The following is a 60,948-nucleotide window of genomic DNA, read 5'->3' as shown; positions in this document are numbered from 1 at the left end:
CCTCCACGGCCCCGCCCCTCGCTCACCCCCTCCACGGCCCCGCCCCTCGCTCACACCCTCCACAGCCCCGCCCCTCGCTCGACCCCTCCACGGCCCCGCCCCTCGCTCGCCCCCTCCACGGCCCCGCCCCTCGCTCGACCCCTCCACGGCCCCGCCCCTCGCTCGACCCCTCCACGGCCCCGCCCCTCGCTCACACCCTCCACAGCCCCGCCCCTCGCTCGACCCCTCCACGGCTCCGCCCCTCGCTCACACCCTCCACGGCCCCGCCCCTCGCTCGACCCCTCCACGGCCCCGCCCCTCGCTCGACCCCTCCACGGCCCCGCCCTTCACTCACACCCAACACGAACCCCGCCCCCCACTCCCCTCTTCACTGCCCCCCCCACTGCCCCGCCACCCACTCCCCCTTTCACTGCCCCGCCCCCTTCTGCACAGGCCCCGCCCCCCTTCATCGGTGCGACTCGCCCACGCCACGTGGCCCCCCCTGCAGTCTGTGAAGGTTACACGGCAGCTTCTTTGCGTGCGTCGGGAGCGGTGGCGCAACGCTTAGCGCTACGCTGCGTAACGAACCTGGTGACCCGAGTTCGATTCCCGCTCGACACCGGTGACACTCATCTGATCCAGGGGCCGCTACCCTCGCCATTCGGTGTCCTGGCGCGGCATTTCTAACGATGGGGCACGATTCTTAAAGTCCCACTCACCACCACCACCACCGCCTCCTGTACATCCACCAGCAGTGTAAACGGGCTCACCACAGTCTAAGGATGAAGTCAGCTCCACCTCTTCTAAAACGTCTGGTCAGTGTGGACAAGCTGACCAAAATACCACCTCGACAGCGCCCTCTTAGTAGAGGTTCTTCTCCAAGCAGTGGCGTGAGAGAGCAATTGCAGAGCTGCACCTTTAGTCGAGATGAACTGTTCAGGAGAGTCCAGCAGACGTGATGAGAGTTTCTGTCGATCGCCTTTACTCAGCTTGGTCAACCAGCAGGGAGATCTTCAGTGGATTTCCAGCTCTCCTGCCCGTCCCTACTGCTGGACATCTGTGAGAAAGCGCTGAATAGTTCATCGGATTCCTCCAGAATGGATAAAGATGCTGATACACCCCCTCCCTCACCTGCATCCTCTTAGAATCCCTTAGCCAGGCCAATGCGCGCCGGTCAAACTGACTGACAATCAATCATTGGTGGCTGATCCGCCTGACCGCCCAAGATCTGTGAATAAAGCCGAGTGACAGCACCTCCTATTAGCACGCTTGGCTACGTATGGTGCGAAAAAAGTTCAACATTCGTTACCGGAACAGCGATTTGCCTGTGGGTAATGACCGAATTAAATATTAATAATGGGTCGTCTTGGAGGTAATTAACACAAGTAAAAGTGCGATGAAGGGCCATTGACCGAAACGTCGCTCATACCGTGTTGTTGACACGCGTGTTGGATGACAAGTGCACGTGGCTTGTGAGCGGCAATGCAGCCATATTCACTTTAAGATGTTTTTTGTTCATGTTTTTGTTTGTTGCGGTTGCACCCGATTCAAGAGCCGACTGGCTCACAGGGCCACACCTAATACATTAACTTGAACTTGAACTGAGTGTCACGCTGTCGCACGCACTTAGAGCATTGTGTTGATAATTGTACACGACGAGACACTTTGTCGAGATATCATTTGTGGCCAGGTCGCTTCTGAAAAATAAGCTAATAACTCGGTGGGCTTTATCCGGTAGAATAAAACACTATTTCAGTTGTACTTGTATATATTTTGAAAGAGATTTGTTTACATTTCCTCTACTTTGCAATCATATCGTGTTGTTGTGTTGTTGTTGGTTGTGTTGGTTGTTGTTGTATTGTTTGTTGTGGTGTTGTTCTGGACCCGTGCCCCTACTGGACATCTGTGAAAAAGAGCTTGAGAGCTCTTCGGATTCCTCCTCCTGCAGTATAAATAATTATCGCGAATCGTGTCGGGCTTGTGTAGAGTTGAGCGGCATTTCGATAACTCGATACTCGATCGGTGTCGCATCAAAGCACGCGACCCCCTCGATATCGCGACAATCGTCGGGTTTGTTGACGATATCGCGACTCGATTGGTCGCGCCTTGCTCCGGAGCGACGCCGATCGGAAGTCGACAGCTCAGCCTGGACACGCCGCGCGGGGTGCCGGCGTCACTTCCACGTGCGACCTTGGCGGGGCAGGCGAAGCGGGCGCGAGAAGAGAGGGGGGGCAGATTGAGCATATAGAGAGGACAGATAGAGAGATGACAGATAGATAATAGAGAGATGACAGAGAATAGAGAGATGACAGATAGGGAATAGAGAGAGGGATTACACACGCAGGTTACACAGCGCAAACTGCAAACTGTATATACAGCGACTCCAAACAGACTGCACAGTACTGTCCTGGTACTACAGTTACAGGTACTGTACTATACTATACACAACACACAGAGTATACACACAGCACACACACAGACTATACACACAGACTATACACAGACTATACACAGCACACACACAGCACACACACAGCACATACACACAGCACACACACACAGATTACACAGCACATACACATCACATACACAGCACACACACACAGCATATACACAGCACACACACAGCACACACACACACAGACTACACACAGCACACACACACACAGACTACACACAGCACACACACACAGACTACACACAGCGCACACACAGCACACACACACAGACTACACACAGCACACACACAGACTACACACAGACTACACACAGCACACACACAGACTACACACAGACTACACACAGCGCACACACAGCACACACACAGACTACACACAGCACACACACAGCACACACACACAGACTACACACAGCACACACACAGACTACACACAGCACACACACAGCACACACACACAGACTACACACAGCACACACAGACTACACACAGACTACACACAGCACACACACACAGACTACACACAGCACACACACAGCACACACACACAGACTACACACAGCACACACACACAGACTACACACAGCACACAGCACACACACACAGACTACACACAGCACACACACACAGACTACACACAGCACACACACACAGACTACACACAGCACACACACACACACAGACTACACACAGCACACACACACAGACTACACACAGCACACACACAGCACACACACACAGACTACACACAGCACACACACACAGACTACACACAGCACACACACACAGACTACACACAGCACACACACACAGACTACACACAGCACACACACAGCACACACACACAGACTACACACAGCACACACACACAGACTACACACAGCACACACACACAGACTACACACAGCACACACACAGCACACACACACAGACTACACACAGCACACACACACAGACTACACACAGCACACACACACAGACTACACACAGCACACACACAGCACACACACACAGACTACACACAGCACACACACACAGACTACACACAGCACACACACAGCACACACACACAGACTACACACAGCACACACACACAGACTACACACAGCACACACACACAGACTACACACAGCACACACACACAGACTACACACAGCACACACACAGCACACACACACAGACTACACACAGCACACACACACAGACTACACACAGCACACACACAGCACACAGACTACACACAGCACACACACACAGACTACACACAGCACACACACAGACTACACACAGCACACACACAGCACACACACACAGACTACACACAGCACACACACACAGACTACACACAGCACACACACACAGACTACACACAGCACACACACACAGACTACACACAGCACACACACACAGACTACACACAGCACACACACACAGACTACACACAGCACACACACAGCACACACACACAGACTACACACAGCACACACACACAGACTACACACAGCACACACACACAGACTACACACAGCACACACACAGCACACACACACAGACTACACACAGCACACACACACAGACTACACACAGAACACACACACAGACTACACACAGCACACACACACAGACTACACACAGCACACACACACAGACTACACACAGCACACACACACAGCACACACACAGCACACACACACAGACTACACACAGCACACACACACAGACTACACACAGCACACACACACAGACTACACACAGCACACACACACAGACTACACACAGCACACACACACAGACTACACACAGCACACACACAGCACACACACACAGACTACACACAGCACACACACAGACTACACACAGCACACACACACAGACTACACACAGCACACACACACAGACTACACACAGCACACACACACAGACTACACACAGCACACACACAGCACACACACACAGACTACACACAGCACACACACACAGACTACACACAGCACACACACAGCACACACACACAGACTACACACAGCACACACACACAGACTACACACAGCACACACACACAGACTACACACAGCACACACACACAGACTACACACAGCACACACACAGCACACACACACAGACTACACACAGCACACACACACAGACTACACACAGCACACACACACAGACTACACACAGCACACACACAGCACACACAGACTACACACAGCACACACACACAGACTACACACAGCACACACACACAGACTACACACAGCACACACACACAGACTACACACAGCACACACACACAGACTACACACAGCACACACACACAGACTACACACAGCACACACACAGCACACACACACAGACTACACACAGCACACACACACAGACTACACACAGCACACACACAGCACACACACACAGACTACACACAGCACACACACAGACTACACACAGCACACACACACAGACTACACACAGCACACACACAGCACACACACACAGACTACACACAGCACACACACACAGACTACACACAGCACACACACGCAAAGTCTGCACGTGACAGGTGACTATCGAGATGCTGACTGGTGGAGATGACTGAGAGATGATGATGGTGGTGACTGAGAGATGATGATGGTGGTGACTGAGAGATGATGATGGTGGTGACTGAGAGATGGTGGTGGTGGTGGTGATGATGGTGGTGGTGATGATAATGGTGATGATTCACAAGGAAGCCTGCCTGCTGATGAGCCACTGAATCTCAAAACCGGTCAACAGTGTTGATTGTGTTGAACCAATGCTGCCGAAATGATGCCATCCCAATGCTGCCGTGTGGCTGATGGGACGTGTAAACAATAGTATATGTTTGTCTGTGGAGATAGGGGAAGGAGGCGACCCGTCTGCTTGTTCGTGCATGTGTTTAGTCACTCGCCTGCGGTGCTCTGTGTGAAAGTGCGCTGTGTGTGTGTGTGATCTGGCCATTGCTCAGGCATGCAGGCGCCAGTGACAGGAGTCTAACCGCGAACCAGTGGCGCCATGGGAGGACATCACCACTGTGTCTGGGGGACAGTCCGGCTGGTGGCACGCAGAGCGAGCCAGTTCAACAAGTGCGCCGTGTGGGAGGCTGTCGCGTGTGTAGTGATTGTGACTGTGTGCCACGATGTGAGGGACTGTCTGTGTGGGTGACTTTCAGTGTGACTGTGTGAGTAAGTGAGTGGCCGTGTGTGTTCGTGATAGGGTGAGAGACTGCATGTGTGAGAGACTGTGTGAGAGACTGCGTGAGTGACTGTGTGAATGAGTGTGAGTGACTGAGTGCTTTTGGCTGTGTGTGTTTGGGACTTTGAAAGTAACCCGAGTGTGCGAGGTAGTGATTGTGTGACTGGGTGTAGCAGTGACTGAGACTGCCAGGGCCTGAGTATGTTCGTGACTGTGTGACTCTGACTGAGTGAGTGACTAAAGAACAGTTTCTGAGCACAGATCCAAAGGCCCCAAATGTCAAGTGGCGAGCAACAAACAGCGCAAACATAGTTTCATAGATAAGGCATTTCTTGAATTGAGCGAGGCTATTTTAAGAGCTTGGAAAAAGAGACGATGGGAGGGAATTCCAAAGTGAGGCAGTGGGAGGAAAGAAAGATAAGTGTTTTGACATGTAGTGTGGTGAGTGGGCGAGTGAGTGGGCAGGTAAGTGAGTGGGTGGGTGAGTGAGTCGGTTATTCAAACGCTCACACATTCAGGCTGGCCTGCCTACAATCTTTCCTGGGTTTAACCAGACTGGATTGTGTGAGGAGCTCATATAACCTTGAAAGATCTGGACACAGTCCCACCAGTACGCTCCTCTGGCCGGCGAGTCTGCGCTGAATGAGTCCTGTAGCCCGCATGCCCAGCCATCGAATGCCCAAGCAGCTTCTGTTTGACTGGATAGGGGGGGCTAAATGGGCACGACACGGGCTGGAGAAAAGATTGATTGATGCGGTACAGAAGGATATTGAGATGATTGGTCTTGCCGATGACTGGTACCAGCGGTGTCAAGATCGTTCTCTGTGGAGGAGGCTCGTGAAGGACGCTGCTACTGGGCAGCTGGAGGCATTCGCCCTCCAACAACAACGGAGGGCAGAGAAGCAGTGCTTATGACAATGAGCGGAGCACCAGGCAGCTAAAACGCAACAAGTTAGTGGCCTCAAGGTGCACCTAGCCTGGCAAAAGAACCATGGTGGCATAACCGCCACTTAGTGGCGAATGGTAGTTGTTATTGTTGAGTGGGTTATTGAGTGGTTGGGTGAGAGAGTGTGGGAGTGGATTAGTGAGTGTTATTGTGAGCCGCGGTATGGGGAGTGTTAGTGAAGCGTTTAGCGCGCTGCGCGCGACGAACCCGGCGTCCTGGGTTCGATTCCCGCTCACGGCCAACGCAAGTGACGATTATCTGAACCTAGGTCGACTCAGCCTCAAATGGGTACCTGGTGCGGTGTGTAAACATCGCCACAAGGGAGACGGAGGCGGCTGGGCGTGGTGCTGGCCACTCACCCCCTCGCGTGCCATGCCAGCCTTCATCGGTGCTCGCTAACATCATTTGCTCCAACAGTCTGCTAAGGCTACACGGGGGTCTTTGTTTGCGGTGTGGTGGTTGAACACAGTGTGGATGAGACAAAGCAGTCAGTTTGGTTGACCGAGTGCTCAGCATTGGTAGGAATCAATGGGAGAGTTTCACAGGGAATGTAACCATGGTAGTAGTGAGAGAAGAGTGATAAGGAGGCGAGTGTGGGATCATTACCCTGACGACTCGACTCTGTACTCAGGTGCAGTCAGTTAGTAACTGGGCACTCCACCCCAGACATGATAGCGGCAGGATTCCAGCTTAGGAATGATCGTCTAGAGTTGATGAGGCTTTGGCACAGAGAAGAATACCAAGCTTCTTAGATGACTCCTTAGCCAGATCAGCAACACGGCTGTTCCATAACAGCTTAGATGAGACTGTGGTGCCAAGCAGATTCATGGTTTTATGATGTATAAGAATATCATTGACACATATAATGGTAGGAATTAGAATTGCCAGCCCTATGTGGTACCTCAGTCTGGCTCTGTGAGCAACTTCATCACACTTATGTATGTATGTTGTTGAACTTCTTTTGCACCGTACATAGCCACCGGTGCTAATCAGAAGTGTTGCTCCTCTGCTGTTCCCATCTCTCCCAGCCCTGCGCCACGTCTCCTCACCCTCTTCCCTGATCATCGGCACTGCTCTGGCCGTGCGTTCTCCGTGTCTGCGCCCAGCCATGCCAGTCCCAGTCTTGGTCCTGGTGTTGGCTTGTATAGCTCCCTGGCAGACACGGCGCCTGTGCTACTTGCTGGGCACCTACTGGCGGCGACGCAGGCCTCCTTAGGCCTGCCCTGGTGGGCTACGATCGCTTGCAGCACGGTCGCCCTCCGCTCGTGCGTCACCCTCCCCCTCACAGTCTACCAGATGCACGTGATGGCCAAGGTGTGAGTGGGTGACTCTGTGAGTGACTGACTGTGTATTGTGAGTGGGGAGCGGTAATGTAGTGCACTACGAACCTGGCGATTAGATTTCCATTCCCTCTCACGGCCAAGACTAGTGACGATTATCAGAACCGGTTTTGAGCCTCCCCTAGGTCGATTCAGCCTCAAATAAGTACCTGGTGTGTATAAACATCACCACTGGGGATACAAAGGCGGCCGGGCGTGGTGTTGGCAATCCACCCCCCTGTGTGCTGTGCCGGTCTTCATAGGCGCTCGCTAATAGCACTTGCTCCTACAGTCTGTTAAGGCAATACGGCGGATCTTTGTCTAAATATGTGAGTGTGTGACTAGTTTATGGGCCAGAGGACATCCCTGTCACACTCCAAGGTGAGCAGGAAATGGCACTTGACTCCCAGTCAATTAGCTTTGCCTGGGCCTGCCTGCCATCATGAAGGTCCTTAATCATTGTGAGCAGAGGGTCAGGAACCCCAAAAGCAAAGACCAACCCAAAGCCCTGGCCTATAGATGGTATCAAAGGATTTGACCAAGTCATGAGACCAGAGATGTAGGCCCTGTCGAAGTAGGGTATACAGGTGGTGCATCTGCCAGTTATCTCGGTCGATCAACCCATAACACCTGGGTCTGTCCCGTGATATTCTGCCAGCAGCGAGCCTCCGACACTTTACGTGGCCTCAAAGTGCACATAGTCTGGCACGAGCTCCATGGTGATGTCACCACTACTGAATGAAAAACACGGGTTGTTGTTGTGTGATTCTGAGTCTCACCGTGCCGCCTGCCTTGGCTGCAGCTCTCCGCACTGCAACAGGAAATCTCGGAGCTGGCACGGCTGCTGCGGCGCGACGTGTCCGTGACGGCGCGGCAGCGCGGCTGGCCAGAGAGCACAGCGCGGTGAGACTGACACTCACCGCTCACTCACCCACATCGTAATGAGTGGCAGCAGCAACAGCAGCAGCAGCATCTCCACCATCAGCAGCATCATCATAATCGCCTCAGCATCATCAGCAGTAGCATCGTCAGGCAGCAGTCGTCTTCTATCACTACTACCATCGTTACTATTCCTGTGAACTTCACTCCTTGATTCCTCCACCCATATAGAGTACTCAGTCTACCTACCAGACACTGTTTTGTCTTATCCACCACATTGTGTTCAACCATTACACTCCAGATCACAACACACGCACTCATTTATTCACCATCCTTACCCGAACATCAGGAAAACACCTCAATAAACTACAGCGACTTCAAAACAACTTGTCTCACATTCTGGGCATTAGGCATGGCCATATGACTTCCATGACTTTGTGAAAACCATTGCACTGACTCCCCATCAGTTCATGTATATGCAGGCTCTCACCCGTCCAGGCATTCACCTGTTCAGGCACTCACCTGTTCAGGCTCTCAAACGTTCAGGTTCGCTTCCGGAGGACTTTGAGCTCTGGCTCCGCACCTCTGAATTCTCTGTAGAACAATTCATTTGATACGTGAAATACGCATGCATTACAAATAGTGTTTATTATTATTATTGTATTATTGTGAGTGTTTAATTGTGACCTGTAGTATAGTGGTGGAACACTGTACAGATGAGATGCAGCAATCAGTCTGGTAGAAGAAACTTCCTGTCTGTTTGGGCTCTCACCTAGCCAGATAAAGTCCGCTCAGGTGAGCTTACCTTTCAGCTTATCCCCTGCGCAGGTTTGAGTTCCGCAAGGAGCTGAAACGCCTGGTGAGTGAGCTGTATGTGCGCGACAACTGCCACCCTGTGAAGACCTCGCTGATCATGTGGGTCCAGATCCCCCTGTGGATCATCCTAACCGTCTCCCTGCAGAACATCTCCCGGCTCGCACAGGATGGTGAGACAGAGGCCAGAGGGTTCAAGACCCACCGACCAATCCACTCACCCACACCAAAAACCCACCCACACCACCAACCCACCCACCCACCCACCAACCCACCCACCAACCCACCCACCCACCAACCTACCCACCAACCTACCCACCCACCAACCCACCCACAAACCAACCCACTCACCCATCTATACACACACCCACACCACCAACCCAGCCACCAACCTACCCACTAACGGGGGTGAATTACCACTGGTGAACAACTGACTGGATTGAATAAGTGAATTCTAGATCATTACTCACCCTAACTTCTTTACTCGTAAATCTGTCAGGTGCAGTGAGGTAGGTGTTGGAGTGGATTAGTGAGTATGTTATTGTGAGCTGCAGTGTGGTGGTTGAACAGTGTGGTTGAGACAAAACCGTCTGGTCGACAGAGTGCTCAACATTGGTAGGAATCAATGTGTGAATTTCACGGTGAAAGTATCCATGGTAGTAGTGATAAGGAGGTATCTGGCCATCACTGAGCGAGTGACTGGAGTGAGTCCTTGAGTGCTGGATCATGAATCACCCTGACGACTCTACTCTGAACTCAGGTGCAGTGATGTAGGAACTGGGCACTCCACCACAGATATCACAGCAGCAGGATTCTAGCTCCAACTGACTCTGTGTTGTGAGTAGCAGCAGTAATGATTATTTACAGTTGAAAAGGCTTTGGCACGGAGAAGACGACTAAGTTTCTTAGATGCCTCCTTAGCCAGATTACCAACATAACCGTTCCATGACAGCTCAGCTGAGGTCGCTGTGCCAAGCAGACAAATGGTTTTAGTATGTATAAGAACATCATTGTTACGGAACTGTGGAATTGTCAACCTTACGTGATATAATCGTTGATTGAGTTTCTGAGTTGAACATGCCTTGGTTTTGTCATCCCAATCAAACTAATTTTGAAGTCAGTGGTGATTGATTGGAAAGTATCTGCACATTGGGCAACTAAATATTTTTCAGCCTGTGATTTAAATGAGTGATGTGTAAAGTGTGTTATCTGCAAAGGAGTGGATGGTATTGAGAGTGGGGGATAATGCGCAACTGATAAAGTGTGGTGTTGATTGCAGAGTCAAGCGTGTATGGAGGCCTCCTGGAAGGAGGAATGTTGTGGTTTTCCAATCTCACGGTACCGGACGCCACGTGGATTCTGCCCGTTTCTCTCGGCCTCATAAACCTGCTCATTGTCGAGGTTTGTGATGAAGTTGTTGAACCAAGGTGACGTTATTTCCAACTCGAGTTTCTTGAAACACATTTTTATTACAACAAAACGCCAGCCCGATACAACACCCCGAAATATTCCAGTGACGGGGTACAGAAAATCCACGGTAATCCACTCCGGTGTGACGGAACCACACGAAAGGGCATGAGAAGGAGGGGAATAGGGGCACCCACTGCCCCAGCCAAGTGGGGACCTCGCATTTGGGGGAAGATGAAGACTTAACTAGGGAGGGAAAGACAGGGGGGGGTTCCAACTAGGGTTTTAAAATCGGCTATTTCTTGTCGCCCGTGACCGAATAGTGAAAAATATATATGATGTGTCGTACATACATACAGACAGACATATACTTACTAACACCTGACTTACGAACGGGTTTTGGGAACGGAACTCGTTCGTAAATGGAGGACTATCCATATGTCTTCTTAGCTATAAACGTAATTTTTTGTCTGTCTGTCTGTTTCTCTGTCTGTCTGTTTCTCTGTCTGTCTGTCTGCGCACGCCTATCTTTGCAACGCTTTTAACTAACAAACTGTTGGGTTTACGTTTCAACAAAGTAGACAGATACACACACACTAAGCCCCCGGACTTCTGCAAGCCTCTTAGAATTTTGTTGACGGACAAATGGACAGACAGACGGAACGCCGGGCTTTCACAATAGCTTAGTGTTTGTGTATGTATATGTTATGTTTTTAATAGAAGACAAGTTTTGAAATATATTTTTCCCCCGGGCACTTCCTGCTCGTAACCAATAAACGTAACGTGTGACCTTGTGAACAGAGATATTAAGGGAGCTGCTGTAATCTAACGGGTAGCACGCTGGTCTTACAATCCAGAGATCACCGATTCGATTCCATCTCCCAGTGCGGCAGTAAAAACGCGGTTCATTATTGAAAATACCACCTGCTTCTTATGTTCCACTCCGTTTCCACGGAGGAGGTCCCTGCGGTGTCTGCCTGCACTTCCTGCCTGTTCTCTTGTTGGTTTGTCTCTGCCTGTGCTTTGCGGCCCTGTAAGCTCGATTAAAAGCCATTTTTATGTTTACGCACAATCGTATTGTGGGGCGGGTTTTGCGTGTTATGCTGATGGATGGCAGCAAGGGGCACCATGGTGGCGAGATGTTAACTCCCTCTTGGTATGCGGGAGATCGTGGGTTTGATCCCGACCCTGACTCCTATATATTTGAAGTTTGCATGTCTCTTTCACCCCATGGTGGTCTCGTGGATTTTTCTCCAGGTCCTCCGGTTTTTCCCTCCACATTTATAACATGCATTTAGAGTATTTGGCTGATATAAATTTGCATGTGATAAGGCAATGGCGGAGCCAGGATTTTCAGGTAGGGGGGGCAACCCTTTCAGCAATGCAAAATGATAGGAGTTGTTAGTAAGTAAGGACTTGTCCCTTGCTTTTTATTCGACGCGTGTGCAGCGATGGCGCAGCCATTGATCGAGGGTCGAATTTGAACCGTGTGTGATCGGCATCGCGCTCGCTGAAGGTGAATGCCTTCAGGGAAGTCGTGTACTGTATACGCAACTGCGCACAATTCTGAGTCACTTATAACTGCTTTGCAGTTACTTATTGCCAATTATGGACTCAGACTATTGCCCTATCATCTCATAGAGTCCCTGGCACGTAATAATATGCTACACGGTGGCAGTGGGGGTCGCAAAATGCCGATTTATTACTAATAAATGCCAATGATCCGATCGAAATTAGGGATTTCGATCGGATCATTGGGGGGGCACGTGCCACCCCACCCCTCCCCACTGGCTCCACCAGTGGTGATAAGCCACTTTGTTGAGCTATCATTTGCGGCCAGGTCGCTTCTGGAAAAGAGCACTATGGCTCAGTGGGCCTTGCATGGTAAAATATACCTCGTTGAGTTTAATTTCCCATTTGTGCATCAATATTAAGTATCTCCTTACCTGGTAAAATTTTATAGTTAGCTGTCCATGTCTGTGTTGCAGATGTTTGCGCTGCAGAGGAAGGACATGTCGCGCATGCAGCGGTTTGCTACAAACTTCATCCGACTGCTGTCAATAGTGATGGTGCCAGTCGCCGCAGCGGTCCCGTCGGTGCGTATGCTCAAGCTCACAGCTCACGAGCCAGTCAGAGCAGTGCTCCGCAACCTTTTTCATTCCACGGCACTCACTTTCAAGCCCGCTAGATCTACGCGGCACACCGAAGCAAAACGTCCTGACGGTAGGTCCGGCTGGGAACATTGTATCGTAGTTCACTATACACGCCGCTGGTGGCGGCCGTTTACCCCCCTGCGCATGCGAGATCGAGGGGGTTGAGAGGACCGGGGGTGGAGGATGACAGCTGTCGGCTGCTGCTGCCGTACTGCGCTTGCGTGACCATTGGAGAGGGGAGGGCAGGAGGTGGGGGCTTGAGGTTCTTTCCTGTACAGTAATTCTGAAAATACTGCGGCACACCTGCGAGTTCTATTGCAGTACGCTGGTGCTGTGCGGCCCACCGGTTGCGAAGTGCTGCACTCGTGCCGAGCCAGGTAGCTCAGCCGTAGACCGAGCAGCTCACAAGCAGAGGGTCGCGAGTTAAAATCCTGGTTGGGGCTTCACTCAACCCGTCATCTCTGTGGGGTCAATAAAAAGAATACCACTATGTGGGGGAGTCAACAGTGGTTGTTCGATAGACACTCAACCCTGCCATAGGAATGTTGAATTTCCACCACTGACTCAGGGCTGTAAACAGGAGATGAGCACCAATGCCTCAATACTCATTTGAGCAGGATATAAGTTTTGTTTTAGTTGATGATCTCAGCCAAGTCACAAATGACAGCATAAAAAACATCCCAGTAAAATGTTAGTCCTCCGAGTTGGAATTGACGAATTTTACTGGAATACCTTTGTTTCCTGCTAAGTGCATGCCAAATGTGCGCTCGCCTTCATATAACCCTAAACTGTAGCCAGACACCGGTAACCCACTGAGAACATATCCCGTGTGTGTAAGAGTGGAGAGTGTGTGATCTTTCACCTGTGCCTCCTGTGTCCCACTCAGGCTGTGAGCCTGTACTGGGTGAGTTCCAGCGCTGTGGGTCTGGCTCAGAACCTGGCTCTGCGCGCTCCACGAGTCCGTTCCCTCCTGCATCTCCCACGTTCCCCCATGGACTCCGAGACACCATACAGAGACCTGGCTCGATCATTCCGCTCCAAGATCATGGACAGAGGCGGTTCTGCGGAGACACCCAAGGCGCGAAGATGAAATGGAACGAAGTGAAAGGCCGAGGCCTTGCTTGAATAGTCTGACTAAATAGTAAAATAAAAACCTATTCTATTTGTAGAACGGAGCCGTTTTCATATTATTGTATGTGTGATCACATTGTTGCAGATGTTTTTTCACAGCTCAAATACAAAATGAACTCTGGAGATGATGCTGGCTCTTGTGAGAGGTTATTGGTGAAGTCAATTAGATAAATTAGAATACATTTTTAATAGTTTAATTTGTCATCTATAGTTTGAATGTGATTACTTGTTCCTGTGAGGTCATGACACACCGATTTAAAAAGCTGGGTCAGGCAACACAGTTATTCTGACTTCCTGGGTTCTGACCTGAAGATGCAGATTCAATTGAAACGCTGTCGATATAATTGCAAAACTTGGTGGTGATTATTGTTCATAAATCACCGGTGAGCTAAAACAATAATTGGCGCATTGTTAAACGCTTGCACACGTGACACGTATTTGGCTGTGTCGGGTGGTGGTGGGGCAACTATTAAAAATAAACGTTTCCAAATAGTTTTTTCTTTCGATTGGCAGGCAGCCCCATGAGTGGATATGAGTCAATGTAACTCGCAGACAGTGATGCCCCAAATACACCGCAGTGCCCTCCAAGTCGCTCTTGGAAGTTGCAACTTAAAAGTGTTTTTTGTTGCATAAATCCGTGGCCTAAAAACCCCGTAAGGTCAACATCACGGCCAAGTGCTATGCAGTACATTTAGAAACGGGAAACTCGAATAACCTCGATTGTCACGAGTGCCATGAGCTGCTGGGCATCTGCTGCCATTCCGCAAAGATGTGGATGAAGCTCTGAACAGCTCAGTAGCATCAGGCAGCTCACGCACCATCTGCAGGAATTGATTTAAAAACTGATTTCTTTAAAATCGCTTTTTGTGTTTGGGTTTTTAGCCTCCCCCGCAGTTCCGAGTAAGCACGTTTGGCTATATACGGTGCAAAGGAAGTTCTACATCGGTACACGAGATGCTTTTGTATTATTTGTGTAACGTTGGTCACCCAGGTCACGATTGCAAACGCGACTTTCCCGGAATTCCGACCCAGCGCTCTCGTCGCTGCAGTATTATCGCGTGTTTACTCAGAAAGAGTCACAAGCTTCATTTTCAGGAGGGTCCTGTCAAGTCTTATCACTATGGGGTGGAGGGGGGGTTATTTAATCCCAATTGAGGAGTTTGCGGTCTTTTTTTCCTATTTGGACCATGACACCGGCACACAATGGGCCGAATTGTTTATGGCTGACGTCACGGGCTCTTTAACGTCCCATTTAAAGCAGGTGGTGCGTCATTTTTATGCGATTAGACAAGCAAAATCTTGAAGTGTGCTAAACTCATAACCGAGTTTTAGCGTTTTTCATAGATTACCGGTTACGCTGGAAACCGGTTTTAACCACCCACCCTCACGGGTGAGATAAAAACCGTTGTTTAGTTTTATTTGTATTATTTTTACGTGCTTTGTTTACCCTTCCTCTACTCTGCACCCCTGTCGTGTTTTATATTGTTGTTATTGTTGTTGTAACCCGCCGGTGACAAAAGAGTTTCAGAGCCCAGCGGAAGCCTCCTGCAGGCGAGATGAAGATTCCGAGTGGGGCGTGCGGCCGCGCTTCGCCCACGAGGCTACGCGGGCGCCATGTTGGCAAGGGGCTACAAACGCCAACGTGCGTTCCGTGCTGGGGCTGCGCGTCGCGTGTGGATGACGTCACGGCGCGAGTCCTCCCCCCTCGATTGCTGAGCGCAGACTTCCCCTGACCAACATGGCGCTCGGGAGCATCCGGCACGTGGTGATCGCGTCACCGCGGAGTCGATTGTTGGTTCCGTCTCCACAGAGGAGGTAACCCCGCGCTTTCTCTGCTCTCGCCTCTCTCTGTCAACGCTCCACTCTCTATCCACTCTTTGCTCTCTCCTCTCTCTGTCAACGCACGCTCCCTCCACTCTCTCCGCTCCCTCCACTCCGCTCTGCCTGTGCTTAGCGGGCCCTGCTCGAGGGCTTCGGATTTGGCGTCGCGAGGCGCCGGTTGCAGGGTGAGCGCCGGGGAGGGAGGAGCGGGGAGGTTGGATCGGGGAGCGAGGATCGGAGTTTCGCTCTCACGGAGATTCGCTCTCGGATTTAAAAACCCCGCGGCGTTGGGACGCTCGCTGCTGTGATACAAAGGCGGCCAGGAGCGGGGGGGGGGCATGCGCCCTTGGGAATGGTATCAAAGTGATCTTCTGCTCAAGTTACCATTGAGGCATTGGTGCTCGTCTAATCACAGCCCTGCAGAGCCAGAGGTAAACATTCCACGTTCCTATGGCGGAGACGAGTACTTCCATTTGACAACCACTTTTGACTTCACACAAAGTGGCGCTGATTGTATCGATGTTGGGCTGAGTAAAACCCTGACCAGGATTTTAACTTTGCAACATTCCGATTGGTTCGATAAATTAAAGCCACGCCACTGTTTGTGGTCATTTGGATGGACTCGCTCCCGCCGTAGGAACGTGGAATATTCTACAACTGGTTCAGGACTGTGAACAGGAGGTGAGAGCGCCGCATCGGGGCTCATTTGAGTCGGAATTCACTTGGACGCGTATACATTGGGCACCGTTCGGTGTGGAGTTTGTGTGTTCTCTCCCCCTCCTGTTCTACATGGGTGTCTTCAGGGTTCCTCCCATAGCTAATGCTCATCTGGGTGGGAAAGGGACGGTGCCACCTCGCACCTGTGAGTTTAACTCCCTCGCCTGATACACAGGAGGTCGTGGGTTTCATTCCGATCCTGACGCCTGCTGCTGTATATTTGGATTTTGCGTGTCTCCAATGTCGCGTGGACTTTTTCCGGGTCCTTCGGTTTTTCCACGCGATAAGCCGCTTCGTTGAGTTATCATTTTTGGCTTCTGAAAGAGATGTGTAGCTGAGTGGGATTTACCTGGTCAAGTATATATTTTTGTTTAATTGTTTAGTTTTGATGTTAAAAAACCATGAATTAACGAACAACATCTTAATATACAGAGGACTGCAGAGCTTGGCCAATCGTTTGCGACGGCTCACCGCCTGGCTGCTGCCTTCCTGCATCTCTCAGTGGTTTCCCATGCCTCTTAAACAGAAACGGCGAGCATTTTCAACATTCTAAATCGTTAAATGAATGTATTATGTTGTACGGTTGTTTAGAGTGAACATCTGAATGCAGCTTCTCATTTTGGCAAGTTTATTTGTGCCTGTGAAATTTGATATTCGCAAATCTAGCGCTGACCCCGACCCAAGCAACAGGTGAAATATTCCTGACACCCTGAATCTTACCCTAAAGATGTGTGACATACTTTCAAGCGAAATGTCGCATCTATAATTGTTAAATATTCGTCAATTTACTGGTGAGCATAGAAATGATTGGCTCCTGGACATCTGTGAAAACGAGCTTCATAGCTCATTGGATTCCTCCTGTTTAAACGATGATTCTGATTGTACACCGGGGGACCGTTTCATTTGTTTGGCTGTGTCGGTGGTGGAGGAGTCCTAAGACACATAATTTGACCAATATTTCATGGCCTAACCCAAAAATCAATCGTGAACTCGTATTTACAAGTGGACATTAAAAGCTGATATGTTTATATTAGTTTCCAGTTGATGCTACATGTTTGCGTTAAATATGAGTTCTTATTCCATTTTGTTGCTTTTGTCATTGTCATTTTTCTCTTTTGTTTGTGTTTTTGTGTCTCCAGCCCATCGGCCCATTGGGGAGAGTTTTTATTCAGGTTTTTCTGGGGTTGCCAACTCCGCATTTAGATATGACGGGAAGAGAACACCCATTGCAGTTGCATTCTTCACCTCCGCCACCACTACCATCGCCACCATCACCACCATTGCCTCATTTACCACCAACGCAATGACCCATGGCCACATAGTACAATGGCCAACAACGCCACCACCACCATCATAACTATCACCACAGAATCCTCCAGTGTCCAATTTGCTGGTTTCACCACAACATCATCGCCATGACCACTATCGGAAAAGCAACCTTCACCATCAGAGGGGCTGGTTTCATCATACACTGGAGAAAGGACTTGGACTTGAATTTCCCTCTCGACTTCAACAGCCGCATGTGTCACTGCTGGACTGACAGCGTCACTTAGCGGTCATGGCACTGGCCTCTGAGCCTGTTCACACGGAGCCAGCGGTTCGATTCCCACTACAGCTACCACCAGGTAATTAACGTTTGCGTGGATTTACCAAAGTGCAAAATATTATATAGAGTGGATTGCATCACTTGCAAGCAGCAAGTACTTTTTTGTGCGGCTGGTGTTGTAGCCCAAATCAGAGGTGTGGACTCGAGTCATGTGACTTGGACTCGAGTCAGACTCGAGTCATGAATTTGATGACTTGCGACTCGACTTGGACTTGCATAACAATGACTTTGTCCCACCTCTGGCCCAAATACAATAAAAGTTACAAATTCACTGCAATTTAAATATTATTAAATGGCCTTGCATGCTTGGAACCATGCGTGTTTCCGGTGCTGGTTGGAAACCCTTATGTTCTGCAGCAGCCCATGCTCACTGCTGTTTCCCCTCTGTGGAAACCTCATGGCATAGGGATAGGGAACTGCTCTTAGAAGTGCCGGTGTGCGTGTTTGGTGTTCTGAGAAGCGCCGGTCTGACGTACTATGGTATACCTGCACGTGTCCACTCAGAGCCGTCCCTAGTGTACGGCAAATTGGGGTGACCGTCCCGTGCCCCACGCTTTTGGAGCCCCACGTTTCGATGTCACGGTGTCAGTTGCAATACTTGAGGCATTGGGGGTGGGGGGGTGTCTTGTCCTGGGCCCTGCACCCCACTATGTGTCCACCACTGCAAGTCTTCCTTCAGGCATTGAACACCCTTGCTCGACAACCATCGTCAGTACCATCACCTAACAGGGCAGCGATGGTGTGTATCTCATATGAAGCACTGAGCCAGTGCTGTTGAATTTACATTCCCAAAATCATGGCCAGGCTCCATACAACGAGGTGGTTTTTCATTTAATTTGCTTGAGTTAACCTGCCACCAGGATATTTGATTCAACATTCTTCCGATTGCAAGTCGAGAAAGTCTAAATGTTCCGTGAATCCAAATTGTAAAGCACAATTGCAACACCTTTCATCGGCATCGGTAGTTTTCAAATACATGTGTATATTAGACCTCCGTATATCCAGATTGTGACCAGCATCAATTAGCATTGCCATTATCAGTGTCACCAGTTAGACCAACACTATTGCCATCGTCGGTTCGACACAGTGTAAATTCCTATTGTGGTTTTAAAATTGTAAAATCTGAATTGTAAATGTGATCATTGTCACTATCACTATATCCTGCGTCATTGTCATCATCGCCAGTGTAAGGAGATCCACAGGGTGCGTAATGACTCCGTATGCATCCAGGTTTCTATGTTTGACATCGCCAAACCCTTCAACCAACCCATCGCCACCATAACCCAACCCATCACCATCACCCTACCCATCCTCATCATCACCTAAACCATTACCATCAACACCATCATCACCCCACACATCATCACCTAAACCATCAACATTGTTATCACTCCAACCATCACCGTCATCACCCCACCCATAACCATCAATCCACTCATCACCATCACCCCACCCATCACCCCACCCATCACCATTATCACCTCATCCATCATCACCATGAACCATCCTCTGCACCTCAGAAACTTGCCCCCCCACCGCACATTGCCGTCTCCCAGGTCTCTGAGCCAATGGCGTTGCTCTGCGGGCAAGACGAAGTGAAACTAGAGGAGGAGCGGCAGGAGGAGCGGGTGAAGCAGGAGGTGAAGCAGGAGGAGGAGCAGCAGGAGGAGCGGGTGAAGCAGGAGGCTGCGGAGCAGCAGCAGCAGCTTGGCAACGAGCGGAGGCTGCGTCCTCGGCACAGAGCGAGCAGCAATGGGGGGCCGGCAGGGCCCCCTCCTCCAAAAAGCAGGCTTGAGGAAGAGGGAAAGAAAGAAAAGAAGAAAAAGATTTGTCGGAAGAGAAGAAAGAAGACCAACGAGGAAGAGGAGGACAAGGAGACGAAGAGGGGGGAGGAGGAGGGGGAGGAGGAGGGGAGTCGTCGCTTTCCGTGCAGCACGTGTGGCCGCGTGCTGCGTGGGGAGACGCGGCTGCGCCGGCACCTCGCCACCGGGCACCGGCGGAGCCTCGCCTGCGAGCGCTGCCCCAAGAGGTTCTCGCGGGAGGAGGAGCTCGGCCTACACCGGCAGACGGACTGCGAGCGCAGCATCCAGGTGCGGGCTGTCGTAGGACGACCGGCCACCGGGTTCAGAATCGCTGTTTAAAAAAGTAAATCTGTTGTGTGTGTTGCTCTGGACGGTTCTGTGTGTGTGCGGAGCGGTGGTGCAGCGGTTAGCGTGCCGCACTATGAACCCGGCGACCCGAGTTTGATTCCCGCGCAACACCAGTGACAATTATCTGAATCGGTTCTGGGCCACCCCGAGGTTGACTCTACCTCAAATGAGTAGCTGGTGCAGGTTGTAAACATCGCCACTAGGGAGACAAAGGCAGCTGGGCGTGGTGCTGGCAACTCACCCTCTTGTGAGCTGTATCGGTTTTCATAGGTGTTCGCTAACAGCTTTTGCCCAAACAGTCTATTAAAGGCTATATGGGGGATCTTTGTATTTCCCCCCAGTGCTTTACATGTGAGAAGTCATTCAAGAAGCTGTGGTACCTGCAGCAGCACATGAAAACTGTGCACAGCCCCGCAGAGAGGAACGTTGCCTGTGACATCTGCGGAAAGAAATTCTACACCCTGGCCCAGGTCAAGAAACATCTGGTCGGTGAGTCCACAGCCTGACCTGACATATATATAAAGACAAAGATCCCCCATATAGCTATAACAGACTTTTTGGCAAGTGCTGTTAACGAGCACCTATGAAGACCAGCACGGCACACGAGAGGGTGGCTTGCCACCACCGCTCCTGGCTGCCATTGTCTCCCTTGCGGTAATGTTTACACACCACACCAGGTACTCATTTGACACCAGTGACAACATAATTGTCACTGATGTTGGCGATGAGTGGCAATCAAACTCGGATGGTCACCAAGTTCCTAGCGCAATACACTGTTCGCTACACCATCGCTCCCCACATATATACACACATATACACACACGGGACAAAACAACCACTCGCCCCATTGTGGATAATATACAATGTAATTATTGTTTAGGTATTGTGCTGAATCAGGAACCATGTCTACCACAGAGGGCCTTTGCCTAAAATAGATGATCTGACAGTTCACCAGCATTAGTTCAAGCAAGCCTGGCCAGTAATGGCCCTTCATCATCTATGTGATGTGTCGGAGAGCCGCATTGTCCGATACGTCACCTCTTTTATAAGTCTTTCCTTTTGGACCCATGCCCTAAACCTTCGACAGTGCGGCTCCACAACCCTAATGTATGTATATTGAACTTCTTTCGCACCGTACGTAGCGAAGCGTGCTAAACGGAGGTGCAAAATTACGCTTGGAAATATTAATAAAATTAATGAGAAGTCACACCTCCTCGTGCAAGACCCGACGCAGACGATTCCAGGATTCAGTCTTCCGTGAAGCTCGGGACCACAACCCTGAAACGCATCCGCACACAAACCATGGCAGCAGATGCAGATACTTAATATTGATGCACAAATGGGAAATTAAACTCAACCATTTTTATGTTACCACGTAAGGCTCACAGAGCCATAGAGCTCTTTTTCAGAAGCGACTTGGCCATAAATGATAGCTCAACGAAGTGGTTTATCACATGGAAATATATAGCAGCCAAATACTCTAAATGTGGAGGAAAAAACCAGAGGACCCGGAGAAAAATCCACCCGATCACAAGGAGAACATGCAAACTCCAAATATACAGGCGCCAGGGTCGGGATCGAACCCACCATCTCCTGCATAGCAGGCAAGGTAGTTAACATCTTGCCACCGTGGTGCCCCTGTATATGTATATATATATAAATAATGAAACTGCAGTCACCACCCACAACAGAACCACGGAGCGTAGAACGACTCGGTGACCAATTCGCGAATATGGAGGAGGCATCGCGATAGCGAAGATTCACCACTCAGCTACTCCTGACGAATCATATGGCTCGTTAGCCACCTCGATGTAAAATTAGGGTCCCTCTACATCAATATTAAATCGGCACATGAAGAAGTCTGCAGTGTTATGGAACAATGTGTTGTGCGTTCGTTTTGTGTGCTCGTGCACTGCTGCCGTGTGTATGTACGTATATTGAACTCCTTTGGCACCGTACGTAGCCAACTGTTCTGATTGGAGGTATGGGGGAAGGACAACCAACTAAACACAAGAAGCAGTTCCAAAGAAAACCAACATCGCCAAAGAAATGTGTTAATTATATTAAACGGGGTGTGAGAGGCTTTACCACACCTTTGATCGCCACGGTTGGCTACGTACGGTGCTAAAGAAGTTCAACGTACATACTGTGAATATTTTCGAGGGAAACTTTGTAACTCGATTTGCCGGTCATCCACCTCCCCTCCCGTAGCTCACCGCGAGGACATGCCGTACACGTGCGAGACCTGCGGCAAGTCCTTCAAACGCAGCATGTCCCTCAAGGTGCACAGCATGAAGCACTCGGGACTCCGGCCGTACAAGTGCAAGGTGAGAGCCGAGTGTGAGAGCACCTCCGGTGAATGTGGTCGGCTACGGGTTCAACTACGCACGTACAGCGCACGTGGAGCCAGCCCTCCACGTACTTCACTCGAGTGATTCCTCCACTCGTGTTGAAGGAATTTGTCGTCTACCAGATTTGACTCACTCCACTGTGTTCAACCACCCCGCTGCAGGTTACAACAACTCGGGCACCCACTCAAACAACCTCTCGGCCAACCATCATACTGCATGTCACGTAAAAACAAACATCCCCTGTATAGTTTAACACGTAGGCTTTCGTGACCAATATCTATAATATAGGTTTTTTGGGTTAGATCGCGTAAATATAAATGTGTCGTTAAACCCGCCACCACCCAACACAGCCAATTATTAAGGTTTGCCACGTAAACAGAACATGCCAAGTCGTTACTAGTACAGCACACCGGTGTGTTGGAGAGCAAATCCACAACATTGATGGCGGGTTTAACGACCCATTATATTTACGCGATCTGACACAAAAAACCTAGATTATGGATCCCCTGTATAGCCTTAACAGACTGTCGGGGCAAGTGCTGTTTGCGAGCACCTATGCAGGCTGGCATGGCACACGAGGGGTTGGGTGGCCATCACCATGCTCGGTTGCCTTTGTCTCCCTTGAGGCAATGTTTACACATCGCACCAGGTGCTAATTTGAGGCTGAGTCAACCTAGGGGAGGCCCAGAAACGGTTCAGATAATCGTCATCGGTGTTGACCGTGAGCGGGAATCTAACTCGTGTTTCCGGGTTTGTAGCGCACCCACACACTCAAGCATCATACTGCACATCACATAAAAACTCACTCACCCACCCACCACACTACAGATGACATTCACTCTCTCAGTCACCCACGCATTCACTCACAACACTGCAGGTCACAAATCTTCTCTTTTTGCCTCATCCCTTGCACTGCTGCACTTGGTAATTCCCTCCCATTCTCTCTTTTTCCCAAGTTCTTACAATAACCTTGCTCAATTCAAGAAACCTGTCAACTCTGGGTGATTACGTCTCTTGATGGTGCTGGTTATTGCTGGCCGCTTGGAATTTTGTGCGGTGTTTCAAAAATAAATATACCCCATCTGTCGGTGATTTGACAGTGCTGCCCCCCACTGGCCGTGTTAGTGCATGTGTGTCCAGGTTAGTGCATGTGTGGCCGTATTAGTGAATGGGTGGCTGTACTTATGAATGTGTGGCCAGGTTAGTGCATGTGTGGCCGTATTAGTGAATGGGTGGCTGTACTTGTGAATGTGTGGCCAGGTTAGTGCATGTGTGGCCGTATTAGTGAATGGGTGGCTGTACTTGTGAATGTGTGGCCAGGTTAGTGCATGTGTGGCCGTATTAGTGAATGGGTGGCCGTATTAGTGAATGGGTGGCTGTACTTGTGAATGTGTGTCCAGGTTAGTGCATGTGTGGCCGTATTAGTGAATGGGTGGCTGTACTTATGAATGTGTGGCCAGGTTAGTGCATGTGTGGCCGTATTAGTGAATGGGTGGCTGTACTTGTGAATGTGTGGCCAGGTTAGTGCATGTGTGGCCGTATTAGTGAATGGGTGGCTGTACTTGTGAATGTGTGGCCAGGTTAGTGCATGTGTGGCCGTATTAGTGAATGGGTGGCTGTACTTATGAATGTGTGGCCAGGTTAGTGAATGGGTGGCCGAATTAGTGAATGGGTGGCTGTACTTGTGAATGTGTGGCCAGGTTAGTGAATGGGTGGCCGAATTAGTGAATGGGTGGCTGTACTTGTGAATGTGTGGCCAGGTTAGTGAATGGGTGGCCGAATTAGTGAATGGGTGGCTGTACTTGTGAATGTGTGGCCAGGTTAGTGCATGTGTGGCCGTATTAGTGAATGGGTGGCTGTACTTGTGAATGTGTGGCCAGGTTAGTGCATGTGTGGCCGTATTAGTGAATGGGTGGCTGTACTTGTGAATGTGTGGCCAGGTTAGTGCATGTGTGGCCGTTTTAGTGAATGGGTGGCCGTATTAGTGAATGGGTGGCTGTACTTGTGAATGTGTGGCCAGGTTAGTGCATGTGTGGCCGTATTAGTGAATGGGTGGCTGTACTTGTGAATGTGTGGCCAGGTTAGTGCATGTGTGGCCGTATTAGTGAATGGGTGGCCGTATTAGTGAATGGGTGGCTGTACTTGTGAATGTGTGGCCGTATTAGTGAATGGGTGGCTGTACTTGTGAATGTGTGGCCAGGTTAGTGAATGGGTGGCCGTATTAGTGAATGGGTGGCTGTACTTGTGAATGTGTGGCCAGGTTAGTGCATGTGTGGCCGTATTAGTGAATGGGTGGCTGTACTTGTGAATGTGTGGCCAGGTTAGTGCATGTGTGGCCGTATTAGTGAATGGGTGGCTGTACTTGTGAATGTGTGGCCAGGTTAGTGAATGGGTGGCCGTATTAGTGAATGGGTGGCTGTACTTGTGAATGTGTGGCCAGGTTAGTGCATGTGTGGTCGTATTAGTGAATGGGTGGCTGTACTTGTGAATGTGTGGCCAGGTTAGTGCATGTGTGGCCGTATTAGTGAATGGGTGGCTGTACTTGTGAATATGTGGCCAGGTTAGTGCATGTGTGGCCGTATTAGTGAATGGGTGGCTGTACTTGTGAATGTGTGGCCAGGTTAGTGAATGGGTGGCAGTGTCCATGATTGGCTGGATGTGTGAGTGATTGGTGTCTGTCGTTGCAGCTGGAGAGCTGCACTGAGTGCTTCATGTATCGCTATCAGCTGAGAAACCACATGAGTGTGCACGTGGGACACAAGGAGTTCATGTGCCAGTGGTGTGGGAAGGACTTCAGCATGAAGCAGTACTTTGATGAGCACCTCAAGGTACATACAGGTGAGATCCCATTCACCCAGTCACTAACATAACCACCCATTCACTTACACACCCACCCATCCACCTACAAGGCCACACATCCACTAACAAGGTCACTCATTCACAAACACTGCCCCTCATTCATAAACACGGCCACCCATCCACAGACACAGGAACCCATCCACTAACCTGGCAACTTATTCACTAATACAGCCACCCATTTCACTAACACGGCCACCCATTTACTCAAAGCCAGTGTATGGTGGATAGTGTGTGCCGCCGTGTAGGGTGTGTGTCAAGTGTGTCTGTGTCGAGCACTAGTTCGCATCTTGTGTAGAGTGTGCGGTAGTGTCGTAATTAGCGCGCTGGGCTTCGAACCCAGCGACCCAGTTTTGATTCCCGCACACGGCCAATACCAGTGAAGATTATCTGAACTGGGCCTGGGCCTCTCCTAGATCAACTTAGCCTCAAATGAGTACCTGGTGCAATGTGTAAACATCGCCACTGGGGAGACAAAGGCGGCCGCCGTGCCGGCCTTCATAGGTGCTCGCTAACAGCAACAGTCGGACGAAGGCCATATGGGGGATCTTTGTGTAGAGTGTGCATTGTGTAGAGTAATTGTACGAGTCTGTGTGTGTGTGTTGAGTGTGCATTGTGTAGAGTAATTGTACGAGTCTGTGTGTGCGTGTTGAGTGTGCGTTGTGTGGAGTAATTGTACGAGTCTGTGTGTGTGTTGAGTGTGCGGTGTGTAGAGTAATTGTACGAGTGTGTGTGTCGAGTGTGCGGTGTGTAGAGTACCAATACAAATCTGTGTGTGTGCGTGTGTGCCACGTGTTGCAGGCGAGAAGCCGTTTGCGTGTGACGCGTGCGGGAAGCGCTTCACGAGCCGCCCCAACATGAAGCGGCACCGCCGCACACACACGGGCGAGAAGCCGTACGCGTGCGAGGGCTGCGGCCTGCGCTTCCGCTTCTCCAACATGCTGAAGGCACACGCCGAGCGCTGCCTGCTGGCACTCGAGAGGGTGGCGGCGGCGGCAACGGCGGCCGTGAACGGGCAGCACTTTGTCCCTCCGGCCTTCCCATACCACACCGAGCATCATGGGTAGAGAAGCGGTGGGGGGGGGGGGGTAAGGCACAAGGCTTCCTGCTTGCTTCATGTGAAACCGCGAAGCAGACAGTACTGTGTACTCCACCACACCTTGTTGTACTCACACGCACATCCTATCCACCACACACACTACACACACACTAACTAGCCACCACACACACTAACTATCCACCACATACACTACACACACACTAACTATCCACCACACACACTACACACACACTAACTATCCACCACACACACTACACACACACTAACTATCCACCACACACACTACACACACACACTAACTAGCCACCACACACACTAACTATCCACCACACACACTACACACACACTAACTATCCACCACACACACTACACACACACTAACTATCCACCACACACACTACACACACACTAACTATCCACCACACACTACACACACACTAACTATCCACCACACACACTACACACACACACTAACTATCCACCACACACTACACACACACTAACTATCCACCACACACACTACACACACACTGACTATCCACCACACACACTACACACACACTAACTATCCACCACACACACTACACACACACTACACACACACTACACACACACTAACTATCCACCACACACACTACACACACACTAACTATCCACCACACACACTACACACACACTAACTATCCACCACACACACTACACACACACTACACACACTAACTATTCACCACACACACTACACACCAGTGGTAGGCAACCTTTGGCACACAGGCAGCATGCAGCCCTGGAGCCCCTCGTGGCGGCCTGGTCTAAGTGTGTCTCGGGCGACACGTGGGCTCACGATTGGTGCACGAGCACGATGTCAAACTTGCGGCCTGCTGATGTGAAGGAGGGCTGTTAATGTGGCCTACCAACTCGTCTGGGTTGCGCACCACTGCTTTACACATGCACACACACTCACATTGTCCACCACGCTCACTCTACACAGACCACACACTCAGACGTGTCAGCTTACCCATGGTATGGTGCTGCTTGCGCTTTCAAAGTGTAAGTGTACACGAGTGTTGGAAAGGGTTATTTTAACACAGTTGCTAAGCCCAAGGCTCAGAACGGCAGGTCAAGTTGAACTTGTTGAACCAGGTGAGAACTCAAGGGACCAGGATGAGTCTGAAAATGACGAGAGCAAAACAATAAAAGTACGGCAATGAAGCAAATGGAAATCTGTGCAAAAACAACTGCACATCAAGTGGCCAGCAACAAACATCGCGAGTGAGTTGTAAGCGGTGAGAGCGACCACGGTTTTGATTGAGCAAGGTTATTATGAGAGCTTGGGAATAGACGGTGGGAGGGAATTCTCAAGTGGAGCAGTGCAGGGGAAGAAGTAGGAACGTGAGGTGACCTGCAGTGTGGTCATTGAACGGGTGAGTGACTTGGTCAGTGAGTGAGTGTGTTGTGACCTGCACTGTGGTGAATGGGTGAGTGAGTATTTACCAGAGGTGTGGACTCGAGTCATGTGACTTGGACTCGAGTCAGACTCGAGTCATGAATTTGATGACTTGCGACTCGACTTGGACTTGCATAACAATGACTTTGTCCCACTTATGAGATGTGGACTCGAGTCATGTGACTTGGACTCGAGTCAGACTCGAGTCATGAATTTGATGACTTGCGACTCGACTTGGACTTGCATAACAATGACTTTGTCCCACCTCTGGTATTTACTGCTTGTTTAGGGGGTTGAGTGTGTTGTGTGAGCTGTTGTGACCTGCAGTATGGTGGCTGAACACAGCGTAGATTAAACAAAAGAGTTTGGAGAAATAAACGAGTGAAGTTAACGAGGATAGCACCCACGCTAATAGTTCTAGAAGAAAGATAAGGAGACGACCGACCGCCGTGAGCGAACGGCTCTGTGTTGGATTCTATCAAGCACTTGTCTGTAACTTAAGGCTGGGGTTTATAACTGATTTTATTATGAAGACAAGGATCATGCTCGGTCACTGAATGAATTTTGACCTCTGAAAAGGTGAGCGGAATGACCTCGCGAGTTTGGCTGCATGCACTGCCCAAGAGCAGGTGATGTCAATATTAAGGGGCAATTAATGTGGCTTTTTCAGCATAAGTGTCCTCTTAATATTTTGCACAGGAAGATTTAATAAGATTTATGTTTTGCAACACAACGTCACTTCATAGACATTGAAGGAGTTTGATGTTGGTCCACGTAACAAAAGAAGTATATTTTTTACAAATCCTCTCAGCCACACGTTCTTCTGGGAATGCTTAATTTCGGCAGCATTGGTTCAAGCATAATTATCGACCGGTTTGAACATTCGGCGTCTCGTCATCAGAGTAAGGCTTTCTTGAACCAATGCTGATGTTTAAATATGTCTCCTTTAGCGACCACAAACTATATAATACACAACACACAACGATGATCAGCTTGGTCGTGGAGAATATAAGTAACACATAAGTAGCTATTTTTCCTCCTTCCCATATCTGGCCCTGCACTTAAAAGATTATTATTAGCACTTCCAGAAGGCCGTGGAGCGAATGGGATGTGTCAAATATATAGCAAGGCTCAGTTTGGCCTCTGAAATAATGGACACCCACTTTGTGAAGCCAAATGCTAGGTCATAATTTTTGCATGTATATGGCGCTTGTTAAAATGCCTCGGCAACTCCCAAGCGTGCCTCATGGGATGTGTAAAAACAATTAGCTTAACGAGGTGGAGGCGTATGTTTGTTTTATTCGCGGGATGTCCAGCAGCAGCAGCAGCCCTGACCGGTTCGTGAAGCTTCGTCTGGCATCACAGCCGCTTTATTCTTCAGGGGCTTGGGGATGATTGGAGGGCTCGTGGGGTTTTTGTCGATACCTTTTTCAGGCCAGTTGTGTGTTGAACTTCCTTTGCACCGTACGTAGCCCACTGTGCTAATCGGAGGTGCAGGGGAAGGGTGACAAACTTTGCGCAAAAAGTTATAAAGAAATTACTTTTACATCTGTATTTAAAAGTGCATAGCTCCTGTGGCTTCCTGGTATCGGAAAGATGAGCGTCCCAGGCGGCCGTAGAAGCACATGTGAACGGGCGTGATGTGCACCGCATTCAGCGGGGACCCGCTTGTGGCCGGCGTCGTTGGATTAGTGGCACCATGGAATGGGGCCTGCGTGGCGACCCCTCGGGTCGCCGGGCGTTCCCGCCCACTGCCTCCCACCACACCACGTGAATCGCTTCGGTGGACTTGGGATCTTTTTGACATTTTAAAAGTAGAGTTTGTGTTTTTGAATGACGTTTCACTTAAAGCATTGGAGATATAAGTCAAAGAGGTAAGAGTATCCCAGCCGTGCAGCCATTTGGAAACAGCAGTGTGTCTGTGTACCTGTGCCTGTTATTTGCACAGGTACACAAACACTGCAATTTTAATCTTGATTTGAAGCTTTCGTGACTACAGGAATCCATACTCTTAGGTTCTTACGGTAAAGTCACGTAGTTGTACAATAAATCACGACGTTTTGGGCGCAACACAAGCGTCCGACATCAGGTGTGAAAGCATGATCTGCTGCTGAGGCAGACTTTTAACAAGTAGGATTTCGCAGCTAATGTGGTTGATCATTGCTTTTGGGGTAAGGCCAAGTAATGGTCTGGCCTAGTGAGTGTCATAAGACCCTCCGTCCTGACTCCCTGAATTGTATTCTGACTTAGTGGATCTTGTCCCGAGGATGCTTGACGCAATGTCAGGTGACTTAAATGATTGTTCTTTAAGTTACCATTGAGTTGAAATCAATAATAGGTGGCGCATTGTTCAAACGCTTGTACATGTGGCAATTTGATTTGTTTGGCCGTGTTGGGTGGTGGAGGGTTTTAACGGCAAAAATGTGGCCGATCATTACATGGCCTCACCTGAAAAGCAATTTTGAGATGAGCTATTCTTTGCACAGGTCCATAAACACACTTGTATTTAGTAAAGTTGATTAACATTGAATGGAATTAATTAGGTAATTTTACAACTGAATTGTTAATGACGGTAATTTTTAATATGTATATACATTTTTTATCATCCAATGAAATAACAGTATAGCATGAAGAATAATGCTACAGTGTTGTATATATGTTGCTTGGGAAATGTTACACATTGCAGTATACTACCGCTGTGTGAAGATGACTTGGTGGTCATTTGAAACGTGCAACAAGGAAGGGATGAAGTTTTTGCTAACAAGGCCCAGTGTCAGCGCATTCGCTGCGAGTTGCAGAGCTCCGTGGTTTGAACACGCCAGGCAGCCCTGGTTAACGCTGCGGTGTGGATTGCCCATTCCAATCTCTGCGCTGTGTGGTTGTTCACAGTGTATGGTGAAGATCCAGTGAGCTCATTCAAAACGAGTCGTCCATTGCGTGCTGGTATCAAATTGCCCCAAGTCGAAACATTACATTGCAAATTATTGAATTGGGATCGCACTCAGCAATAGGGCTGAATGATTTGGGGAAATATCTAATTGAGATTTTTCTGACATTTGATTTGCGATTAAATTTTTTAAAGTCAAGCTTCAGTTCAGTATTCACTGTGTAATAGCTTTAAAACATGTGATGGAGCATCACCACATGATACATCAAAATATAAACTGCTCTATATATTCTAATGCAAGGATGAGGACTTAAAATATATTAATTGCTTCCAACATGTATTTATTTCATGTTTTAATTTAAATAGAACAATGAAACATAGAACAATTGTTAAGTTAAATAAATAACGTTTTAATCATAAAAATTAAAACAATTCCAATAATGAATTAATATGACTTTTCAAATCGCAGCCTTTGCGATTTGCTAATCGCATTGTTTCAATTTGCCATTTCGATTTGAAATCGATTAATCGTTCAGCCCGACTCGGCAAGCAGCCATCGCCCCCTACTGGCAGACGAATTGCTGCTTTCTGCTGCTGCTGAGTCGCATTGTGCCGCACAGGAAGAGCTGCCACTGTGGGTGACCTTCAAAAGTTTGAGATGATAAGCAAGCGCGATACAAATACGCAATGTTATAATTATCTCCAGGTAATGGCTTCACAAAATGGGTTGTCATTTTATAGGCAAAATTGCAGTCTTTGTATTTTGTACACATCTACTCAGCCTTCTGGGGAGGGTATTATTTATATGGAGGGACATCTGAAGGAGGCGAAATTTTGTATTTATTTTGTTATTTATATATTGTTTAATTGTTGCTATTTATTTTGTTATTAATATTTTGCACAACGACGCTCGTGATTACTTTACCCCGTGGACACCGTCTGAATTCACATTCGTCCGTGTAAATCGCCTGAGGGACCTTTACCTCCAATAACATTGGAACGTGGAACACTTTCAGGGTGGTATAATAACGTGGGTTTTTTAATATACACAGTAGGGTTTTTTTTTATTTTACTGTATATGTCACAGTGTTGTATTGATGGAAAATAAATAAATGGCAGTTTTCAATTTTAAAAATCTGCAATGTGTGCGTGTGTTCAACCCACGATGCGTAATTGTTTTCACTCAGAAGGCCGTGTGGCTGATGGATGTGAAAAAATACGAATTGTTTTTTTTACGTGAATGGACAGATATGGGAAGGCGACAAATTGTCCAACTTTTGTGACTTAAAAGATATGGGCATTATTTGCAAATTACATTTGTAATTTCATGAAGCTTAATGTTGACGTCTTTTGACATCCATTGGCTTTAAAAATGCAGTCGCCGCGTGGTTCATTCACTGTCGGCTGAAGGCTAAATGCGCAGCCCTGCAATTCCTCACGCCACTGCTAAACTTAACTATTTTGTTTACCAGGCAAAGCTCACTGAGCTATTAGCTCTTTTTCAGAGCCGACCTTGCCACACATCATACGTGGGGAATTATAGTTGCAGCCAAATAATCTAAGCGCGTGTGTTTTTTTAATGTGGAGGGAAAATCGGAGAACCCGGAGAAAAATTCACGCGACCAAGGGGAGAGAGACGCCACAAATTCCAAATATACAGCAGCAGCAGCAGGCGTCAGGGTCGGGATCGAACCCACGACCTCCTGTGTACCAGGCGAGGTAGTTAACATTTCATAGCCACCGTGATCATGAGAGAGATACCAACTCCAAATACACAGCAGCCATTCGGATCAGGATCGAACCTACGACCTCCTGTGTACAAGACGAGGGAGTTAACATCTCATAGCCACCACGGCGCCCACAAGAACCTTACCACAATGCATTTTGGCAGTAATATTTAATAACGTTTCGTTTTAAATATAAATGTGTTTCATAAGGAATGCTTTTGATTATTTAATGATTTGTCTAGCATTCAATCGCTACAATTCGTTAAATGATTCGCATCCCCATGAGATAAAACTGGACATCAGACAACATTTTAAGAATGTAATTTTCTACAAGCTCGAAGTGCAGTGTCCAACTAACTCTTCTTCTTAACCACTTTATTCCAAGTGGCTCTATCCGCGACGAAGAAGGACCATTGTCCGAAACGTTGCCGACTATACATATATTACCACGTTGTTGACGAGTGGTGTGCTGAGTTTTGTTATTTTCACGATATATTTAATTTTGTTCTGAAAACGGAGGCATCGGGGCCGTGGCAAACCCCACCACTGAGCGGCGTTGCCTCTGTTTACCGCGCCGCTCGGTGTCGTGGTCCACTCCCTCCTCAGCGACCTCTCCTCACGCTTCCTTCACTCTTCTCCACTCTCTTTCGCTTTCCTTCACTCGGGTTGGCGTCGCCGATCTCAGGCTTCTGTCTAAAGTTCTCTCGGGGAGAGGAAGGGAGGAGGGGAGCCCGGCCGGGATGCCGCGACGAGAGACCGGCGCCGTGGAGGAGCGCAGATACGGTGAGGCCTGGGCAAGGCTTCACCCCTTCCCGCACTCAATCACTCCCCTCGCGTCGTACTCCCTCATTCACACATCAGCCATTCACATTCATTCACTCATTCATTCTCCTCTACGCCCTCATTCACCCATCAGTCATTTACACATCCACTCATTCATTCTCCTCTGCTCCCTCATTCACCCGCGCAGTCATCCGTGCGCGCCTGACTGCTGATGGGACACCGATTCCCCGAACTAGCGCAGAGTTGGTGTTGGATGTTGAACTTCTCTCGCAGGTTCGTCGCCAATCGCGCCCCTCAAGAGGTGGCGGGGACACCGACGCTGCTGAATTGATGCACTCCCCCAGGAGGCCGTGTGGCTGATGGGATGTGTGAACAAACAACTTTAACATCCATGTAAAAGGACAAATGTTTGTGTGTGTGAAGGAGGCGATCTGTTAATGCGCTGTGGTGTATATTGTTGTATTGTTTTCCAGGGTTACGCGCCAGGAAAGCGGTGGTGGTGGCCCCGAGTATCGGCAGCGGCCTCTTGTCGCTGGAGGAGGAGAGCGACGTGGAGGAGGAGGAGGCCACCGACGAGCGCTACCTGCAGATCCTGAGCAGCGGCGCTGCCACCCCCACCTCCAGCCACGGTGACCCCGCGGGGCTTTGTTGTTCAACGATGACCGGTGACCCCGTGACCCCGCGGGGCTTTGTTGTTCAACGATGACCGGTGACCCCGCGGCCGTGCGGGTGGAATCCTCCTAATTCACTCGATTTGATGTCCTGCGCTCCACAAAGCACGCTCGCTGTTTGTACAATAAACCGCGGAAGCCCTCATCCTAAATGGCAACCATCCCAGTGACAAATCGCTCATCTTTATATTTGATATTAAACCAAACTCTGCCGACCCTTTGCCATTCGATGAGTGGCAAACCTCTTTGCTGAACTCATCTCCCCTATAATTTGAACCTCTCCATCCAGGAATCCTCAGTGCCTGAGGAATGGAAAACTGCATTTGTGTGCCCTCTACCGACTGATTAATGATCGATCTCATACCTCCGATCAAAATCTTGGAAAGGCTACTCAAAATACAAATTACTGACAAGAATAACCTGCTCCACCCCAGGTTATCAGGTTTTAGAAACAAGTTCAGCACAACCTTGGCGGTGCTAGACTCTTGATTTTCTTGACCGATCAAATACTTGCACTTTGCATTCCTCAACTAAAACTTGTTACTTTGTTGTTATTTTACTAGGTAATGCCCCACAGAGCTATGTCGCTTTTTTTCAGAAGCGACCTGGCTAACACAAATGATAGCCTGATGAAGAGGCTTATCATGTGGACATTTATCGCAGCCAAATACTCTATACACGGACTACAATCGGATATTGTTAAAGCCGCTATACTCTCCATCTTTGACTATTGTCTTATTTATAGACTTAATGTAGGATTAGCGCAAACATAAAAATAACGGGTTCCTTTGTGCCACTCCACACTTCATTTTTCCCTCTGCACGCTACAGAACCCATCACTGTAAACTTTATTTAAACTCTTATCAGCCCCCCCCCCCCGATCTACACAGGAAATGGTGTTGGGCTATCTTCACCCTCAAAAGTGTTACAAAATAAGTCTACCAAATAAATTCTGGATCATTTAATCCCTCGGGTAAATTCCCATATTCTTAGAAGCTCCTCCCTCGCCCTACTCAAAAGCCCCCCCCCCCCCTTGTGAGAACCAAACTTGGTTTATATTCCGTTGGTGTGGCGGCACCTCCTAGTCTCTGGAATAACCCAGCAAAAATGTTTGGGATCGCAACTTTACCACCCTTGTCCTCCTTGAAATCACTTTTGGACCTCAGATTTCCATTAACGTGTACGTGCTTTGCGGAATTTAAGTTATAGATTACTTTTTGCATGTGATGTGTTCTACTAGCCTTGTATGTTTTGTGCTGGTTGTACCACATGTTGATGCATGATGTGGCCATTTGGAACTTGACCACGTACAGTTGTTTGTTCACAGTTATTGCCGAATGGGTTTTAGCTGTGCCCCTTTGTGTTAACAGGTTGATGTTACAATACAAGTGTTGCCTCTGAAGAACAACGTCTGCAATTCAGTTGGACTCACTACAAATATGTAAAGCAAGAGGAACGTTTGGTGTTTGGTGTTGGCCCTTAAAGTGACGTTCTTCTGCAGGGTAACGCAGCCTCTCGTGAGCTTCTCACCATAGTGTGTCCCCCCCCCCCCCAGGGCCCAAGGAGGTGCCGATGCTGTTGGGAACATTCGCATTTAAAACATCTAGCAAAAAGAACAAACTTGCTGAAGTCGGTGAGTACCTCCTCATGGCCGTGAAGTCTGCTTGCATCCTAGACATTTCTTTTATGCGCAGCAAACGTACAGGAATGTCCATAGCGATGAACACAACAACGTTTACATTTTTTTAAACTGAGAGATGAAGGGAGCTGCCACCGTGGTGGTGCATTGGGCTTGCAATCCAGCGGTCGCCGATATTGATTCCATCTCACGGAGCGGCAGGTTTAACAATGACGCAAATAGTCCTTAAATTCCTACACCCCACCACCTCTGGTCACCACCATAGTTTGTGGCCAGGCAGGTCCCGTGTGGTCAGGTAAAGTATGGGTACACCCACATCTTCCAAGACGTCCGGTAAGTATGAAAGAGTAGACCAAAAACCCTCTCTCAAGTTCTCTCTAGTGCAGGGGTCACCAACCAAAATAACAGCAGTGTGGTTTGTCCGATCACGCGCGCGCCAGTGCGTGTGTTCAGCCTGACATGCTTTACCAACCCTTTCAGGCTTAGCTGCTGCAACACAACAATAAAACCAGCAACTCGCCTAAGTACTACTACTAAACTATACTTTGTATTTTTACCAGGTAAGGTCCACTATATAACTCTGTTACAGAAGTGACCTGGTCACAAATGATAGCTCAGCAAAGTGGCCTATCATGTGCACATTTATAACAGCCAAATGCTCGAAACACATTTCTCAATGTGGAGGGAAAAGCCAGAGGACCCGGAGAAAAATCCATGCGATCACGGGGAGAACATGCAAACTCCGAATATACAGTCTTCAGGGTCGGGGTATAGAACCCACGACCCCTGCATTCCAGGCAAGGTAGTTAACGTTTGGCTACACAGTTGTGGGTTGATTCAGCCCATCATCCTTCCGGGGTCAATGAAATGAATACCACTTGGTAATGAAATCAACAGTCCTGTGGATAGACTCGCCGCCACCATATGAATGAGAAATTGTCACCACAGGCTCAGTGCTGTAAAACAGGAGATGAACGCCAATGCCTCAATTTTCATTTGATTAGGAAATGTCTGCTCCAAGCCAGTTGGTGCTTAAGTTACCTTGTACCACATGGGGACAGCTGCCACTGGGGATGCCCTTTAAATACTTGAGATGAGGTGATTTAACACGGGTTTCGTAGCCAATATTACAATTCATCATTGATGGACAGATTTTATTAATTTGATTAAATAATTACCCAAATTTGCTGTTGCGAGATGATGTAATATTTAAAATCTTCCACGTGTGACAGTTTCGTTTGTTTGGGTGGTGACGGGTTACACAGCAAAACATCTTTCCAGATCATTACGTGGCCTAACCCAAAAACCTATTATGAATTGTGAGATGTGCTGCAACGCGGCGTAGATGCTGAGGCACTAGCAAGTTCCGTGTAAATGCAGATATCCTTGTTATCGTCATTATCACAGGCACTCTTCGTTAATTGTAAGCGCACCCGCGGTGTTCTCCGTCCTTGTTGCATCTCTCAGCCACGGAACTGGCCAGGACACCCCGGAGCGGCACTTCCCTTCACCGGGCTCCTGCTGAGAAGCCCATTCCCATCCAGCGGTCACCAGGTGGGGAACCACGAACAACACAGCCAACGGTAGCAGCCATGGAGGAAGTGTCTGGGTTGGCCCCGAGACCACGTCCTCTCCCGGAATGATCACTCGCGTCAATGTGGGGCAACAAAATAACCAGGATTTGAACTCGTGACCTTCGGCATAAAAGCCACAGGAGGGACCACGGCAAATGCTCTCTCTAGCAAGGTAGCAGTGAAATCAAGTAAGTTCCACTTTCAACTTTACAGCTACAAAGTGCGAGTTGATGAGCAAGTCACTGGTTTAAACTGGGAACCAAATTCTTTTTGGGAAATTTTCATTGTGGAGCAGAATATTTCAATTGGGTTCAGTTTTCGTTTCAAGAAAATCTACAGATGTTTTTGTTTTCTGACTTTGATTTTTGGCTGGGTTCGATTTTCTTACTGCTGCCACCCCCGAGTGTGGCTCAGCGGAAAATCGATGCCTTCCAAAGGCGACTCTCTAACACGCAATATCGCAGAGCGGCTGTGAGGTTTACAACTCGCCACCACTTCATGTGTGCACCGTCTGTCTTCATGAATAATATGGCGCTTACTACATATGTTTTCGCAGCCAGTGTTACGATTTGCTGTAGATTTTTTGGGTTGGGCCACGTAATAATCTTCCAAAATGTGTGCTTGTCATTAATGTAGTTGTTTAATGTCATTGGCATTGTCTAATCGCTGTTTGTGCAATATTTCAGCTCTTCACCGCAAGCCAAAGGTGAGAATTTTCAGTTTATCACAGAATGAGTGACATTAGACACATTAACATATGCCGGCAGTCACAACTTATTTTATTGAAGTTGAAACTCATCAACCACCCACACACCGACTCACCCACTCACCCTCTCACCACTCTGCTGGCCACGACTGCCGTCTCTGCGTCTTCCCTCTGACTGCTTCACTTGGGAATTACCCTCCCATCCTCTCTTTTCCCAATTCTAAAAACGCATTAGCTTTTATCTGTTACAATTTTAATAGTGCTGTTTGTTTCTGGATATTTAACGTTTTTGCCTTTAACTGTGTTTATAAAAAAAGTGTTTATATATATAAAAAAATCCCTCTGAGTGTCACTCCAATGTCTGTCTCTCTGTAACCTGCTGCTCCCTCTTCCCTGTAGACGTGTCCCATCCATCGCAGCCTCCTTCCTGATTAAAACTGCAAAACTCTCCTGCAATGCCTTAGTCTGAACCTCCAAGTTGCTTACCCTGCCCTGCCATTAGATGAGTGAGTGGCTCGCAATCTAAAGTTGCGAGTTAAAAATGTCGTTTGTGGGTGGTGGTGGTGGTGGGGTGTGCCTGATTTAGCCCATCATCCGTTTGTAGCGGCTCGCACAGAATCGTGGAAGTTGAGGGCCGCGGTGGGGGTGACTTCACGGCTGTGTGCTGCTGCCGTATTGCGCTTGTGTCACTAATGGAGAGGGGTGGGGCGTGTGGGGGCTTGGGGTTCTTTCCGGCACTGTAATTCAGAAAACATCGTGGTACGCCGGGAGTTTTATCGCAGCACGCGAGTGTTCTGCCACCCGCCATTTGCGAAATGATGCACTCGTGCGGCGGAGGATCGCCAACCACAACAACAAAAAGAGCCATTTTTTCGAATTCGGTGAAAAAAAAGCTCTATTTCAGGAGGCACACAATGCATGTCAATTCTAGACGGTGGTGGGAAATAGTTGATGTCACGAGGCAGTCCTGGAAGAGCCACATGCCCACTCCGGAGCTGCAGGCTGCCAACCCTTGGTACGAGAGCATGGCCAGTTCTAATCCAGGTTAGGGCATGACTCAGCCCAACATCTCTTTGGGGTCGATAAAATAGGTACCCGTGTGTGGGGAAGTCAACGGTGGTGGTTCAATAGACTCAACCACCACTGGCTTAGGGCTGTAAACAGGAGATGCGCACCAATGAATGCTTCAATGCGCATTTGAGCAGGAAATCACTTCGACATCTATTTTTACTAACCACAATTTCGGCGCACATAGCCTCGTACAATACGTGGTGAGCATGACCTACGGTGTTTTATTATGGCTTTCTGACTCGCTGTGAAAGTTATAGCGTTAAAGTCCTGGAGCGTATATTCACGTTGTTAGATTCCATCTCCCTTTGAATCCTGTTTGTTTATTTACTACTTTTATGCAACAGAATGTCAACTTGTGTCTGTGTAGCTCGAGTGTCGGAGGAGAACAGAGTGAGCACTGTGTGTCTTGTTGTGTGTCCTGCCCGTGTGACAGAAAGCATCTCTACATGGCGTAGCCTCAACGCCGTATCGTTTGCGCAAGAGACTGAAAGGTTAGAGAAGCCGTCGATGCAAAGCAGTCTGGAGTGATTGATGATCCAGTTCTCACGGCTTCACTTGCTCGCCTGTGTTCAATCACCTCCTTATCACTGTTCTATCGCTACGACAGTAGTTACTGTTCCGCTGAACCTTCACTGGTTGATTTGTCCACGCATGTAGAGGAATCGGTGGAACAGACACTGCAGGTCAAAACAATACACTCACCCAGTTGCTTACTCCGACTCACCACACTGCAGGTAACACCAACACACTCACCACACACCCACCCAACCACTCATTCACCCACAAACCCACTCACCATACTGCAGGTCACAACACTTATCTTTCTGCTTCTTTCTTTGACTCGCCCCTGTGAAAACGAGTTTCATAGTTCATCGGATTTCTCCACGATAAATAAAGATTTGGACAATAACCTTGCTCAATTCAACAAACGTTTTAACTCCCAGCTACTACAACTGTAATTGTGCTGTTTATCGGTGGCTGCTTGGCATTTGGGCTTGTGTTCAGCAACGGTATTTAAAAACGACTTTCAGGTAGCAGCTGCGCTGATGATGCGTGTGTCTGTCGCTTAATTTAAAACTGGACTAATCTTATAAGACTGCATTGAATGGAAACAACGCCAATGGACGCAGTGATCATGTGCATCCATTACATTGATCGTGAAATAATTCATACACGTGACATTCGGTGCATGTGTCGTGAGCTTTACAATAATAAATACCTCTATTTTGCATTTATATGACGTTTGCTGAAATGCCTTAGCAACTTTCATCGCATTTCATCTCAAACATTCGACGGGCACCCCTCGTGGCAGCTGTCCCTTGGCGGTACAAGGTGACTTGGCATCTGGCCTGCCAGTGGGCATTATTCTGCCAGTAGGGGGCGATGATTGCTGCGGTGTACGTGATCCCAAATGAGTAATTTGCAGTGTAATTTTTGAAATTCGGCACACAATGGTCGACTCGTTTCGAATAACGCCACGGGATATTTGAAGTGCACGGCACACGGTCTTTTAGTGTTCTTATTGCAGTATTAACCAGGGTGGTCTGCAGGAAAGTAATCGCGACCTCTGCTCCAAGCGGCGAACGCACTAACCGTGGCGTCATGTCACTGCCCCAAACCGGTTATAACGCCACTTGGCGTTTTGGGTCTTTGGCTGTGTGCTGCACAATTGTGTGTGCGCGCACGTGCATATAAATACATGAATAGATTCGTTAAAATCACTGCGTGGATTACTTCATGTGCACAAGTGTGAGCGCAGAAACCCGTATATCCGGTGTGGCCAACCTGTAGCAGACCAAGAGCTTCAGGCGACGCCAGTTGGCCACCGCTGCCCTATATAAATACTCGTGAGTGGAGTTGGCCGAAGGTCCCAATGCAGGACCAGCGAGTCTTGGCGATTCTTGGTGGCGTCGGCTGCCTTCCCGCTTGTCTGTGGTTTGCTGCGCGTTAACAAAGTTAACGTTGTTGTCATGGAGCATAACCACCAATGTTAGATGATTAAATAATTGACAGAGGTTGGCTTCGTGGATAATTCATTATATTGTGTCTATGTTTCTTCTTTGGTTCTTTCGGTAAAGTCACGTAGAAGGGAAGTAATAAAATAATAAAAATAAAACATGATAAAATAATTATCACGACGTTTCGGCCACAACGCAAGCAGCCGTCCTCAGGTGGAGAACAGGTCCGTCAAGTAGACAGTCTGAATGTCACGCTCCAGGCTTGGAGCGACTATTTATGCTGGGATGGAGGAGCAAAGAGCGTCTTGACAAAATAATTTGCATATCAAGAGGAATTTAGCATATTTATGGGAAATGTCTATTTTGTCTGCGATTCTGCGGGTCTCTGTGATTCTGCGAGTCTGACTCTGTGTGATCTTGTGGGTCTCGTAAAAAATGTTGCATCATTACTTTCAATATTATTATTAATTGTTGATTGGTTGTTTCTTTGGAACAGAGGTTCAGTCAGACAGTGAGAGCGAGCTGTCCGAGTCTGTGTCGGAGGAGGAAGATTCGCACAGCGAGGAGGAGACCGTGAAAGGCAGAGGAGGAGCGGAGGCCAACAGAACCCACAAGTTGACTCCAGCGAGGAAGAGAGGCAAACGAGGAGCTCGCATCACTGTGAGTGACTTGGATACCCATACACACAGAGACCCACAGACTGACACACAGACCCACAGACTCACACACAGACCCACAGACTCACACAGAGACCCAAAGACTTTGACAGAGACCCACAGACTTGCACAATGACACACAGACTGACACAGAGACCCACAGACTCACACAGAGATCCAAAGACTTGGACAGAGACCCACAGACTGACACAGAGACCCGCAGACTCACAAAAACCGATATTGGATCTTCTGTTGTATGTTGAACTTATTTGGAACTTTTTATCAAAGTTTCTCAAACATGCGGTAGCAGTGTACTTGTAAAAGATTTAACTACCAATTACATGGAACCCTTACAATCTGTTTTTAGACTGGCGCACAGTACTGAAACGGCTGTGGGCCAGGTGGTAAATTATCTTCCGATGACCACTGGCTCTGAAACACTTAGCATCCTTATTTAGACGGATCACAGTGCCACCTTTGATATGAGATCCTTTTGAACCGCTGCAAAAATAACATTGGCATAACTGAAAAGGCGCTCTTCCGGTTTCAGTGTTACATCCTGTTCTATCATACCTCTTCTGGCTTCTGTTCATCGGTTCCCGCTGAAGCTTATAATCGACCGTAAGATCTTGTTTCTAACCTGTAAAGCATTGAAGGGCCGGACACCCACCTACCTTAGGGACCTATTCCATCCCAATATTCCATCTCTGAATCTTTGTTCCACGTACTCAGTTTTCAATGCAACATAAGACGAAACTCCTCTCCAGGTCGACTGGGCCTTCAGCTGTGTGCCTCCCCCCCCCCACTTATGGAACGCCCTCCTCTGCCATATCAATGACTCGGGCATGATCAATGTTTTTAAGTCACGACTGTGAAGCAATTATAACTGAGATGAACTAGACATTCAGTGTGGTGTATTACAAGTGTAGAAGTGTAGTGGGTTCAATTGAGGCACGCACTCAACTTGGAGGCAACACTATTTATTAACACACAACAACCAACGTGAACACGATACATAAGGTGGTGACCACCGTTCCTAATCTCATTCGCACTCGGGGAGGGGGATACTACATAACGTGATCAGGGCAGGTTAGCAGGCTGCCTGGTCACGGACGAGAGCCGGGGGCTTATGGGACCCCGGGGTCCCGCCATAAGGTTCATCAAGTATAACGGATTAAAATAATTATTTTGTGTTTTCATTTTATGTACATTTAAAATTTTTTATTTTTAGCTGACCTCGTCTGGCCAAGTGTGAATTCTGGACATTTGGGGATTCACCAAACCGGGGGTTCACTGTGTTGTCACTTGCAGCAAGAAGTGGTGGAAGATTACTTTGATGCCCACAAAACCTCGAAGGTCATCACTTCTGACCGCACGTTGTCCAAGCTGCAGTCTCCACGCCTTGACCAGGTGAGCTTACGTGCTTGGGTTGTGTGTCCATCTGGGTTACCGTTTGGTTCAGAGACCCGGACTCTAAACGGACGAAGACGCACAGTCAAATCTTGTTGGCATTTTAGCTCAGGTTTCTGTAACGAATGCTGGAAATTTTTGTTGCCACACTTAACATTTCGTAGCCAGAACAAAGACAGTCACTGCATTGCGTGTTTTCAGATGTGCTTCTGCGGCCGTCTGGAACGCTCTTCTGGTATAAGGGAGCCACTGGAGCTGGGCACTTTTAAATCATCCAGATTGAAAACGTATTTCTGTAGAACTGCTTTTTGTGTTTAGTTTGTTGTCCTTCCCCTGCACCTCCAATTAACATGGTGGGCTACGTACGGTACGAAAGAAGTTCAACATACATACAATGCATATGTCCGGAAGAGAATGTGGCAGGTGAGCGTTGTAGATACCACAGCGGTGCTGGGTGGGACATGTGTGCCGGATGGAGGGCTGATTGCCGAGACCGGCATGGCAGCGATCTCCATGAGTCCGGTGACAAAAGGGAAGAGAAGACCTAAGAGCGGATGGTGGACGGGAGCCTATTAGAGCTTTTTGAAAACGAATTTTCTTTAGAACTGCTTTTTGTGTTTAGTTTGTTGTCCTTCCCCCCGCACCTCTGATTAGCACGGTTGGCTACGTATGGTGTGAACGAAGTTCAACATACTGTACATACGAAGTGTGATGTTGGAAGTGGCTGCACGTTGACTGTGCAGCAGCTGCTGCTGCGGGACTGGGCTACGTGTGTGACGGTGTCGGCGTCGGCGGCAGCGTCAGTGTCGTGATACCGTTGGTGCTGCGCGCCGTGCAGGAAACCCTCGGCCGCCTGCTCAGAGCTGTGCAGCTGCCGTTCCGCGAGGAGCGCAAGCAGCTGGAGCGGGAGTACCGAGGCCTCTTTGCAAAGTGGATGACGCAGCTCAGGTCGGGACGTTCGCCCCTTGCACTCTGTATTGTTACAACTCAAAGCACCGATCATAGAACGGAGGGGGGACAAAAGTTACGTGAACAACAGCCCCGAGTTTGACGCGTCAGGGCCCAATGAAGGGGGAGAACTGGGTGGGGATCACTAGTGTGGACACGATATCTTATACGGGGGATGGGGGGGGGTAAGAGAAAAGGTAACTAACATAATGGGAAAAAGAGAGGGCTAGGGGGGGAACTGGGGGGGGGGGGGGCGTGGAAGAGAAGGGGATGGAAGGCAAAAGAGGGGAAGCCATGTAATAAAGCACCACAAATACAATAATTCACACGCAGCAGATGAACTTGTGAACTCACGTCCCACGGATCAGCACTCCGCTCCCGCCCATTCCCGGAAGATGGGCACAACCCGCACAAATAGCCGTCCCCTCCACCCGACCTCCCGGCCTGTGCACCAGATTTTAGAAGAATAGGGGACCATCTGGCCCTCACTCTTGCACTCTTTGAACGCAGCTGCGCAGCACAGGGCCCAAAGTCTCAACATGTCAAGCGACTGGCAGCAAACGACAATCATCAGAGCTGTAACTGATACGAGTTGACACGTTTCTCAAATTGACGGACTGCGCTACGAACCCGGCAACCCGACTTTGATTCCCGCTCGCGGCCAATACCAGTGTAGTATCAGTGATTTGGAGACGAGGTTTGTAGGAGGCAACTTTTTTTATTTAGAACATTCACGGTCTCGTCTACACACGCTCTACAGTCGCTTAGCTTCGCCTATACACAACACTAGCTATCTAACACTGACGGTGCTGACTGATACAGCCAACTACTTTCTAGCAGCGCAATAGCGAACGAAGACGGCAACGGCGAGGAGATGAATCCAATCCCAGAACCGGCAGCTCCCGTTCTCGGCTCCTTTTATTCTACCAGCGCGGCCTGGCCACGCCTTTCTTCTCGAACCCACTAGTAGCGGGCTCCAGGGGCTTCCAGACGGGGTCCTCCATGACCCTTGCCCCAGTTCCTCCGCCCTGCCCACACACGCGAGCACACGCTCACCAGCGTGTCGTCTGTCCACCACAGTTGCCGCCGCTGCCCAGCAGCCGGCGCTATTACACTACGTCAGTAACGATTATCTGAACCGGTCTTGGGCCTCCTCGAGGTAGACTCAGCCTCAAATGTGTACCTGGTGCGGTGTGTAAACATCTCCACTTGGGAGACGAAGGTGGCCAGGTGTGGTGCTGGCCACCCACCCCCTTGTGTACGGTGCCAACGTTAATAGTTGCTCACTAACAGCACTTGCCCCAATGGTATGATAAGGCTTTGGAGGATCTTTGTCTTTGTTTTGGCAATAACAATTAACATCGGAGGATGATGATTTAGATACATTCTATGACCTCCTGTCCTATGTGCTAGCTAAAGCGGCCCCTCGGGAAAACATCATCCCATTTGGTGACTTTAATGCCCAAGTGAGTTATGACGCAGGCACCGAGGCCAGAGTCATTGAAAGGCATGGACCAGAGCAGCTCAATAACAATGGTCAGGGGCTGTTGGACTTGTGTGAAACTCATGGGTTTATCATCACCAACACACTGCCGCATCCACACAACATCTGCTGGACTGTATAGTGATAGAGCAGTGAACGGGGGCCCATGTCCTTGACACCCGACCTTCTGTAGTCTCGACTAGCTCGTGAAGTTTGCAAGCGAGACATTCATAAGCGCTTGCAGCTGAGGTCGGCATCATACCCCCCTCCTCCTGATGCTGAGAGGAAATGGGTGAGGTTCAGGATTGTGTATTCTTTGGGTCTTTCGGTAAAGTCACGTAAATAGGTTCAAATTAATAAAAAAATTATAATAATTACGACGTTTCGATCACAACACAAGCGATCGTCATCAGGAGGAAAAAAAGATGACGATCGCTTGTGTTGTGATCGAAACGTCGTAGTTTTTTGTTTAACTTATTTTTATTAATTTGAAGCTATTTACGTGACTTTACCGAAAGACCAAAAGAATATGAATTTCTGCAGTCACGAAAGCTTTAAGTCAAGATTCAGGATTGTGGTTCATGCAACTGCAATGGCTGCATTGGGTATGTGGGTCAGACCTCCCCATAGATTCTGGCTGATGGAGGAGATGTTCCGGCTAACTGAAAGTGGCAGACCCACTTCCACCGTGTACATGATGACGCTGGCTGATTTCACTCGGTCTGTTCGGTAGACTGGGGTTCAATGTGCTGCTGTATGGACTGGGGTCCAAGCGCAATCTGCTGGAGGAGTTCAGATGTGCGCTCCTGCCCAACCGCTGCCATGTGGTCATCAACGGATACTTCCCCTCCATCACCATCAAGATGGTCAGTGGTGCAGTGTAATACGAGCTATTACACAGTAGAAGAGTTATCATGTAACACCTCAAGTTGCTGTTGCTGAGACCAACAGAGACCCACAGATTCGCTAAAACAACAACCAGTGTTTGCACCGAGTTGCAGTGACGTCCCCATAGCTCTTGTGCCAAGCTAGTTTCATCACAGACTTGCACAGAGACCCACATACACACACAGAGACCCTTAGATTCACCCTGAGACACACAGACTCACAGAGACCCACAGATTCGCAACAACTACTGTTTGCCACTGAGTGGCGGTAATATCCTCATTGCGATTATGCCAGGCTAGATACACCACAGACTCGCACAGGCTTGCAACAAGATGCACAGACTCAAACAGTCCCACAGACTCATAAAGTGGCCCACGTGGTGTGGTGATTGGTGTTGTGTTACCGGCTCTACAGGTGTTGAATTCAATTATATCAGAAGTTCTAGAAGATGGAATCGGCATTCGCAACCCTATGGAGCAGCTGGCTCACATCTGCTCCAGGTTCCGGCAGGGTGGGTTCAGCTGTCCGCACGTTTGTCGTCACACAGAATGATGCTATGCCACCTGGATGCTCATGAGTGTGTTGTTGCTCATCTGGCTGAGGAGGCGTCAAAGAAGTATGGTTTTTTTCTCCGTGCCAAACCCCTTCAACTCTGAACAATCATTACTGCTGCTACACACAGCGCAGAGTCAGCTGAAGCTGGAATCTTGCTGCTGTCATATCTGGGGTGGAGAGCACCCAGTTCCTACATCGCTGCATCTGACAGAGTTCCGTTGTAAAGCGGTCAGGGTGATTGATGACCCAATCACCCTAATCGGAGGTGCAGGGGAATGACAACAAACTAAACACAAAATGCAATTCTAAAGAAATTAGTTTTCAATATATATTTAAAAGTGCATGCTCCAGTGGCTTCCTAATAACGGAAGGAAGTGCGTTCCAGACGGCTGCAAAAGCACATCTTAAAGCCGCGACCTCAGTGACCGTCTTTTGGCTCGCCAAAAGCCACTGCGAGGATGACCAGAATTCGTGTGATGCTTTATGCTCCTTGACGAGATCAGCAAGGTATTGTGGTTAATTTGTGGCAAGCACTTTGTGAACCCGAGTGTCCGTGTTCATGTCTGTGGCAGATAGCAGCTTGGAGCTCTACCTGGTGATTCACAACATCGACGGGGAGATGTTGCGCGCCGAGCGGAGCCAGCGGGTCCTGGGCCAACTGGCCAGTCTGCCGAACGTGCACCTCATCGCCAGCGTCGACCACATCAACGGCCCTCTCAGTACGGGGACACGCGTACATTCGCTGCAGCGGTTACCGCGCTGTTTGGTTCTTGCCCATAGCCAACACCGGTGACGATTATCTTAACAAGTGCTGGGCCTCCCCGAGGTCCACTCGGCCTCAAATTAGTACCTGGTGCCGTGTGTAAACATCGCCGCTAGGGAGACAAAGGCGGCCGGGCATGGTGTTGCCCACCCACCCCCTCGTGTGCTGTCGTGCTGGCCTTCATAGGTCCTTCTGACTAACAGCACTCGCCCCAACAGTCCGTTAAATGCGATATGGGTGCATCTTTGTGTGGTGTGCGTCTAAGTCTGGGAGCAGAGCAAAGTTGGCTGGTTTAACTGGCTGTGGTGCGAGGTCACGACCTACGAGCCCTACGCAGAGGAGACGTCGTACGAGAACTCGCTGCTCGTCCAACAGTCGGACTCGCTTGCGCTCAGCTCTCTCACCCACGTATTGCGCAGCTTGACGCCCAATGCCAGGTACTAAGCACGCCGATACCAAGGCCGACACACACGAACACAGGAACAAAGACACCCCGCGTAGCCTTGACAGAGATTTTTGACAAGTGACGTTAGCAAGCACCATGAAGTTTGGCACGGCCCTTGAGGGGGTGCAGGTCAGCACCACGCCAGGCCACCCCCGTCTTCCCCATTGCTTGTGTGTTTTTTTTTTTACATACAGCACCAGGTACTCGTTTAAGACTGAGTCTACCAAGGGTAGCCCAGAACCTGTTCAGATATTCGTTATCGATATTTGCTGCTAGCAGGAATCAAACTTGGATATTTGCCAGGTGCATCCACACCAGGAGTGTTGAAATCGTTTCTCTTGTTGCATCACCGGTAACGGCATGAAGGACCCAGTAACTATTGCCAGTTACCAGTGTGCTGCACGTATAGAAATGTCTAGAGCGACAATTGTAACACTTTGACCTTGTGTGATGAGAAGGGGAGCTCTCACAGCGGTGTAAATGTTACCAAATGGCTGGAATTAAAATCCAAAGGTTGCAGGTTCGATTCCGTGTCCCGTTGTGGCAGTTGAAACAATGGTGCAAGGTTCCTAATGCCCCCATAATGCATCGTTGCTCCTGTCCATCTAGCAGCAGTATTGTAGCAGTCAAGATTGTGGTTATCGCCTCCCAAAGGTGAAATAGGAGAAACTCCGACTTTGCCAAAACCCAGCCTTCCACTAAACCCAATCCCTGAGTGCAGACAACCCAAACAACCAGCTATGAACACAAGATGGAGTCCAGTCACAACTTGGTTTTCTTGACATTTATTCTCAATCTCACCTCCTGAAACGGTCATGGTCCAATGTAAAATAAACCACAATATTGTATGAGTTATACAAACAAAATCTCACTTGCATGTGTCTCAAACCATGGACCTATCAAGATAACCAATTTCTGGGGCAAGAGTCGAGGCAAAGAGAAAACGAGTAACTGGTGTTTGAAAAGAACAACAAGCAAATATGAAAAGATTTTCAACGGTTACAGGGCAATGGAATAATGCAAGTCACATGAACAATATCAACATTAACGGCAGTATAAAGTACATGGTCAGGTAATAACAAAAACAACACAGTCCTAATAGTTAGTGACGAAAGTCTAGACTCAAGTGCTCAGTCAAGGAAGGGGTGTGAGCCTCAACTCACGAGTATCAAACACAGGCCGATCAGTGCTGCACAGACTCCTCCAGTCTCAATAAAGATTCTGATTCTGTTAAAGGTCTCGGGACTCGCTGACCAAGGTGCGGGGGTCACGAGCTCATAGGGATCGAAGGTCTAGGGCACAGACCGAGCGAAGATTCACAGCTGGTCAGGGTTCGTACGTTTTTGGCACTGAAACGAGTAGAGTTGCAGAGGTGATGAGGTTGCAAAGCTGAGTTGCACTGCTTAATAGGTGGGAGTGAATCGGCAGTGCTGGATCTCCAGTCACCCTGACCGCTTGACTCGGAACTCTGTCAGGACCAGGGAGGGAGGGACTGGGTGCTCCACCCCAATCATGACGGCAGCAGGATTCCAACTTCAGCTGACTCGGTGGTGTGTGTAGCAGCAGTAATGACTGTGCAGAGTTGAAGAGGCTTTGGCAGGGAGAAGACAACCACGCTTCTTAGATGCCTCCTTAGCCAGATGAGCAACGCAGCCGTTCCATGACAGCTAAGATAAGATTTCTGTACCAAGCATATTAATGGTTTGACTTTCGATGAGAACATCATTGTTCATTGTGTGTGGGTATTATTATTGACTGGCTGTCTGTTGCATGGAGCGTGACCATTTACAATCACTCTCTCCTTACAGGGGAATATTCCAGCTGCTTGTGGAGCATGAGATCGACAATAAAAACAACCCCTCCAACCCAGGTGAGAGGCTCTCTCCACACCTAACCAACTTGCCGTGCGTCGCCTAGACTGCCACTCGTGACATCACGGCTGCTGCTTGAGTGTACCGTTAACATCTCACCGCGGTGACGACATGTTACCTGTGCAGGAGGTCATGGGTTCGACACTGACCCTGACGCCTGCTGTATATTTGAAGTTTGCGTGTCACTCTCCCCATGGTTGTGTGGAATTTCCTCCGGGTCCAGTTTTTCCCTCATTTAATATCAACATGCATTTAGAGTATTTAGCTGCTAATCATTTCCACGTGATAAGCCACTTCGTTGAGCTATCAATAATGGCCAGGTTGCTTCTGAAAAAGTGCTATATAGCTCAATGGGCCTTATTTGGTAAAATAAAACATAGTTTTAGTTTGGTATTGTCTGAGTTGTACCAGTTCATGAGCTCAAATCCTGGTTGAGTGTTGACTTAATGATCGTCTTTTGGAGTTTAATAAAATGAGTAACCCTTTGTAGGTAGTCAACAGTGATTGTGCAATGGAGAGCCTCGTCCCTGACATATGAATGTGGAATTTCCACCGCTTACTGCAAAGGGCTGTATTGTGGATTTTGACGTAACTTTTTCCTCGTCCAACAAATGCTTCCCATGTATTGCACGAGTTGCTGCTGATTGAGTGTGTGTGGTCTCTGGGGGAGTGGTGGCGCAAGGGTTAGCATACCGCGCTGCAAACCCAGCGACCCGAGTTCACTTCCTGCTCACGGCCAACACCAGTGACGATTGTCAGAAACTGGTCCTGGCCCTCCCCTAAATCGACTCGGCCTCAAATGAGTACCTGATGCAATGCGTAAACATCGCCACTCTGGAGATAAAGGTGCCTGGGCGTGGTGCTTTGTCACCCACCCTCTTGTGTGCCCGTAACCGACCTTCATAGGTGCTCGCTAAACAGCACTTTCCCTAACAGTCTCTTGAGGCTATACGAGAGATCTTCGTCTGTTGTGGTCTCGTGGCGGCCACGCCAGGGCTGCCCTGCTCGAGGCTCATGCGAGCTGCGTCGTTCAGGTTTGTCGTTCCAGGACTTCTACGAGCGCTGCCGAGTGGCGTTCCTGGTGAACAGCGACCTCACCCTGAGAGCGCAACTCACCGAGTTCCGCGACCATAAACTCATCCGCACCAAGAAGGTGCCCTGCTGTGCCCCGCTAGGGATGCGTGTCGCTGTCGCTTGCCGTCGCGTTCACCGCCACGCTGAGATTCAATGCTGCGGTCATTCCCCCAATCCAGGGGTTGGCAACCTGCGGCTCCGGAGGCTCATGCGGCTCTTTAGGGACCACTTGGTGACGTTATTCACATGCGTTACGGCTCCTGAGATATTGAGTGTTTTTTACCGAATTCGAAAAGAATTGGCTATTTTTGTTATCTTGGTTGCCAACCCCTGCCCTAGTCACTTACTGGACCCCCCTCCCTGCCCATGCCGAGTCGTTGTGTGTGCAGGGCTCCTGTAGCTGGCACAGACCAGGTGGGTAAATATGGGGAGTGACTTTTATTTCATTTTAAATAGGTGGTGACATGACCCAGAGGGAGCTTCGCGGTTCGATTCCGGTAGGCTGCCTTGGTTAACACTGCCATGTGTAGATTTAAAAACGAACTAAAGGCGTGTATTACATGTATGAACTTTCTCAGTCTTATCCAGACCGCCAGCCTAAGAGACATTTGGCAGCAGTGATCATTGATGATGAGTCCTAATTAAGATGAAACTGGTCTACAGGTGTCTTTGTTTCATTGCTGCCCGTTAGAACTCTTTAAGTTGGTGGTTCTAAACAACAACATTGCCACAGGTTCAATTCTGTAAATGACTCAATTAGGATTATTTTGTATGTATGTTGAACGTCTTTCACACTACTTAGCCAATCGTGCTAATCAGAGGTGCGGCGGGAAGGACAACAAACTAAACACAAAAGCAGTTCAATAGAAATTAGTTTTCAATTGAAGTGCATAGGTCCAGTGGCTTCCTAATAGCGTTCCAGATGGCTGCAGAAGCACATGTTGTTTACTGATATTCTCCTAAACGACACGAATGATGACTTTTGTGAAAGACTAAGAGTTTTAAATCTTGATTTAAAGCTTTCGTGATTGCAGGAATTCATACTCTTTGGGTATTTCGGTCCAGTCACTTAAATAGAAAATAGATCACGACGTTTCGATCGCAACAGGTGAGAGAGAGAGAAAGCTGCTGAGACAATGTCTTGTATAGGCCTGAGATGGGTGCATCAAGGTAGGTGGGTGGAGCTAGAGATGGTCCAACCACAGAGGCTGGGGCAGTGGACACCCAGCCTGTCAATACAAAGACATCCAGGTTTTAGATAGGCATCCGTATGGGTGGCTTTCCTGTAGACAGTGTCCCAATGAGCCATCTGGTCTCTTATCGATTAAAACATTCAAGAATGGTAACTTGCCATCCTAAGAGTGTTTTCGTGTTTGCAGGGCGCTGATGGAGTGGAGTACCTGAGCATTCCGATCGACGCTTCGACGCTCAGCAGCTTCATGGAAAACCAAGACCTGGATTCGTGAACAGAGCGGTAGGAATAGTTGGGCCCATGCTCTGGATTGGACGTGGATATAACTCCGGACGGAGCGTTGTACCCCTGGCATTGATCATCACAAGAGGCTTAAGTGGCGACTACATCTATGCGGCAAAATCTAACACTTGAGTCAAATCAGGAGGAGGCTGCGCATGCAATGTCTAACAATCATGACGTAGACGGTTCTACCTCACACAGCTGTCCCTCAACAAGAAAATAAATAAAGTGTTTTTTTTACACATTCCATCAGCCACACAGTCTTGCTTTCTGTGAGTGTATAATTTCAGCAGCTCCTTTATTTCAACACAAACAAAACTCTGGACCCGTTTCAACTTTCAGCGTCTTATCATCCGTCAGCCCCGCGTGAATTAATGCTGGCGAGTTGCCAGACGTTTATAGGTAAAAGGTTCTTCTCTGTGAGATATGAGTTCTTGTTCGACACGAAACCCCGTAGTTTTGTGTTACACAATGTATTGTGCCTTTTGACAAGGGACTATCGTTTTTCATGGAAAAAGAATGGATAATACGCTGTAACATAGCTTCAGAAAGTCAGTCTCCACTCGTTCGCCATCATTGTCAACGGACGCCTGGAATCTTCTCCAGGTGGTCTCCAGAGCCCCGGAGGCACATTTCTTGTGGTGTTGTTGCAATTTCTCGGAAGTGTTAACATTTTTTTTGAAGCACCCTGTTTACACACGAGTCTTTAGGGTTTGCAGGAAACATTCACAATATAAGAATCGTAAATGAAAAGTGTGTTTATCATGAGTCCAGGAATGGGTTTAATGTCAACACACGTGTCTGTGTCAGCTGCTGGGTCTGTAACATTACCTTCAGTGACGTCACTGATATGACCCGTCACAAAACTCACATTCATCAATAACATGCTCGTCTCGTCATGAAAAATGTACGTACATCTTCGGCGACTTTTCAGGCAATAGCCCTTCTTCATAGCACATAGTAGGTAATTGTCCAGCCTATTATATCTGTTTCCTTATAAAGCCACTCGTTGATGAAGGTGTTGAGTTGTATTTGTGCTTGGTTTGCCATTGTCGGTGCAGTGTTCTCAATTGTTTGCTCTCAAAGTGGGCTTCTACGTTGTTTGTAAATGGTATTTGGTAAATAGTCACATGGCTATTTTGCCTGAAACTAAATGCATATGCCAATCACTCTTTGGTTGTTTGTCCACTGTTCATCCTTCATGCTGGGAGGGTGCAATGTTGTTTACACAATTTCTGATCACAGGCTGAAAACGTCAAGCGGCCAGCAACAAACAGCTCGTTCGAAGCTGTAATAATAGATCATTATTACAGCTAATAGATAAGGGTTGAATTGAGAGGTTAATGTGAAAAGGCTCCCATAGACTTCAATGTTAAATCGTCCCATAGACTTCAATAAGCACAAACACCAGCCAGGGGGGAGGACCTCTTGCCCCCCCCCCCCACAGTCTGTGTGGGTATGGGGAGCAGTGGTGCAGTGGTTTAGCGCATTGTGCTACGAACGCGGCGAGGTGAGTGAGATTCCCGCTCACGGCTCACATCAGTGACGAGTAATATCTGGCCCTGGGTCTACCCTAGCTCGACTCAACCGCTCCCTACACCACACGCACACACGTGTACACACACACACGTACACAAAGATCCCCCATATAGCATTAACAGACTGTAGGGGTGTTGAGACCGACACGCCCGTGACTCGCTGGATTTCGTGATCTTATGAGCATCCGACGTCCCTTTCGGTCAAAATTGTTTAAATAAACACAAATATCCAGGCACGAATTCCCCGCCAGCCCAGTTGAAGCTGTCATTCGTGATGGAAGCACCTTGGAGCTTTCGTCTACACAGAGCATCGGGACTCCAAGCCTCGTGGGCCCCCCACCCACCACGCTCCGACTTTCCGCAATCACCCGATGATTGTGAAGAACTTAAAGAGCCAATTAAGATTGAGATCTCGGTGGGCATGAGTGTGTGTGCACGTGTTCCACATATGTGTGTATATATGTTCAGTGTGTGTACACGTATTCCTTGTGTGTGTGTGGATACACGTAGCCAGCATGACCAACCACTGCATGCACAAGAAGCTTCTGTTTGGCCGGGTAGAGGGGGCTTAACGGGCACGACACGGACTCGAGAAGAGATGGAGTGATGCGGCACAGGAGGATGTGGAGCTGAGTGGAGTTGCCGAAGACTGGTGCCAGCGGTGTCAAGATCCGCCTCTGTGGAGGAGGCTCGTGAAGGACGCTACTGGGCAGTTGGAGGCAGTCGCCCTCCAACAACAACAGAGGGCGGAGGAGCGACGCTCACAACAACGAGCGGAGCGCCGGGCGGCTAAATCCCAGCAAGTTGGCGCAGTAGGGGGCACAGGTGGTGCATCAGCCAGTCATCTCGGTCATCTCAGTCAGTCGACCCGTGGCTCTGGGGACCGTCCCGTGACCTGCCAGCGAGCCTTCGACACTTCACGTGGCCGCAAGGTGCACCTGGCCTGGCACAAGCGTTGTGGTGACGTCACCACAATTTTGCGGCGAATGGCCTTTATTGTTGTAGTGTTTTCAATAATTATATAGGGGGCCGTCCATAAATGACGTCACGCTATTTGGGACGATTTTTGACCCCCCCCTTCGTCACACGACGTCACAAAAAGTCAGACCCCCCCCCCCCCCCTTAAATATGACGCTGCACTCTGATGTTGTAGGATAAAACATTTATTTAAAAGTCTAATTAAGTAGAACGTGTTGTCTATGTTTATTTAAAGTTGCGCATTTTGATGTGACGTCACATTTCTCAACCCCCCCCTCTTCGTCACACATCGTCACAAATGTCTGACCCCCCCCCTCCCCAGGTGCGTGACGTCATTTATGGACGGCCCCTAAATATATTTATTTGGCAATTCGTTCTGATTGTTTTACAAAGTTTCCTCGATGCTCGCGTCGTGTGGACTTCGTAGGCTCATCTACGGATGTAATGCACCTTAGAAATGTAAACATTTTAAAAATGTTTATTGACCTCTTTATTCGGGGTCATGGAAGTGCAGCTGCTATGGACAGCTTTTGTAGGATGGTACAAATTCGCACGTGGGGTATTTATTACGAGCTTGGTGCCATCTGCAGTTTGCGGCGTGTTTCTCGCTGTGGTGGCGTGGATTCTTTTTCCGGGTCCTCTAGTTTTTCCTTCCACATTTAGAAACATGCATTGAGGTTATTTAGATATAATTTTGCTACTATAAATTTGCACGTGATAAGGCACTTCGTTGAGCTATGATTTGTGGCCAGGTCGCTCCTGAAAAATGAATTAATAGCTCAGTGGGTTTTACCTGGTAAGATAAAACTTTGTTGAGTTTTCATCGGTTTATTTTAAGTCATTTGTTTAGGTCCCATGATGATTTGTTTACCTTTCCTATACTTTGTACTCCTATTGTGTGTTTCTTTGTTTGTTGTTGTAACGTTCTGACCCGCTCCTATTGAACATGTGTGAAAAATAGCTTTATAGCCCATCAGATTCCTCCAGTATATTACTTATTCAGATTCTGATAACACTGAGCCGTATCAACTTGGAGAAACGATTTCAGCATTAAGTAGAAGAGGCGATATCGATCATAACTCTGGCCCTTCCTCATTGATCGACACAGCAAAGTTGCCGAAAGGAGGGTGGGGGTGAGGTCAGCTATATAGTGACGTCATGCCCAATGTCATCTGGAGTAGAATGGAAGGGTGGGCTGCGTAGTGACGTCATGCCTCATGTGACGTACGGAGTGGAAGGGTGGCTGCTTAGTGACGTCATACACTGTCCATATAAGGAGCAGAGTTCAAGTTGGGGGAGCTAGGTAATGACGTCATGCTCTATGTCCAAATAAGGAGTCGAGCGGAAGTGTCGACTTCGTCGTGACGTCTTGAGCACACGCAGCTGCGGCACCGTGGCCGCCCGGGCCACCTCCATGGTGTCCCCCTGCTCGTGGTCCTCCACTCGGGCCCAGTTGCTCCTCGCCTGCCCTCCAACCACCCGGCCAGCCGAGTGATTCCCCTGTCAAGACGAGGAGGTGAGCATTGCCATGGACCACCATCCTGCCAGCTGTTGGAATCGGAAAATGACAGTGGGAATATAAATTCAACGCGTCCATAGCAACGGCGGTCCCTCTCGGCGGCCTCCTATCAGACAGGCGTCCCTAGAAACGGCGTCCGGAAGAAAGGCGGCGTATCAATGACTGGCCCTAGCAACAAGGGCATCCCTAGCAACAGCATCGCTAGCAACCACGTCCCTAGCAACGGCGGTCCTCGCAGCGGCGTCCTTAGCAACGGCGTCCGTACCACGGCACATATGCAGTGACTGGCCATGTCAATGGCCTCCCAAGCAAGGCATCCCTAGCAACAGAGGTGTGTAGCAACGGCGTCCATAGCAACGGCATCCCTTCAACGGCATCGCTCGCAACGGTGTGTCTAGCAATGGCGTCCCTAGCAACATGCTTCCATAACAGGCGTCCTTAGCAACGGCGACCCTAGCAACGGCATCCCTAGCAACGGCGACCCTAGCAACGGCATCCCTAGCAACGGCGACCCTAGCAACGGCATCCCTAGTAACAGCGTTCCGAGCAACAGCACGAACCTATCTTGCGTTAGGTGCTGACTTCTGCTCTTGGAGTGTTATGGGGTTGATTGTGTCATTGATGTTGTTGTATTTGGGTGAATAAATAGTGCAGCCTAAGCGTTATTGGTTTGATGTTTCTCCTTCAGAATCAGAATATTTATTTATACTGCAGGAACCCGATGAGCTATGAAGTTATTTTTCGCAGATGTCCAGTAGTGGTCAGAACGTCACAACAACAAATAATTCAAAAACACGACGGGAGTGCACAGAATAGAATATATAAGCAAATCACAAATAATCTATAAATAAAACTAAACCTTTTTTATATTACCAGGTAAGGCTCACTGAGCTATATCACTTATTCAGAAGCCACCTGGCCACAAATGATAGCTCAACGAAGTCGTATTCATAGTTCTTTCGGTAAAGTCACGTAGAAGGGAAATAATAAAATACAATTTACATTATAAAATTCTCACGACGTTTCGGCCACAACGCAAGCAGCCGTCCTCAGGTGAAGAACAGAGGGATGCCGTTGCTAGGGTCCTAAGGACGCTGTCTTTCCGACAGTTTTGTTATTCACCTGAGGACGGCTGTTTGCGTTGGGGCCGAAACGTCGTGAGAATTTTATAATGTTGAATTTTTATTATTTCCCTTCTACGTGACTTTACCGAAAGAACCAAGAATATGAATCCCTGTAGTCACGAAAGCTTTAAATGGAAATTTGAACGAAGTGGCTTATCATCATGTGAAAATGTATAGCAGCCAAATACTCTTAAAATCATGTTGATTCTAAATGCGGAGGGAAATATCAGAGGACCCCGGAGTAAGAATCCACTCCTCCGTGTTATATCGGTGTGGTCTGGGACTGTTTTGTTGTTCTTGCTGCCTTGCCCAACCTTGATAAGTCGTACTTATATAATACAGTTATTCATTGTTGATATTTAGTAGCTTGCTTACCATTTTCTCGAGGCAAGTGGAACCCAGTCTTTGTCTTGTTTGCTGTGCAACTTTCTGACCCGCCCATGTTGGTGGCGAGACGTTAACTACCTCGCCCGCTGTATGTGGGGTCCTGGGTTCGATCCCGACCCTGACGATGTCCGCTGTATGTTTGGAGTTTGAATGTTTCTCTCTCCCCCTGGACGCGTGGGGTTTTCTCCGGGTCCTCCGGTGTTGTCCACTTCGCTGAGCTGTAATTCGTGATCGCCAGGTCGCTTCTAAAAAAATAGCTACACAGATCAATGGGCCTTACCTGAAAAATGTATAAATGTTTCGTTAAAACCCGCCACCACCCGACACAGCCAACTAGTAAGGGTTGTCACGTAAACAGAACGTGCCAATTTGTCACTAGTGCAGCACAAGTGTGTAGTGTAGTGTATAGTGTAGTATACTAGTACAGCACACCGGTGTGTTGGAGAGCCAAGCCACAACATTTACAATCTGAGTACGACGTTTCGCCAGATATTACAACTAGCTTCACCAGGCGACAGCCAGATTTGTGGAGAAGTCTTCCTGTTTCGTTCCTAATATAGAGGCGTAGATGTGGTGACCACGCTTCTCCGCTCTTGCACAATGCATGTGCACGATGCGAGCCCTTTAAACTTGTCCTCCCTGTCTATTGTGTTTATTAAAATAGCCCTACCAACAGTAATGCCTATTGAAGTACGCTGCCCTGTGTAGGCATGCATTTAAATAATGTATTATTAGATGATTCGCTGCAACGCAGCACTGAGGCGGTAGCTATCCGAACGGTTAAAGTTATTTTTATTTCTTTAAATTTCGATAGATTCTCAAATTAGTCTTGGCCAGTAGTAGCTGGTTTTGCACAGAACTTCAACATTATCAAAACCAATTGAGTGTCCTTGTTGGCACGCGTGTTCTGCTACTGCTGGCAGTTGCATTTGGGAGAATTTAATATTTCTCTGATGTTCTTTTAGTTTCGTGCTGATCATTCGTCCTGTTTGCCCAACGTAACATTCACCACGCGTGCAGTTAATCCTGTACACACATTCTGTTGGTAGCTTCGGTAATACATCTTGGTCGCGAAAGCCCACGTGTTAAACCTTTCCTTTCCTATACTTTGCACTCCTTTCGTGTGTTTGTTCTGTTTGTTGTTGCGATGTTCTGACCCGCCCCTACTGGGCAGCTGTGAAAAAGAGCTTTATAGGTCATCGGATTCCTCCAGTATTAATACAAATTCTTATCACGTGGGCTTTCGCCACCAATATTATCCGTAATAAAGGTTTGTTTATATTATCCACAATTAAGGGGGGGGGAGGAGGTTTACAAAAAAAAACACCTTTATTATTTAAATCTTCCTATATTGTCAAGCAAACGAGTCGCGCGCAAATGTGGTTTATGTTAATGACTGTTAATGTGTGTTAATGTATGTTAATATATGTTAATGAGGCCCCGCGCGGACGTGACGTCACCGCTGCGCGGCGTTCGAACGCGCGCGCGGTGCTGGCGGGAAACAGAAGGAGGGAGTCGAGCGCAGCGGCCACCACCACCAACACCTCCTCCTGTTCCTCCTGTTCCTTCACTACAACGCCTCTACAACGCCTCGCAAGCAGCAGCAGCAGCGATCGAAGCCGACGATTAACCCGCCAGGCTGAACGTGAACGGCTTCGTCGCCTTCCCCCCGAGCTCGGCTTTTTGTTAGTTTCCAGGGCAAGGAGCCCGCCTCAGAGAGGTAGTCATCGCTGGCGAGTCGCTCGCTCGTGTGTTGTGTGTGCGGGATGTTTGTCTTTGTGGTGACTTGATTGGGTTAATCAGTGGGAGCTACTTTATTAACGATTTGGGGTGAGGCTGATTTTCTTCAAGAAGCGTGGGGGTCGTACTTCGCCGATGTTGTGCGCTTGGTCATTTAGAGTAGACCGGAGTAGCTGCAGTAAGCACAATAGACATCTCGGCTCGTGACTAATTCGCCGTTAAATCAGCCATTCCTGTGCTTAATTGGTGAGCATGGATCGTCGTAATTAGTTAAGAGCTGATTAATGTGTGATGTATACGACGTGCTTGTTATAGCCGTGTGAGGGCAATGCGCCGTGCGTGTTAGCCCCGTCCCGCCATTCGTTTCAATGACGACTTGCGAGGAGGAGTATCCTCATCACGATGAAGCTCTTGCCTCTATTAATTTACACGAGCACTCACCGAGAGGGGATGGGGATCGTAGATCTGCGAGTTCCTTTCCGCGTGTGTGAGTGTCGCTAAGGTGCGAGGGGGGTTCGAGAGCGGATTGCGCGCGGTTTTATTTTCCGCGCCCGCAGTTTGAGCGGGAGTCGCCAACTCGGCGCTGGCCGAAAGGTTTCTCTGGAATTTGGCGAAGTTAAATTCAGCCCCTTAGTTTGCTCTTCTTTTGTTGTTGATGTGGGTTGTGTCTCAGGTTAAAACAATACCAAAAGCCCAAATCAACTTCGCCGCGACAAAAGCTGCTTGAGCTGGATTCTGCCGCGAAGAAGATGCTCAGGAGGAGGTGAGATGGACGGTGG

The 60,948-nt window shown here is 48.7% G+C and overlaps 4 protein-coding genes across 9 annotated transcripts in view; all 4 read left to right on the top strand.

The window, feature by feature from the left end:
* The first annotated feature begins 485 nt into the window (after positions 1 to 485).
* Positions 486 to 14,332, top strand: LOC144736866 (cytochrome c oxidase assembly protein COX18, mitochondrial-like). 2 transcript variants are annotated; one of them, XM_078619521.1, is made up of 8 exons: positions 486 to 794; positions 5,421 to 5,538; positions 7,622 to 7,907; positions 8,715 to 8,815; positions 9,620 to 9,777; positions 10,884 to 11,005; positions 13,000 to 13,107; positions 14,051 to 14,332. In XM_078619521.1, exons 2-8 carry the CDS (start codon positions 5,468 to 5,470, stop codon positions 14,252 to 14,254), a joined length of 1,050 nt encoding a protein of 349 aa, XP_078475647.1. In that variant the 5' UTR covers positions 486 to 794; positions 5,421 to 5,467; the 3' UTR covers positions 14,255 to 14,332. The 2 variants fall into 2 exon arrangements, with proteins under 2 accessions (XP_078475647.1, XP_078475646.1); XM_078619520.1 differs by lacking the exon at positions 486 to 794 and adding an exon at positions 2,145 to 2,404.
* A 1,698-nt stretch (positions 14,333 to 16,030) lies between these two features.
* LOC144736782 (uncharacterized) lies at positions 16,031 to 29,588 on the top strand. 5 transcript variants are annotated; one of them, XM_078619399.1, is made up of 7 exons: positions 16,031 to 16,110; positions 17,973 to 18,458; positions 19,996 to 20,529; positions 20,931 to 21,078; positions 22,801 to 22,916; positions 25,628 to 25,778; positions 26,598 to 29,588. In XM_078619399.1, exons 3-7 carry the CDS (start codon positions 20,008 to 20,010, stop codon positions 26,861 to 26,863), a joined length of 1,203 nt encoding a protein of 400 aa, XP_078475525.1. In that variant the 5' UTR covers positions 16,031 to 16,110; positions 17,973 to 18,458; positions 19,996 to 20,007; the 3' UTR covers positions 26,864 to 29,588. The 5 variants fall into 5 exon arrangements, with proteins under 5 accessions (XP_078475525.1, XP_078475524.1, XP_078475528.1 ...); XM_078619398.1 differs by having other exon boundaries at positions 16,084 to 16,301; XM_078619402.1 differs by having other exon boundaries at positions 16,084 to 16,301; positions 25,628 to 25,768; positions 26,598 to 26,755.
* A 3,913-nt stretch (positions 29,589 to 33,501) lies between these two features.
* Positions 33,502 to 54,052, top strand: ORC2 (origin recognition complex subunit 2). Its single transcript, XM_078619391.1, has 16 exons — positions 33,502 to 33,697; positions 34,171 to 34,326; positions 35,924 to 36,001; positions 37,475 to 37,561; positions 38,268 to 38,287; positions 39,792 to 39,849; positions 41,813 to 41,976; positions 43,284 to 43,382; positions 44,221 to 44,330; positions 46,547 to 46,679; positions 47,116 to 47,212; positions 47,829 to 47,975; positions 48,285 to 48,456; positions 50,273 to 50,334; positions 51,370 to 51,488; positions 52,789 to 54,052. Exons 1-16 carry the CDS (start codon positions 33,655 to 33,657, stop codon positions 52,873 to 52,875), a joined length of 1,632 nt encoding a protein of 543 aa, XP_078475517.1. The 5' UTR covers positions 33,502 to 33,654; the 3' UTR covers positions 52,876 to 54,052.
* Positions 54,053 to 59,827: 5,775 nt separating this feature from the next.
* LOC144736802 (G1/S-specific cyclin-E1-like) overlaps positions 59,828 to 60,948 on the top strand; it is a 14,824-nt gene continuing 13,703 nt past the window's right edge. The window contains exons 1-2 of the mRNA XM_078619446.1: positions 59,828 to 60,149; positions 60,843 to 60,932. Coding sequence (XP_078475572.1) covers positions 60,919 to 60,932 — 14 coding nt within the window. The 5' untranslated portion in view covers positions 59,828 to 60,149; positions 60,843 to 60,918. The remainder of the gene's footprint in view (positions 60,150 to 60,842; positions 60,933 to 60,948) is intronic.

The sequence above is a fragment of the Lampetra planeri genome, chromosome 63 (assembly GCF_965212315.1).
Source record: "Lampetra planeri chromosome 63, kcLamPlan1.2.h2, whole genome shotgun sequence".
Lineage (NCBI taxonomy): Eukaryota > Metazoa > Chordata > Hyperoartia > Petromyzontiformes > Petromyzontidae > Lampetra > Lampetra planeri.
The sequence above is the reverse complement of the archived record's forward strand: the minus strand, read 5'-3'. Positions and strand labels throughout refer to the sequence as shown.

What these genes read in the sequence shown, in the direction of transcription:
- LOC144736866 (XM_078619521.1), top strand. Translation starts at nt 5,468, where the DNA reads ATGGGAGGACATCACCACTGTGTCTGGGGGACAGTCCGGCTGGTGGCA. An exon ending in AGAGCGAGCCAGTTCAACAA is followed by an intron (nt 5,539 to 7,621) that starts GTGCGCCGTGTG and finishes CATCTCTCCCAG; the next exon opens with CCCTGCGCCACGTCTCCTCA. An exon ending in CTCCCGGCTCGCACAGGATG is followed by an intron (nt 9,778 to 10,883) that starts GTGAGACAGAGG and finishes TGTTGATTGCAG; the next exon opens with AGTCAAGCGTGTATGGAGGC.
- LOC144736782 (XM_078619399.1), top strand. Translation starts at nt 20,008, where the DNA reads ATGGCGTTGCTCTGCGGGCAAGACGAAGTGAAACTAGAGGAGGAGCGG. An exon ending in GGTCAAGAAACATCTGGTCG is followed by an intron (nt 21,079 to 22,800) that starts GTGAGTCCACAG and finishes CCCCTCCCGTAG; the next exon opens with CTCACCGCGAGGACATGCCG. An exon ending in TCCGGCCGTACAAGTGCAAG is followed by an intron (nt 22,917 to 25,627) that starts GTGAGAGCCGAG and finishes CTGTCGTTGCAG; the next exon opens with CTGGAGAGCTGCACTGAGTG.
- ORC2 (XM_078619391.1), top strand. Translation starts at nt 33,655, where the DNA reads ATGCCGCGACGAGAGACCGGCGCCGTGGAGGAGCGCAGATACG. An exon ending in TCCCATCCAGCGGTCACCAG is followed by an intron (nt 37,562 to 38,267) that starts GTGGGGAACCAC and finishes GCAATATTTCAG; the next exon opens with CTCTTCACCGCAAGCCAAAG. An exon ending in AACGAGGAGCTCGCATCACT is followed by an intron (nt 41,977 to 43,283) that starts GTGAGTGACTTG and finishes TGTCACTTGCAG; the next exon opens with CAAGAAGTGGTGGAAGATTA.